This window comes from Canis aureus, chromosome 12 (assembly GCF_053574225.1).
Source record: "Canis aureus isolate CA01 chromosome 12, VMU_Caureus_v.1.0, whole genome shotgun sequence".
Lineage (NCBI taxonomy): Eukaryota > Metazoa > Chordata > Mammalia > Carnivora > Canidae > Canis > Canis aureus.
This window is the reverse complement of record NC_135622.1, coordinates 33,154,039-33,210,461: the sequence shown is the minus strand read 5'-3', so window position 1 is coordinate 33,210,461 and position 56,423 is coordinate 33,154,039. Positions and strand designations below refer to the sequence as shown.

General features: G+C 39.5%; 1 protein-coding gene across 9 annotated transcripts; it reads right to left on the bottom strand.

Moving 5' to 3' along the window:
• Window positions 1-16,658: 16,658 nt before the first annotated feature.
• Window positions 16,659-54,136, bottom strand: THUMPD2 (THUMP domain 2 tRNA and snRNA guanosine methyltransferase). 9 transcript variants are annotated; one of them, XR_013349389.1, is made up of 12 exons: window positions 53,985-54,136; window positions 47,691-47,798; window positions 45,268-45,403; window positions 43,267-43,673; window positions 42,373-42,450; window positions 40,070-40,122; window positions 38,274-38,361; window positions 30,833-30,904; window positions 30,234-30,348; window positions 28,995-29,076; window positions 20,589-20,697; window positions 17,336-17,473 (listed from the first exon to the last, which is right to left on the bottom strand). XR_013349389.1 is itself a non-coding variant. In XM_077843509.1 (11 exons), exons 1-11 carry the CDS (start codon window positions 54,108-54,110, stop codon window positions 17,149-17,151), a joined length of 1,617 nt encoding a protein of 538 aa, XP_077699635.1. In that variant the 5' UTR covers window positions 54,111-54,136; the 3' UTR covers window positions 16,659-17,148. The 9 variants fall into 9 exon arrangements, 7 of the variants coding, with proteins under 7 accessions (XP_077699635.1, XP_077699636.1, XP_077699642.1 ...); XM_077843509.1 differs by lacking the exon at window positions 28,995-29,076 and having other exon boundaries at window positions 16,659-17,473; XM_077843515.1 differs by lacking the exons at window positions 17,336-17,473; window positions 28,995-29,076 and adding an exon at window positions 29,816-29,891.
• Window positions 54,137-56,423: the final 2,287 nt, after the last annotated feature.

The window sequence follows — 56,423 nt, the reverse complement described above, 5'->3', positions numbered from 1 at the left end:
TTCTCTCTCTTCCTTTACCATCTGCTTGGTATAGTTACCTGGTGCTAAGGCTACACGTTCTGTCTTTTGTTCCTGGATCTCCTGGGCCAATGGGTTTCAACCTTGGCTGCACATTGAGAATCACCCAGTGAATTCCTCAACCACCCCGAAACAGGGCCCCTCCTGAGACCAACTGAATCAGAGTATCTGCAGCTGGGCACAGGCCTGAGCGTTTTTGAGACAACATCTCAGAAAGTTCTGATGTGCAGCTGGGATTGAGAGCCCTGTTCTGGGCCAGAGCTGCAGTAATCTCCTTAGCAGTTAACATTTACTTAGCACTTAATGTGTGCCAGTAACTGGGCTATGTTTTTTCCAGGTATGATTTCATTTAACCTTCTCAAAAGCTCTATGAGACAGGTACAATGATTCCATTTTTATACGGAAGCCAAGGATCAGTTACAGAATGTTTTCTTCATTTTTTTCTCAATCCTTTTCCTATTTCAGGGTATAGGACAAAAGTTAAAATCCTTCCATTATGTTTCCTTATCTTTAAATAGAAGGGTTGGCACTAGCTAACTTCGAAGCTTTTCCTTTTAACTCCAACACTATCCTGTTCCCTACACACACGGTATGATAAAGATGCTCTGTTAAATAAGGGAAGATGCCACATTCAGAAGCAAGACATTGTTTCAGATTTTAATCTCATGAAAAATAGACTTTTTATTTTTTATTATAAAAAATGATTTAGTACTTGTGAAAGGATAATGATAATAATGATAATGATAATCTACTCCCCTCCCCCACAAATAAAGCCTGACTTCCAAACGACAGTGTCCACATATTATCACAGGCTTTTGGAAGAGGTTAAATGACTCCGGTGACCACATGAGCTCCTAAGAGCCCTGGACAGATTCCCCAGCAATCTCTCAGGCCTGTTTAATAAACCCATTCCTCGGGATGAGATCAGAGACATACAGAAAGGGGAATTATTTTCATTTATTACTTATGTGGGAAATTCTCAAAGCAGGAGAGCTGTTTCTTTGAAGTCTTCTTTAAAGATCCCCATAGAAGATGTCAAGACTCTTCAACATTTATATTCCAACCACCAAAGCAGTGTCTTAGTGAGTGACTTTTGAAGTTTCTGAGAAGCTTCCCAGGGATTTGAGGTGAGAATGGAAGAAAGCGTTGGAGTGACAGAAGGTTGAAGAGTTCACACACCAGAAAGATGCCCGGAAGCCAGGGGAGTTCAGTTACATTCAAACACTTGCTGGCAAAAACAGAGCCTCCTTGCCTTCCAGCCAAAGCGAGCTCAGAGCAAGGAGCAATGTGCCCAACGTTCCTTGCTTTTTATTTACTGCTATGGAAGTGTGAGCAAATGTAGCCAAAGTCCAGTTTTGGGTCCGTAGTCCTTGGGCTTCTGTGAGGGCTGTTTTCTTAATTGGCTTATAAATGAAGGATGATTGAAATGGCCATTCAATACTGCCTGGAACAGAATAACTTATTGAGACAATCTGTTTGTTCCTATGTTCTCTCTGTCCACCTTGTACCTGCATGCCAGACCCAGACTCTATTTCTTTGCCTTGGGGATTTTTCTTCAGGGCAGAAAGCAGAGGTGTTTGAGCTCATTGAAGTGAGGAATGCAGTGGATCCAGAAGGAAGGATAGGCTAGAGGACTGACTTTGTGGGCTCAAAGTGCTCCAGGGCATCCCAGAAACTGAAGGAGAAAATGATGGCAATCACCTGGGCCATACACTCCCTACAGGTATCAGGACACCAGAGAGGACAGCTGTGTGCAGCATCCTGGGAAACTGAGGCCCTTGGAACCATGGGCTTCTCACTGGTAGCTAGTCTGACCCTGGGAAGCCCCAAGGATATTGGCACAACTGGGTGTGAATGTCCCCAATAATGAATGAGGGCTAATTTCCACCCATTCCTGCAAGATAGGGCTTTGAATAGGAAGTAAGTGGATTTACAGAAAATTTGGGATTGTAGACTGCGTCATGTCTATTTACCACATATATATGTTATATATATACATATATATATAACTACTAAAAAAGCGAGCTTTATCCAAAACCTTGTGGAGACGATTATAAGTCCCTCAAGCCCTTCCTTTTTTTTTTTTTAAATTTTTTTTTTAATTTATTTATGATAGTCACAGAGAGAGAGAGAGAGAGAGAGAGGCAGAGACACAGGCAGAGGGAGAAGCAGGCTCCATGCATCGGGAGCCCGACGTGGGATTCGATCCCAGGTCTCCGGGATCGCCCCCTGGGCCAAAGGCAGGCGCCAAACCGCTGCGCCACCCAGGGATCCCAAGCCCTTCCTTTTAACAGTGTCATCCTTAGTTTATTTGCCACATTAGAACTATTGCAGCCCATTCTGAAGGAACCCTAAATCCTCTATCATTAGAGTACTATAGACTTTTGATAATCAAGACTCCAAGATGTAGGAAACTTACACAGAATGTAATTTCTCCACTAAAAGCCACTATATCTTTCAACAAATATTTATTGAGTGCCTACTAGGTGCTAAGCACTATTTTAGATACTTAGGAAACATCAATGAAGGAGAGCAAAGCTTCTTGCCTTTGTGAACCTTACTCAAGGAAAATGCAGTAAAATACAAGCAAAAATTAAAGTCACCCTTTCGAGCCCCAAATGATTTCATAAATCCAGGGTTATGTAATTAGATACAGTTATTAAAATAAGTTTCTTTTAAACTATACTTTCAATGGCTGTGCATTTCACTTCATATCATTCTTATTTGAATCTATCTTCAGTTACATAAAAAGTACACCATTAACTTTGGGGGGTGTGTCGTGGCCTCTCAAAGATTTCCAATTTGAAATTGAAACCTGAGAACAAGGAAGGTGTACTGCACGGGTAGACCTCAATTACCTGAGCTAAGGAAACCACGTTCTAGGGCCTTTAGGGTTACCTGAGCTAAAGATGAAGAGGAATCTAGGCTCCTAAAGACTCAGAAGGCCACAAGGTCAAAATGAACTACTCCATGAAGGCCCGTGCACCTGGAATGCTAATGCCACCTGGCCAATAGTCTTTGCTCAGGCTGTTTTCCCTGCTGGGACTCCCACTCTGCCTGGTGCAAGCTGACTTTTCCTTGTGCCTCGGCTTCATTACAATGCTCCTGAAGCCTGCCTGTTGCCAGTTATACTCTGCGTGCTAATCATTTGTTTACCCCTTAACTGGGTACAAACCTGTGTCTTGCTTGTATTTGGTCTCCAGTGCTCAGCCTAGGAACACAGTAGGTGCTCATAAATCTTTGCGGAATAAATGCATGAGAATTCACAAAGATAAACTTTCATCTTCCCTGGACAGAAGTGACTCCCTTAGCACCAATTGTAGGGAGCCCATCAAAAAATATACGGTAGTATAATAGGCTAAATGGAATGAGAATATAGCTTGGCAAGCAAGTAAGCCTCATTAGAATAATTAAAGGGACTATTAACCCAAGCCAGCCCAGACATAACTTGAAATGTGTTATGAACTAAGTACTATGGAACATTTATTTGATGGCTGAAACAATATTAAGTTAGTAACCTCAATATGGTTCTACACCTCAATTTAAATCTTTCCCATTTATATGCGGGTATGTTTTAAATCTCTAATTGGAATTCTGAAAGGAATGCTTCAGAAATGACTTCGTTTGAATGCAAATAGCTATACTGACCTAGAGCCCTTTTTAAATTGTATAATTTGAGTTTCTCCAGGACCTTGTCCTTAGATTGGAAGGAGAGGAAATTCTCTTTGCTTCAGGACAACCACAAATGCTTGAGGATGCTCAGGGCACCCCATTCATTGCATACTGGGAACGTAGCTATCAATATCCCCCCCTCTCCCATATACAACCTATATTTTGCCAGCCTTCAAAGCAAGATTTCTACTTATTCTAAAACTTATTAGCATATGTCTTCTTGTAGCTTCCATAAAAGGAAAAGAAATTGGTTGGCTATAAGCTACTTTTCTGTTCTTATTTTCTATTTTTTTCTTCTCATCAGCATGTACTGTAAAATACTGCCGGCTCTCTGCTTTCTCGGGCTGTGCTTGGGCCTCTCTGCAGACAGAAAGTGAGAGAAGACCACGAGGCTGGAAAGGCGAGAACAAGGGGGTAGTAGAGCCGATGAGATTGTAGGGATAGGACAGGGCTATGTTGGCCACCCTAAGGATGCTGGGTTCTACTCTGGCCATGGAAAGCAATGAGAGTGTTTAAGGAAACACAGTGATGTGAGCTGATTGTAGTTTTAAAATGTCAGTATTGCCGCTGGATGGAAGATGGATTGGAAGAAGCCAGTGGAGGTGGAGTGTTGCAGGAATCCAGGAGACAAAATGTGGCCTGGACCAAGAAGGTGTCTGTGAAGATGGAGAAGGAGGGTGGAGCTGACAAGACTTGCTGGTACAGTGGATGGAGACAGGAATAAAGGGACATTATCAAGGATGACAACTGAAGCAGTTTTTAGAGTTAGGTTATTTACTTAGGAAATTATGATTCTCTATCAGAGAATAAGGATTTGTATCAAAAGGGGAAAGATACTAAGTGTCTTGGTAAGCCCTGTGTCATATAGGATGGCCTTAATCGTTAACTGAGTAGAACCCAGGGCTGAAAAACTGTGGGTGAGAATATGATCCAATGACCCCAGTGCACCTTCTCCCTAACTGATCCAACTGCCAGCTTCATCCTCTTTATTTCTAGTTGTTCTCCAGAAGCTGCCTATGCCAGCTGCACTATTCAGTTTGAGTGTGAATTTGTCAATTAGTGAGGACTGCAAATATTTCAGTCCAGCCCCAAAGGAAAGCATGTCGTGATTGTGAGTTAATGGAAAAGATAGATGTCACCCACTGGCCTCCTCAGCTTACGTCATACCTGATAGACTATTGGCCTGCTTTTGCTAAGTTCCTATCATGTCTTAAAGCTGGCATTGCCAACATTCATAAGATGCACAGACCACTGCCCCATGATCTGCTCATTTTGGATGACCAAGACTTTGGTGACACCACTGCCTTCAGTGTGGGTTGTGAGGATGGATGAACTGCAGCCTCAGCCTCTTAGGAAATGTCTTCAATCTACTCAGGATCCTAGAGGTAAATTCCCCCAATATCTACATAGAGGTGGAGTGATACCCTCTGGGAATTCTGGAGAGTACATGGAAGGCTTACTAGAACAGGCTCATGGAGGATCCACTAGATCTGGACAAGAAGGGCCTGGGACTCCTTTGACTACCTCCCCAGGACACAACAGGCACTTCACAATCACACCAGATGTCAAGATCAGGGTGTTTAGTTCTTGAATCAAATAACACCTTTTTATTTTTGTCCTCATGGCTTTGCCTGCCAGACAAGTTGACTGTGATGAGCACATAAATCCTTGCTTTAGAAGCTCACCTGCACCGAACTTCACTCAGTGGTAGCTTCGGGGGGCTTCAAACTCATCCCCCACGTATAAAACACACTCTGCCTCATCACACTTGATGACACTGTTAAGCATAAGAGCACAAAAGGAACCCAGAAAACTTAGAGATCATGGAGGTTTTCTCATTTCTCCTGAAGCTCTGAGTTTCCTTTTATTACCTCGGACTCGAGTGGGTGCTCACAAAACCACCTCTCTCTTTGAAGCACTTTATTCTAAGAGGATGGTGCTGGAGTCCCATTCCTGTCGGTTCGGAGGTCTCCTACATTCTTGTAAATGTTAGATATAAATAAGAAGTGGAAAAGAAAGCTCCAACTCCCAGAATCCTCTCTCCTGTCTCTTGGCAATGATGAGATGCCACATGTGGGACAGACTCGGCACTTCCTCAGTGCCAAGCCATGTTCTTTACGAACTTGATCTTGTTGTCATTGCCTCTACTTTAGAGCCGGAGAAACTAAGGCTCATAGAGGTTAAATAACCTTCCCTAAGATACTAAGTGGCAGAGCCAAGGTTTGGATTCAGGCCTCCTCACTCCAAAGTAAGTCATGTTCTTTCCACTTTCCCCACACAGCATCCACATCCTACCTGAGACCCAGCACAAACACCAATAATGCTTCTCTAACCATATCTGAGCTTATTTCCCAGATGACATCCATCTAGATAGATTAACATTCCCCTTGTTTTTCATGGTTTCCCTTGGAAGTTACTGCTCTGCAGTTTTTTAAGTTTATTTATTTATTTTTTTGAAATCTCTACACCCACCATGGGGCTTGAACTCACGACCATGAGATCAAGAGTCACATGCTTTTCCGACTGAGCCAGCCAGGCGCCCCTGCTCTGCAGTTTTTAATCAAGCAGCTGCATTTCTAAACCAGAGCACATAGTGCTCTTTGTAATTCTGTAAAGAATACCAGGCCTATTTTTATAAGCACAGAACCTCTCCTTACTGATTGACCTCCAGGAGCCCTGTCCTCTGCAGTAGCCTAAAGGTATGACAGCAATTTTAATTACCTTCTTGGCACTGCCCCCACAGAACATTTTGAGACATTCCCATGTTACCAGGGCTGCTCAAAGATTAATATTTAAGTGGGTAGATCCTCCTTACTTTGTCCTGTGAAAGCATCCCTGGTGGCTTTTTAAAAATTATTCAGTGAAAGCAATTACTCAAAAAAGAAGGCTATATAGTCTTGTGGTTATAGACAGGCTAGGAACTCAGAGACTCATGACTTTCAGTCTTTGTGACTATGTAGAAGTGCATTCCTGAAAGCCAATCATCTCTCCTGGACCTCTGGAGACATTCAGGAGCTGATGGGCTTTCCAGGGATACGGGCCATACGACACATCCAACAAGCCCAAGAAATACTTTGAACAGCTCTACAAACTTGTATATTCTATTCCAAGTTGAATGTGAACTGATCTTTTGTAATGTGAACTGAATTTAAAAACATAGAGTGTAAATTACACAATGACACGAAGCTATCTGATGCTGAGTCAATACAAGGATATCTTCCAAGCTTCTCATTACGCATCAAGGAGGGTACTTCATTTTCTGTTTCTTGTTGAGAGATTTGTCCCTGTGCAGTGGCTTCAAAAAAAAAAAAAAATGGCAAGACAGTCTTAGGACATATGTGGAGGCTCTGGCTGTCATCCCTGTTGACAGTGGAGGAAACAGACTCTGAGCAGTAACGTAAAGTCTCTTGGCCAGTCTCTCCAAGGGGTCTCAGTTCCCAGCAAGTGAGCTGCCTCGGTTTTGAGGTCCACATATCTAAGTATCTGTATTCCTGCAAACACATTGATGAAGCCCTAGCCTCTGCTTTATATGCCTCTGTGGTGGCTACAGTAAATTGCTATCATGCCAACATGTTTCTCAAATAAAATGGACCTGGGAATTGAAACTAAACCAACTGTGAAAGGTAATCTGGGGGAGATAACATGAGTGATTAATGCAGTATTGATTCAAAGGATGAGCCAGTTCTTAAACAAAGGGTTTTCCAAATAAAGCAACAGTTTAAAGAGTGTTCACAGGAGTGGGGAATGGTTTTCAAGAGAATTGGAGCGAAGTGAGGGAAGAATGTGGGAGGCGGAGTGAGGTGGGTTGAAGGGCAGAGCCAAGAGAGACACATGGAGCCAAGCCAAGCAGCACAGGTGGACACCATCTTCTCTCAGCCTTGTCCAAAACACCCGTTGCTGCAGGGAGCCAGATGAGTGAAGAATGCAATGGGTTAAGATGGAATTTAGTGTAATTTCATTATTTTTAAAGCAATCAGCCTGCCGGTTTGTGATACGCCTACATAATCAAGAAGGGTGTCACAGAAAATGTCAGGCTTTTACCTAGGAATGTTTGAGCAGCTGGTTTTGTGTTGCATGATTCCATACAGCCCAGTGACACAAAGAAAAAAAAAGTCTTCCTTCAGGGAATAACAGTCAAAATTCTTTTCCCTTTGTGACATTGGAATGCATGGATTTGGTTGAAGCAAAGGAGAACTCAGTCTAGCCTCCTGGAACTTTCTGGTTTTGTCCACTTGGTTTGCAGAGGACCATGAAAGGCAACTTGCATGTGGTCATTTGTTTATGAGATCTATACTGAGTGACTAGTATGTGCCAGAGACTAACTTTGTTGTAGGCGATCATCAGTGAGCAAATCAACAAAGCCACTCCCCTCAGGAGCTGCAGAGATAGACAATAAGCAAACATGCACTCGTGCTGGAGGTAGATGCTGTGAAGAGGAATAGGGTCGGTGAGGAGAATAGTGTGAAGCATGAGGTGGTGGCTCATGTAGATAGGGAGACCAGGGATGACCTCCCTGATAAGGGAACATTTGAGCAGAGAGCCTGGGCGAGGCAGGTGTGGGAGGAAATGTCCCAGGAAGTGCAATGGCCTGAAATGGGACGAAGCTTTGCATATTCCAGGGTCAGAAAGGGGGGGAGAATGAAAGAGAGAAATGAAGTTGGAGGGCAGATCGGACACGGAGTAAAATGAAACTTCATTGGTGGGTTTTGAGCAGGAGAGTGGTATAAACTGATTTACACAAGAATAAAAACAAAAAACTTCTGACTCAGTGAATTATTTTTCCTTGGTTTCCACGTCAATATCAAGAGGCCAGTACAGGGCACTGGAGGCACACAGCAGAACACGTGGTTACTCTACCCACTCTAACAAGGTGAACTCAATCTCATAGTGTGGAGGTTTCTAGAGCAGAGTCACAAAAGGGTGCCAGAAGCATGACCACGAAGTCGTAGAAATAATGAGTAAGAGAGAGGGGGATGGCAGGGAGGGGGCTGGGAGTAATCGCTCCCCTTTGTTACACCCCTGTGAAGGCAGTTACTTGCTGAAGGAACTTGATGAAAACTGACAATATTAAATGATTATGGCATTCAGGTGGCAAAATTACACTTCAAATCTGATTCTCTTGAACATAATAAATTCATGGAATTTAACTGAAAGACCAAGAAAACTGAGCTCTTCTTTAAACTCCTAACAAATCCATTGCTTGTCACTCAAGCATTTTCCTGGACTTCCTTCATCCCTCTCAGTCAAGCTTTTTCAGAGAGTGGTTTCATCCCTCCATTTCCAGAGGTCAGAGATAATCCTCTCTCCCACACTCAGACTTCTGGGTGGTGACCCCCCTCCTCACCCCTGCCAAAACCCCCTATCCCAGCGCCCACCTGCCTTTCAGGCAAGGCCAGTCTACCAAGGAGCATCCCCTGAGCCTGACACATAGCAGGTATTCACTAAATGCTTGATAGCTCAGTAGATGAGTGAAAGAACAGGAAAACAGAAAAAGCTACATACACTATAGGAAATAGTGTTGGTATAACAGGCATAAAAACACTCGCTTGAGATTTCTCAACCACTAGGATTGCTCTGTGAAGACCTTGCATCTCACCTAACTTTAGCCCAAAGGCTTTCCTGCATAGCTCTATGAACAGTTGTATTTACCTCATTTCCGAGTGAGTGGTCCTCTTGAAAGTTAATATATTTTGAATCCCCAATGAGACTTAGCTTTCTAGGTTATAGAGGAAGTAGGTGTCCCTGGGCAGCTATCTGTCTCTTGCATGGTTTTCTGAGTGTCCCTTTGATTCACTGTCCTCAGTTTCACAGGCATTTATTTGTCACCCTCCAACAGGAGCCAGTACAATTTAGCTCAAGAAATATTAATCGTTCTTATGGGCCACACCCTGTGCCAAAGGGAGGAAGATACTATAAAATACTCCAAGTAGAATATAACCTTAAATTTTAGAAAATCCTCAAAAAGCTTTATTGCCTTATGCATTTGATATTAAAGATGTTTCTAGCAGAACTCAAAACCCTGATTTAATTCTGTGAAATACACTAAGATAATTAGAACCACTGCCTCTTATGATCTCTACCGCTGTCATTCAAGTCCATGAAGAAACACATTTTTCTCTCTGTCATTTGCTGCATCTTGGTTACACACACAAAGATGTCCACCCCCACATGCATTTTTTTCTTCGAAAGATGAAAGTAAGGCTTCAGCACAGAATAAAAAAGACCTTATTGTTCGAAATCTTTGAGGCCAAAAACATTAAAAGTAATTTGGGGAGGGGCAGCAAAAAATAGAAAATTGAGACCTGGAAAACATGGCAAAAGGGAAAATGTGAACCATATGGAAACATTCCAGTGACATTGACACAGGCAGTGCCCGTGTCTAAGCACCACAGGAATGTGCTTAGAAACCTAGGTATGTGGGACAGGGTTCCCAGGTGCGATCAATAGTCCACTTTAGGTAGTGTAGAAGAAAGGGAGTTTATTTTAAAATATTTTGAGGTGCTCAAAAGGGCCAGAAAATTTGTCTGGTTGGCTATAAAGCTGGGAACACCATTCAAACCCTATGATGGGATTGTTGCCACGATGACCCATTGCAGTTCTGCTGAACACCCACAGTGCAGCTTACACCATTGACGTTGGACCCTGATGCTTATTCTGCTGCCCTTCCAGAAAGTGGGTTCCATTTTGGTGCCTGCTTAATGAGAGGTGGTAGGGTAATAAGTACCCCTCCCACTTTCACCCATTGGTCTCTTTATTCTGATTTTGGGAGAAAGAGCACCATCTATTGGTCACTGGATCATAGCACACACAGCATCCTGCAGGGAGGCATCTCACCCTCTCAGGGAATTCTCTCTGCTGGCCCCATAACTCATGTCACAAGGCCTTCTGTTCAGGTGATGGGGTACATGGTAAGAAATCCTATGAGCGTAGGCCTATGGTCTCACTTCTATCACTGTAACTGAACTCTGGTGAGCATTGTTGCACGAAGTAAACGACCACAAGTAAGGTAGTTTGGTAAGTCCATGAAAGGTGCTCCTGGCCTGGAGAATCCAAACCTAGAATGACTGGTTATTCCACTGAGGACAAATTATTGCCCTCTCCACAAGGGAAGGGAAGGGAAGGAAGTAATTTTCCTCCTGAATGTGGTATTATAATAGGTCTCAGGGTTGGTCATGCTGCTGAAAGTTAATCAGCAGTGGCAGCAGGCAGTTGGTGACAAGTCCTTCATTGGCCCAGTACATTATCTCTATTCCTGAAACCACAGCCACCTTGTCCATGAGGCCATCGAGCAAGAGTGGCTAGGGCCAAGGGAAGACACAGGGCAGACACTCTTCCACCTGCGTACTTCGAACCTCCCCCATGGTGGTAACTCTTGACCATTTTGGTAGGACACAAATATCATGTCATTGACCGCCCTTTCAAACTGGTAGCCCCTGCCATGACGTGGTAAAATCTACCTCTCAGGCTCTCTCTCTCCTTCCAGGCAAAGTGTACAACGTAGACCATGGTCACGAGGGAGGGTTGCAGCGCAGCAGGCAGCAGGCACATTGCAGGATAAGGTGCTGGCTGCTCCTGTAGCTCACAAGGACCTCCAGCCATGGAGCTCTGTGCTGATAAAAACCGCGTCCACCTGATGAGAATGTGCTGGTGGGCTGGGCTCACTGAACTTGGGCTTGGTGGATCGAATCACTCTCAGTTCGAGATGGGCAGTTTAGGTTATATAGTCAAGCCTATGGTCAAGCCTTCATTTGCCAGCCAAGAGTTCTTTCTAAAAGGAGAATAATTACTTGCACAAGGGAGCTTGGCTTTGCTCCAAAAGCTAAGCGCTTACAGCTATACTTCCCCTATTAGGACTTGCTGTGGGCCTGGATCAGCTGGAGAATCCTCTCTTGCGTAAGCCTCCATTAAAAGTAAATGAGTCAGAGCAACAAACCCACAGGTGACATAGATGCCTTCTGATGCCAAGGAATTCCATCAAGCATCTGTGCTTCTTTCTTCTTAATGGCACTAATAGTTGCAGTTCCTACAGAGGAATTATTGTTTTGTTTGGCTATTTTGGTAGGATTGGGGGAGCCTGGGGAAGATGGGATCTTGGTCCTCCTCTAACAGTCACCCTTACTCCATGGTTTAGCAGCCATTGTGGGGATTCTGCGTTTGCTGAGGGCACCATTCCAGGCATAAAGTCTGGGGGGAATTACCACATAATTTTTCACTGAGAACACTGAAGCAGTCAGAAGAGAACTTGCACAGTCTACCACCACCACATCCGCCCACCTTCCAGCATCTGCTCCCACTTACAGTCTGTTCTACAATGCGTGTTTCTGTAATAGGCATTAACTCAAATATTATTGCTAGGTGGGGGGGGGGGGATGATGTCACTATAAGGTGGAAATTGGGTCGGTTCACAATTCCGCCCCCCAGCACATTAATATTATGTGCCACGAGATAAGAGCAGCTGAATGTGAAGACACTAATGGAATGAGCTGAATGAGCAGACTACGAAGAGTAGGGTAGTTTGCATGATGCCTTTTCACTGCATCTTCTTATCTATTCCATTGGGCCACAGGTATGTCCTGGAAGTGTTTAGTGTGTATGTAGCAGCTTCTACCCTTCCTTCTACCAAATTCTATCAAGCTGCCTTTGCCCTTTTCTTCGAAAGGTGAAATCCTTTATTTACTGAAATACAGTGGAGCCTTGAACAACACGGGTCTGAGCTGTGGAAGTTCACTTTTACACATTTTTTTAAAAGATTTATTTATTTACTGTGCACACGGGGGTGGGGAGGAGGGGACAGGGGTAGAGGGAGAGAGAGAGAATCCCAAGCTGACTCCAAACTTGGGTGGAGCCCAATGTGGGTCTCCATCCCATGACCCTGAGATCATGACCTGAGCAGGAATCAAGAGTCAGATGCTTAAATGACTGAGCCACCCAGGTGCCCTGCGCAAACCCCCCCGCCCCCCGCCCCTTTAACAGTTGGCAACAAAAGCCACAAGGCATTTATTTATAGCTGCCTACCTCAGTCTCCACAGGACCAAATCAAGGGTGAAGGGTGCAGAGGTCATGTCTGCTGCCCTCTCAGTACCTGGTGAGGCCATTCGGAGCCATGAGCAAACCACAGGGGCCCAGGACCAGGCAAGGCCACAGGTCAACCTGTGTGCTGACAGGGTGGTTGGGTGGAGAGCTTGTGTGGGCAGGCAGGAGGCTGGGCTCAAGTTGAAGGACCATGCCCAGAACGCAGGGGCAGTGCTGCAGCCAGGTAGCTCTGAGCGCCCCAACTCTCGGTCCTCCTGGTGCTCCGAGTGGCCATGGGCCTTGAGCCTCAGCCAGGCCAGGCGCAGACCCCTCCCTGTGGCCAAGGGCTGGAGGTGCACCTTCAGGCAGACACGCAGCTGTACTGTGCTAGGCTGATGCATTGCTCACAAGGCTCTGCGACTGTGCCATCCCAGTGCAGGGGGGCACTGCTGCCGCTGCCCTTGCCCTGCCCTCTCAGTGATAGACCTACGGTGCAAACAGTGATAGACCTTGTGATTTTCTGAGTAACATTTTTTCTCCCTAGCTTACTTTATTGTAAGAATTCAGAGTATAATACATATAACAAAATATATGCTAATCGACTATGTTATTGGTAGGTCTTCTGGTCAACAATAGGCTGTTAGTAGTTAAATTGCTGGGGACTCAGAAATTATGTGTGGGTTTTTGACTGTGTGGGGGTCAGGGCCCCTTAACCCTCGTGTTGTTCAAGGATCAACTGTATTTATTTATTAGGAATGTTAGCATGTTCTTTTAAACTATGTTAATTGGTGTTTTTGTTAGTATGCAATTTCCAAAGTTGGATAGGTTTGGAATGGTCTGTCTGGTATTTCTTCCGTAAATTCTGTTATTTTTAGTGCATGAATTTGAGAATGAAAAATTTTCAGGGGCACATTTATCATGTTATTGCAGAAATGCCTGTTGCCACCTTCCCACTCGTAACCATGGAGAAATTATTCACGCTCTTATCGACCGCTAATTCCCCCACGTGTGGAATGTATTCCAACCCCCTTTTCAAGGACACTGCTCCAGCACTTATCCTTTTCCTACTTCATGAGTTTTTTGCCTTTCCTGGAACATTCTCTTCAATATGAAAAACATCCTGCTACTTCTTCCATCTTAAAAAAAAAAAGTCATTCTCTTGATTCCACATCCCTTACCAACCTGATAATTCCAGTCTATGCTCCCTTTTTGGCAAAACTAGTTGCAAGAGTTTTTTGTTCTCATTACCTCCAGCTCTTCCCCCTATTTTCTCTTAATTCCAATCCAGTGTGGTTTTTGCTCCTTCCCTACTCCAGCTAAATTCAGATGGTCAAGGTCATTAATGACCTCATTGCTAAATCCAAGGGTCAATTTCCTTCCTTCCTTCTTTCCTTCCTCCCTCCCTTTCTTTTTTTCTTTCTTTTCTTTTCTCTTTTCTTTTCTTTCTTTTTTAGATTTTATTTGTTTACTCATGAGAGACACAAAGAGAAAGGCAGAGACATAGGTAGAGGGAGACACAGGCTCCTTGCAGGAAGCCCGAAGCGAGACTCGAGGACTCAGGGACCACTCCCTGAGCCAAAGGCAGACACTCAACCATTGAGACACCCAGGTGCCCCTCCAAGGGTCAATTTCTAGTCTTTTTTTTTTTTTTTTAGGATTTTATTTATTCATGATAGACATAGAGGGAGAGAGAGAGAGGCAGAGACACAGGCAGAGGGAGAAACAGGCTCCATTCCGGGAGCCCAATGCGGGACTCGATCCCGGGTCTCCAGGATCGCGCCCTGGGCCAAAGGCAGGCGCTAAACCCCTGAGCCACCCAGGGATCCCCCTAATTTCTAGTCTTTATTGTATCTAGCAGCATTTAATAGATCACTCCCTCCTCCATATCTTTTGCTCATTTGCCTTCCAGGCAACCACTCATTTTCCTCCTGTTCCCTTGCAGGTTCCTTCCCTTTTCCTGACCTCTTAGTGTTGGAGGAACCCGGGGTTCAGCTCTGTATCCTCTTCCTTTTCCTCCTCCATTTAGTCCTTTGGAGATCCCATTCAGTTTCATGGCATCAATATCCTGAAAATCCCCAAACTTTATCTCCAGGGCAGAACTTTGTCTTAAACTTCAGACTCATGTATTCAATTGCCTACTCAACTCCCCCACAGGGAACATTTAATGCACATCTCAAAGTCAGCAAGTCTAAAAATGAGCTTTTGCCGTCTCACACCCAACCTGCCCCCTCCGAAGCCTTTCCCCCATCAGCTGATGGGAGCACCCTGTTCAGGGGGCTTGACTAAGTATCTCACTCTTCCCTCCTCTCCATGTATCACACCATGCATCAAACACATCTGCAGATGCTATATTTGAGAACTGAAGTATATTCAGAATCCAGTTGCCTCTTACTACATCTACTGCTACTGCCCTGGGGGCAAGCTACCATTTTCTCTTGCCTGGATTATTGCAAAAAACTCCCAACTGGTATTTCTACCTTTGCCTCCTCAAACTATAGTTGTCACAGTGACTCTATAAAACGTATGTTAGATTTCTACTTGTTCAGGCACCTGAGAAGCTCAGTGATTGTCTGATTTTGGCTCAGGTCGTGATCCTAGAGTCCGGCGATCGAGTCCTGTATCGGGCTCCCCAACAAGGAGCCCACTTCTCCCTCTGCCTATGTCTCTGCTTCTCTCTTTGTGTTTCTCATGAATAAATAAAATCTTTAAAAAAAGGATTTCTACTTGTTTAAACATGTATAGTAGTTTTAAGTCAGTCAGTCCTTCTACTGATCTTTAAGGTCCTGTTTGGTCTAACCTGCCACTGCCACCTGCCACTCATTTCCTTTTCAACCTCTCCTTCTCCCCCTCACTCTGTTCCAGCCAGATTTCCTTTCTGCTCTTCCTCAAATACATAAGGTATGCTCTTGCCTTACGACATTTGCAACTGCTTTCCCATATGCCTATATTCCATATACACTCTTCTGTGTCCTTTAAATATTTGCTCTAATCTCACATTCTTAACGAGGCTTGACCTAATTGAAAAATGCAAAACAGTATACCCATCCTCCTGTGTTTCCTGATCACTATACTCTGCTTTCCTTCCCTCTACTCCACACTTACCACCTTCTAACCTGTCAAATAAATTATTCTTATGTCTCCTGTCTCCTGTTTCTTATCTGTCTCTCCTATGAGAGTGTTTTAAGTCCTACGAGGGCAAGGATCTTTGGTTCATTGATGTGGTCCAAGGACCCAGGACAATGCTTTGGCAGATAATAGGTATGCAATAAATATTTGTTGTATGGATACATGACGAGCTCAGTTCCCACTGGGATTACTGTGAAGTAGTCTCAGATAAAAATCCCACTTATCATCTGTGCCCCACTAGCCCCACACTGATTAGTGGATCCTGATACTGGGCCAAGGTTACATGCCAGGCCCTAGCTGGAAAAGAAGTTTTCAGCTTCTACTCTGGAGAGGTGGGATTCACAAGGTGAGAAATTTCCCAAACATGGAAACATTGTTCAAATAGTACTAAAACAACCAAGAAGCCAAGTCACTACTTTAGAGTATTGAAAAAATGAAAATCATATTTCCATCAACTTCCTATTTTCTTCTCAGTAGTAAACACAAGGAATGCATTTAATTTAAATAAGAGAGAGGTGATAATTTATTAATGCTTTATAAAAAGAGCAAACTGGGATGCCTGGGTGGCTCAGTGGTTGAGCGTCTGCCTTTGACTCAGGGTGGGATCCGGTCCTGGGATCGAGTCCCACACCAGGCTTCCTGCATGAAGCCTGCTTCTCCCTCTGCCTACTGTCTCTGCCTCTCTCTGTGTTTCTCTCATGAATAAATAAAGTCTTTAAAAGAAAAAGAGCAAACTTTATTTTCCATCATGTTGGATGATACTGGCTTGATTCATATTGTTATCATTCCTATTAATGTTTTATAATATAATATGGGACATATAAAAGATATTGCAGTTAAAAATTATTTTTATTCCAATGGAGAAGAAAATTACAGGTTTAAAAATCAAGTTTAATATCAAAAAAAGTAACACATAAAAGTTTCTATATTTAGAAAAATCTGATTGTTTAAACATCATCAACCTTGTGATGACTACAATACACTTTATATCAACCTCTGAAAACCTCTGTTCAAAGCTGTAGCTTCTGCTCAGAAATAGTGCAGGCAGGGCAGAACTTTTCATGTTCCAGCAGAATACAAAGTTTAAGAGTCCTTTGGTATAAATATTCATTCACTGGCCTTGGTCAGCACTTTTAGCTCCTAGAGAATAAAGCTGGAACTCACTACTCAGAACCTGTGTCCAGCAGCCACACCTCGTGTCCTCAGGGGAGTTTGTTTCCTTGGAATTCTGTGGCCCTATTAAGATCCTAAAACAACCACCTTCACTGTTATGCAGCTGCCGTAAAAGGATTTGAACCTGGCTTACAGCAGGCAAGCCTGCTAGAGTCCAAAAGAGTGGGACTTCCTATATTTGTATATGAATGCATCTGTCCTTCCAAGGCTAACTTTGTAGCATTCTACTGGCACTAAGGAGCCAAATGGTAGCATTTTGTCTAAGCCCTCCTGGTTACTGGCTTCAGATGAAGATGACACTGTCTCTGGTATGCTAGTTTTTTCTCCTGGATTCAAGCACTTTTCGATTCCAAGTTCATCTGTGTGGCTGACCTCAGAATTCAAAGGGATGCTGCTCTGTTCACAATCTTGAAGGCGCCTGTGGTGATCTTCACTGAGCAACAACACAATGGTTCCACCAACGTGGAGCACTCTGAGGAAAAATGGTAATTGGTATGAGTATTTCTTTCTTTTTAGACAACAAACAATCCCACTTTATTTAAAATATTTGGTGTTTTTAATTTGAAATTTAATTTTATCTATTTAAACACAAGGATTTTGATAATTAGGTAGTATCTTCCATAATGCATATTCATTATAGTAATTACAGAATCACTAGCACAAATCTGCTTTAATTATCTATTTTTACTCTACTTAAAAGGCAAGCCTCAAAGTAATTCATAGTCACATTCTAATAAGTGATTGTACAAAGGAAAAGACAAATGAAAGAATCCTAAAGAATCAGCATATATTAAAGGTAGTAGGATGGTGGCAGAAGAAAATCACCAGAAGGACTGAGGAAAGGAACAAGGGAAGGACAACAGGGAAGACCAGGAAAAGAAGGGAAGATCCTGAGATGCAATCACTTGAGCAAATTCTGCAGAGCACGTCTGCGCTCTGAGTTGCTGAAGATATTCCTGAAAGTAGGAGAGAGGCAAGTAAATTCAAGAGGGTGGCAAATGCTACCATCCAGGGAAAATCCCAGGTGCCCTGGGAAGGCATTAGGTGAGTCCTGAACCTGTGCTTCGAGATAAGGACAAGCAGGAATGAGGCAAGCCAAGTGACAGTGAGGGCCCAGAGCACTGGCAAGGAACTGGAGGCAGAAAGGCAGCAGACAGGAGAAGTGAGGAGGAGGCACTGAAAGGAATTCAGCAGGAGGGTGAGTCAGAGGGGACAAGGGGAGGGAGGCAAAGAGCGCTGTTTGAAGGTGCTGAGGGACCTAGGGAACAGGGCAGGGTACATGCCCATCCATGGTTGGACAGACAGCCTGGAGGCCAGGAGAAGCCCAGGGCTCCAGGAAGAGATTTCAGACTTTCAACAGGACACAGCAGGTAAAGCCACAATGGTGGAGGATCTCGCGGTGTGTGTGTGGTGGTGGTGGCAGTACCGAGTGAGAAGAGAGAGGGGGCCAAGGAACAGAGACTTCATGTTTAAGGCAGGAGGGAGGAGGAAGGGTCCCTGAATCATACTGCTAAGAGAGTCTGGACAGTAGTGACGGCAGGGAAGTCAAAGGTGTACACTTTCCAGAGGGAGTGGTCTCAACAGTGTCTAATGCTGCAGGACTAACAAGTGGCTCGGATTATGAGGAGTCATTAGTGAACCCAGGCACAGCAATCTTAGTTGAGGACAGGAGCAAATGTTGCTACCAGAATCTAAGGAGACTGGAAGGTGAGGAGTAGAGATGTCAAGCATAGATTATTCTTTCAATAAGTTTGGTTGTAAAGGTAAGGAAATAGGGTGACAGCTCAAGGGCTGGGAGTTACAGGGAATCTCTCCCACACCTGACAAAGATGTCAGGAATGCAAGTAGCTTTCCCTCATCTAAACAACCAATGTCAAGACAAGTTAGTCTCTAAATTACACTGTAGTATGCTACACCGACTATATAAAACCTCAAATGATATAAAAAGTAAAAAATCAAACCACAAAGGCTGTGGGCAGGTGTCAAGAAGACATGGTCATGAAAGTTCAAATATGTACACTTTTTTTTTTAAAGATTTTATTTATTTGAGAAAGAGAGAGAGCATGAAAGCGAGCATGAGTGGAGATGGGGAGCAGAGGGAGATGGAGCAGCAGATTCCCTGCTGAGCAGGGAGCCCGACGCGGGGCTCCATCCCAGGACCCTGAGACCATGACTAAGCCAAAGGCAGATGCTTAACCAACAGAGCCACCCAGGTCCCCCAATACATACACTTTCAACTGATCCTACTGAGGCCTTCAAATTAGGGGGGAAATCTTGACTATCTTCTGGAAAGTTCCAGGCTAAATGTAAGTCATTGCTCACATGTATTAGTATTTCACCATGAGCTGAGTTGGCTTCATAGTATGGCTGATGACTTGCCTAGTTAGGCACAAAGGCTGTGGTTATTAACTCTGGCTGCATAACAGAATTAGCCTGGAAGTGGTGAAGAAATACATCCACGTTCTACTCCAGGCCAATTAGATTGGAGCCTTGTAAGGGAGGGGTAGAGAATGAGTGTCAGTGTTTTTCAAAAGCTCCTGAAATGATTTTAATATCATTTAAGTCAGGGTTGCAAAATCTGCTTGAGGGAAATGTGTTATCAGGCAGAAGGGAGTACAGGAGCTCTGGAAATGTCTGAATTATAGGTGTTGCCCACAAAGAGATCTTACATAATATGTTAAGGGTGATGTGACTGTGTGGCAGGAGAAGTTGCTCAGAAATGAAATAATCCAAAAGAAGTGTGGAGCATCCTAGTTGGGCTTACACTTCATGTCAAGTTTTAATTCTCCTTAAGGAATGCCAGCCTTGACACTGAATTTTTTCCACGCTCATTTTTTCTAGTGGTGACATTATTTAGATACATAAGGCTCCTGAACATTTATATTGTATTGTTCTACCAAATGCCCAACGGAGACATTTAACGAATTGACCTCTTCATCCTATCTTTTGTTCTTCCATATGTTCTAGGTTCTCTCCTTTACCAGCTTAAGTGATCAGAAAAATACATATTCAGCCCTCACTGTTTGAGGCTCTCAAAGAAATACTTTGAGTTCTATTCCCTGAGGCAGACCTTAGAAACCACGACATGGATAACACTTCTGCATCTTCATTTTAAAATCAGCAGTGTTGTAACCTCTCTGTGTTACTGAACGTTCCCTATGAGGCTTCTGCCATGTGGCTCAGCAGCTGTGATCTTGAGGAAAAGTTCATCTTTCCGGGTCCCAGTTTCCCATCTGTAAAGTGTCTGGGATCAACACATAGGAGGCAGGGTTCTTGTGAGGTTTAGAAGTAAATACATAAATTACCTACCTTGGTGATTAAAATACACGTCACTATTTCAGATACTCAAATTTCAGGTAAGAATTAAAAATTGGAATCTTTTTCAGAATAAAACTTATTCTAGTGCAAGATGATACAGGATAACTATTTATTTCAATTATAAGCTTCTGGTTTGAAAACTCAAAATTAAGCTACAAAAGCTCTGGGAAATTACTAAAACGCAATCAAATCTTAACTGAGGAACTCGGATGTATTTTGCTTATATGCTCAATAATGCAAAAATTATAAAAGTAAACTCAACAACTTACCTCTCCATTTCTTGTAGAATGCTTTTGATGTCCTTCCTTAACTTAAACTTTTTCCCAAATGGAATGTCAGAAATAATAATATCGACACTCTCTGAGGGCAGTGGCAATTCTGGAATACAGAAACCAGAGAATCCTGTTACATTAAGTTGAGATATTTATAACTTAAATATGAGAAAGCTGAATATTCAGAATTATTTTTGCATATTAAATAAAATTTGGGGTTGCTAACATTGTGTCCAAGAAACTACAAGTTTCCAAAAGGGTTTTCACTAAAAAAATAAATGATAAAGTTGTTATATTCTGTTTTTTGAAAATTGGTTTTTCTGTTATGATAAAATGACATAAATTAAGCAGAATCTTAAATTAATCAGAAAATTGAACTCTCTAAACATATTACATGACTAGAAAGTTGCCAGATCCAAGAAGAAACACATTACATTGTTTAGAAGAATTTTCTACAAATTATATCCTATAACTTTCATTTCCCTCTTCATATAAAATTTTATGTGTGTAGATCTTTTTGCTTTTAAGGGAGATGATCTTAGCTTTCACTGAAATTTTAAAGGACACCCAAAAGTTAAGAACATCTACTTAAGACCTAAGACCAGAGAAGAGGCTAAACAAATCAACAAAATGAATATTATCACTAAACAAAATTAAATACAGCGTTTGATGATTAAATCTAATTTTTTCTCATCTTTACATTTCTCAGAAATTAGATTATCAGAAGGTAATACACATAATCTTAACTTCAACATTTTCTTAGTATACTTTTCATTTTCTACTTATTTTATTTCCTACCCACCAAGTAAATTAGATATTCATAAGGTCGATATCTCAACTTTCATTTTGAATAGCATCTAATTCTGTAAAAATATTAAAATTAAAATAATCTTTACTAACTTGAATAGTACGTAAATTTTTGTTGGCTGGAAATTTAAAACCAAAGCAAAAAGTCCCATTACCTGGGAAAGTCTAATGAACACTTGATAAGCTCTCCTAGTTCTAACCCTTGCTTGAGATTAGTAGAAGAAAGAATAAGTTGTTAGAAAAAGTCTCAGGGTAATATTCTTTTAAAGTCAGGCAGGAATTATTTTTCTGAGTAGTATATTTTCGTAAAGATTTATTTATTTATTTTAGAGAGGGCGTGGCACAGTGGGAGGAGAGGGAGTCAGGATCTCAAGCAGACTCTGCTGAGCATGAAGCCTGATGTGGGGCTTGATCTCATGATCCTGAGATCATGATCTGAGCCAAAACCAAGAGTCGATTATTCATTCAACCAACTGTGCTACCCAGGTACCTCCAAATCATATTCTAATTTCATGCATTTAGTTTAACGGTGTTGATATAGGACATGTACATTTAAATACTGTTTCTATACTTTTTGCTGAACTACTCAAGGCAATGTACAGTGAAGGCAATCATGGTTATCGGATGTTTTATACATGAGAAACCACAACAGTAGTTTACTCTCGAGTTTGAGCCCATGCCTTTCTTCTGTGCGCACTCTCTCTCTCTCTCTCTCTCACAGACACACACATATTAGCTGCCCAATTTGTTCAGGTTTGGTAACATTTTTTTTTCTTTGTCAGTCTCTATTTTTGTTTGCAACTTTCCTACTCTGTATTATATAATTGGCTGAACTGCTTAAAATAATTTTAGAAGTTGAGGGAACAAAGTTAACAAAATAATCTTTTCAAAAAGTTCTGGAACTAAGTAAGCAATGCTATCTTCTAATAGAACATAAAATAAGCCGTTGTTGATGTATGTGAGAGGGCAGGCAAGCCCTGGTATCAGACAGCTGGTATTTGGCTCTGCTACTAACTAGGGCGGGGGCTCTGGGAAACTATTACGTTAGTTTCCTCGTCCGCAACGTAGGGTAAGAGTACCTACCTCAGAAGTTTACAAGTGAGATCATTTACAGAAAGCATTTAGAACAGTGCCTGGCACAGAGTGAGCACTCAATAACAGCTCTTCTTGTGGTTATTCTGTACAATGTCCTCTCTGGGTGTACGGGCAGATGACAGCCAGGTGGAGACCAGTGGCCAGAATCCTTCAAAGTAGCTCTGCAGAACAGTGCTCCCTTATCCCGGCTCCTCAAAGGCCATGCAGGGCAACTGCTTCCAGGCGGGCCTCTTTCCTACTCTTCGTCCAGCACTGGTTCTCAGAGCAGCAGTATCTCCTGAGCAGCATCGTCAGGAGTTACCACCAGCAGGAGTATCTCCTGGGAACTACAAATGCAAATCCTTGCCTCCTTCATCCCAAATCTACTATGTAGTATATATCAGAATCGACTGAAGGGCTGGTAAAACACAGCCTGTTGGCCCCACCTCCAGAGTTTCTGATGAGGAAATTCCTGAAATCATGAGCACCTGACCCATAATTTTCAACACTGTAAAATCTTTTAAATTATTAAATGCTTTGAGCTGCCTGCGAACAAAGAGTTTGCCTGTAACTAAGGAGATAAAATTCTGAAATAGAAGCATAGCTCAAAACAAATATGTAAAAATCATCTCTTTTTTACAACTCTACAGGATGATTCAAGAACATTAAAAAAATTTAACATACTGATAAGTCTTGAACAAAAGGACCGCTCTATTTCTCCCTCCTTCCAGGAGAAAAATGGGTAAGAACTACTTAAAACTCAGGATTACGGCTCTGATATATTTTCCTCCAATAGGTTTCAAGAGCCTTCAAGGTATCTTTTTGTGCATATTTAGACAAATGACTAAATAAACTGAGGTCTTCTACAAAACTGCACATACTCTTCCTGTTTCTTTCCTCATACTTCCTACTGTTCAATGTTCTTTCTACTGTGTAGGTTTATACATTTGTATTCTGTCCTTGGTCTGTAACTCTCATAGTTGTTTAAAATCGGTTGTATTTTTAAGTTGATTCAGTCCTCATGACCAATCACTGTCTTGGCTTTCTCTATTCTTGCTGATTTTTTTCTTAGATATTTGGATTTTATTAGAAATTTTCCCCTGAAGGGCTTTTTAGTGAAATGTTGCCTGAACCTTTTTTTTTTTTTTTTGAGACTTTTTTATTTTTAGAGAGAGTGAGAAAGCACGTTCATGAGGGGTGGGGGGCGGGGGAGAGGAAGAGAATCTCAAACAGACTGTGCTGAAGTGTGGTGCCCCATGTAGAATTTGATCTCACCATCCTGAGATCATGACTTGAGCTGAAACTGAGAGCCGGACTCTTAACCAGCTGGGCCCACCCAGGCACCTTGCCTGAACTTTTTTATATTTGAAAATGTCTTTGTACTAAAATGACATCTTAGATGGGTATATTTTTGGAGTCACACTTGGCGTCAGTAACCTTGTAAACAGCCACTATTCTATGGACTCTACTTATTTATACTGCTCTATAACTTCCTGTTTCTTTCCATTGTGGCCAAATTTTGAGGTTTATTGTATGAGATTATGCCCTTTCTTTGGTTGCTACTGCTGATTTTTTTCCTTCTATTTTTACTATTCCTTGCAGAAGGATACAAATCCTTCAGTAAAGTTTCACTCTGTTATCTTCATCCAGAAGCTCATAATTAGTTTTAAATATGCAAAGTATAGTTTGGCATCTGGAACTGGTGACCTTTTAATTTATAGTCCAAACAGGAACATTTTCAAGAACAAGATGATTAGGAATAAAATTCCATATTTTTTGAAATATTTATTGTCTGACAAATTGGTTTATTATTATAGTAGACCAAAAAAATAGTATCTGGGCACACTGAAATAAGAAAACCCACAAACTTTTAAGATATCAACATCAAAATTAACAAGTAAAATGATTTTTTTTTGTGGTCTGTAATCTTATACTGATTAGATTCTTGGATGTATCAGTCTCTAATCCCATGTCATTATGGATATTTTTCTGAAGAATGTAGTATTTGTTTTTAATACGGATTTCAAATTTTTTTTTCATAAAATTGCCTGCTATTCTTCAAAGTTTCACTTTTATGATTAATAAACTCTCTGTAGACCCTAATATTTTTATTTGAGAAAGTGTTTTCTTTATAGGTTCTAAGGTAACAGAGCCATAGTTTCTAAAGTAACAGGAGAGCTCAGAGAAAATTCTAAGTGAAGGATACTCTTAATTCTGTTTCTTTCATAGGGAAAGTTTAATATTTCAGCCCCCCAGTTCAATCTCTCCATTTAGAGAGCCTTTGACAAACATTTTCACAACACAAAACTCAAGTAAATTGTCTCTATTATTCTTTTAATTGGTTTACCAATGTAGAGGCTGCAGAATCTAAACCCTTCTCAATTTGATTCCATTCTATTCTAGAATATATGCTTATCCAATCAAAGAAAGCCATTAGAAGATTCTTCCTATAAGATATCCAAGGTGTATTCATAGCATTTCAAAATTAAATTTTGTGCATGATTGACCTCTCACTGTTTCAATTTGTTCATTTCTTCCTTGGTGTTTTTAGTGATTTTAATGTCCTCCCGTTGCCAGCTTTATTTTCCAAAAGTTGCAAAAACTTATGTTTATGGGCACTACATTTGCAAAATTCTTTATAGATTTCCAATGAATTTTATAAAAAATGCAACCACAATGAGCCTACTGGTTTAATTTTCTTTTTTAATTTATTTATGATAGGCACACAGTGAGAGAGAGAGAGGCAGAGACACAGGCAGAGGGAGAAGCAGGCTCCATGCACCGGGAGCCCGATGTGGGATTCGATCCTGGGTCTCCAGGATCGCGCCCTGGGCCAAAGGCAGGCGCCACTACTGGTTTATTTTAAAAAACTTTATAGGACCATTGTAGAATACTTCGGCTGACCCACAAAGTAATTCCTTGAAGGCTTAAATATTTTTAAACCTAGCTGATGATGGGCAAGGAAATAAAATGTGTTTTGTTATGTTCAAATTTTTTTTTTCTTTTGCAACCATCTTCATTACAAATAATTTGCAGGTTAGTTATCCCCTGTATATTTAAAAAATGGTTTTTGAAAAGTTTATTATTTTGATAACCTAAGTTTCTATTTCATTTATCATCAGTGCTTGTTTGAAGGTAATTATGAATTCTGTGGGTAGCATACCAAATTCCAAGTACATTTCTGCTTCACAGATTTCTTTAGTAGAATATTAGTTACCACTAAATACTGCATAAACAGACACACGTGCAGTTCTGAGCGGAATTTACTATAGCACTACAATTATGAAAGACATCATCTTTGACAGAAAAAAACTTCCTAAATTTCCAAGAACTGAGAAAAAGAAAAGCTAAAGCATTATTGGAACAGATTTAATGGGTTTTCTTTTTGAAACATTTGATAATACTGAAACAAAATTGGCAACATTTAACTCTGTAAAGGTCTTCTACCAATGGAATTAACATATTAATAGCTATGGCTCCATTTTGTTTATGTACATAAGAAAACTTGGTATTGAAAATGAGCAGAATTAATTTAGAATAATTATTTGATCTAAATGAAAAGTCATGCTTCACCGAGTGATAGTTAAATGCATTTTCTTTAGCCGCATTTGATAAATAGCTGTCTTTGGGCTCAGTCTCCTTAAAATAACTATGTTTTGGAGTAAATACTAGATGCTCCTATAAACAGATCTGTTTCATTTGATAAGTGGGATCATCATGGTCCTCACAGTGATGATAAATGTCAATAAACATTTCACTTGAGTAATGTGTTCATCAGCTTTCTTTAGAAATGGAAACTGTGTTAACTTTCTCATTAAACATGTGCTTTTAAAAACTTATTACTACTGAGTTTGTTATACAATATAAGTGTTATCAAATAATAAGGATTGATACCATACAATAAACTGTAAAGCCACTGAACCAAAAAACACTCAACTGTCTGTGGTAAGCTTCTTATTCCCTATTTCCACATACTCCATGTATAACTAACCCATCACTTCCCACTTTTCCTTCTGATTCCCCAAATGGGCAGCCCAGCAGCTTCATGAATCTTACATAATATGGCATGGGCCACAAGACATGTGGCTGGAACACCAGGCCAACAAGAGCAGGATAGGTATTGGAGGAAAACTTACAGTGTTCTGAAAGAAAATGCAACCACCATATTATGGGCAGCTGATGCGTGTATTGCAAAAAGCATGCCTTACTCCTACAAGAGTTGAAATGAAGGACATCTGAGAACAAAGCACAAGCAATAAGCTTGTTATAAACTCTCACCAAAGTGATGTGTGGCAGACTATATAATGTCTAGTTGGAAGGAATGAAAACATTCTTTTTCACCTGTCAACAATTCTCTCATTTTAATTAACTTATACATGTGTTTCTTTTGCTGAAACCTGCATGTATTACAGCTATCTTATCCTAGGAATGTACATATACCTGTAGATTAACAAAAAACAAAGCCTAACCAATGACTAATTAGTTCCTAAGATAGCCTGTAACATAACATTCATTTGGTTCCAAAATTTCATGATAATTAAAACTTAGGAATAAACACATGTAATTTCTGCATATTAAAGGATCATCTCCTTTTATACCAGTAGAAAGTTAGAAAGTAAACTTCACTAAAAAAGTAGAAAAATAGTCATTAAAGTACACAAAGAGAACAAAGATAGTGATTCTGTAGAAACAAACAATGATGAGAGTATTACTAACTTCCTAGACATACCCATGTTTACAGAGGTCTTTAATTATGCTGTGTGTTAGGCAATAGACTCAATGTGTGTATGTGATAAATCCCTATCACAGGCTCTATGAAGTAGCGATTATTTTCATACTCTAGATGATGAAATACAGAGGTCCAGGATTTTGGTGAAGGCCATACACTGGACAATGATGGAGCCAGGATTTATACTAGGTCTGTTTGACTCTGAAGTCTGTGTGCTCTTACTATAGTAAAAAAGGGGTGGGATCTCTACATCTGTCAATGTTGAATAAGAGACTGATTCATGGGTCTCAACATTCTAAATTGTGTTTATGATTAAAGCTTTTAAAGGTGAAACCAAATTAGTGAAGAAAATAAACACCTGGACCTAGCTACAATGTCCACCTCTAAAGTAGAGAAGTATAATGAAGGCTAATTATTAAATAGTTAAGATGGGGCCCCATGTACACAAAGTCTAAATGGTTCCATCTAGACTGAAATTTTTAAAATGTTAGGATGATGAAGAAATTTAAAATAGATGGTTTATTGTTTCCTCCAGAAAGTTACCCTGAAAACAATTCACGAAAGAAAAATCTACAAATAACATAGTGAAATATATTTTATCTCAATTGTAACTAAGAAAAATAAGTTTGAAAAATGTATCAATATTTTTTTAATTTTTTATTTATTTATGATAGCCACAGAGAGAGAGAGAGGCGCAGAGACACAGGCAGAGGGAGAAGCAGGCTCCATGCACCGGGAGCCCGACGCGGGACTCGATCCCGGGTCCCCAGGATCGCGCCCTGGGCCAAAGGCAGGCGCCAAACCGCTGCGCCACCCAGGGATCCCTGAAAAATGTATCAAATTTATAGTTTTATTTTTATTTATTTATTTATTTTTTAAAAGATTTATTTATTTATTCATTCAGAGAGAGCGAGAGAGGCAAAGACACAGGCAGAGGGAGAAGCAGGCTCCATGCAGGGAGCCCGGATGTGGGACTCGATCCGGGGTCTCCAGGATCACACCCTGGGCTGCAGGCGGTGCTAAACCACTGTGCCACCAGGGTTACCCAAATTTATAGTTTTAAAGACTGCAATAAGATGATGCTATGAGCCTCAACAACAGTTTAGTGAAACATGTCCTGATGGCTGCTGCTGGCCTGGGGTAACCTAGCTTCTATTCTTGAGTACTCTGTTCACCCCCACGCCTCTCTCCCTTCTCTATCTATCTATACTCATTCCCTAGGTGATCTGGATTTAAATGTCACCTATACTGATGATGCCTCACCTCTCCCCTAAACTCCAGATTTGGGCATGGGGCTACTAACTTACCATCTTCCTCACTGGTGCCTAATGATCACATGGAACTTGACAGGCTCCAAAACTCCAACTTGCTCCCCAGCAGTTCTCCCCAACTTAGTGATGGCAACCCCACTTCCAGCTGCTCAAGCCAGGAAGCTGAGTCATTCTTGCTCTCTTCCTCACATGCCACATTCAATCCAACAACAGATCCTGCTCGTTCTACTTTCAAAAAGTATGCATCAGACCTCTCCTCAACACCTCCATGAATAGCACTTTGGCCCAAGTCACCTCATTTCATACTGGATTATTGCAATAGCCTGTAACTGGTTTCTTTGTGTCCTGTCTCCATCCTCCCTGCTATAGTCTATTCTTAACATGGCAGTTAGAATGATCCTTCCTTTCTTTGGCCACTTGGAGCCATAGAGAACCTTTTGTTTTCAACACTTAAGAAAGAAAAAACAACAATTGAGCCCCTTGCTTATTTTTAAAGTAAAATCTTTGGAAGATGTCCCCCACCTGAAGAAAGATAAAAATGTAGTTGGAAGAGCGGCAGAGGCCGGACAGCTCGGTACTTCCTTCCTGACACCTCTGAGGCACTCTGGAGATTATAAAGGGTTTGAAAATCCATTACTCTGCAACAATTGATGAAACCATCCCAGTCTTCTTGAAAGTACCCCCAAAACAGCTTTCTGAAAGAAATTAGAATTCATGAAAGCTGATTTCAGCCTCATCATTCATCGGTTTCCTCTAGAAATCTGTCTTATGCATAAAGTCCAATTAAAAGCTTTGACAGAAAGGTTGAAAAAATAGTTGTTGGCAGCAAACAACTATGAGATTCAACAATACAACGTCTTCTTTCAGGCTGCTTTATTATGTTTTTATGCATAAGTTATCCTAATATTTTCTTGATATTCTACTACTTTTCCTCTACAATAAAAGTTTTTGAAACAATATTTTGTTCCTACAGATTAAAGGTTAAACACTGGGACCAACTACTGACTATTCACCCTGTGTCAAGAGAATACCATTTTCTTAGCTGGCAATTGAATGTGCTCGTTTTTAAGGGAGAAAGATGTACTACGGAAAAAGGAAAGAAATAAAGAATGTGAGACTTGTCTAAAACAGTCTAAATACTATGAGTCTTAGGGAAATATGATTTTGATTGGAGAGGGCACAGTTGATTTCTTGTCATGTCTGTCACTGCTGATCCCCCATCAGTAAAAAGGGAGTAACGGTTTTCCTCTACCTCACTGGGGGACCAACTGTTCTGGTTCTCCCCAGGCTTTCCAGTTTTAGCATTGGAAGTGCTTGTTTAACAAACAGGTCTGGTTGGTTACCTTATTCCTATGTATCACAGGAACACTGTTCAATGTGAGGCAGGGGAAAGGTAAGATAATTCACATTTCAGTTTATCTGGAAGAAATCCAGAGTTTTGTTATTTATATTGTACTGTCTTCTTTATTTTATGCCTGTATTAAGTGGTCCCTGGTTATGATGTGAGAAATGGTTCAGAGACAACAAACTCATCTCAAAAAGGTACTTTCACTTAAATGCTTAGGGAGACCAAATAAAGGTTGTTATTAATAATGAATCTTTTGAAAAATAAGTTATAATTAAGGATTAGGCCCACAGATATAAGGTATAAAATATTCAACCTTTATATATGTATGGAAAGTGAATTTTGTTTACTATTATGATTCTAAATATATTTACATATGTTCATTTTCCCAAAGGTTCGCATTTTTAGTATCTTACCTATAACAGAGACTTTTAGTAACTCAATTTTATCCTTTAGGCCTGCAGCTTTCAGATTGTCACATGCACCTAATAACTGGGAGTCACTGGCATCAGCACCTACATAATATACATCCTATGAGGAAAGAAATTCATATTTTAAGTGTAAATAAAACTATTGCCATTTTATGTAGTTAAGAAAACCTACTTGCTTCTTCTCAAATAATGAAAATGAATTTAATAGATTTGTTAATTCACTTTAAAACAAATTTATAGTATGTTTTAAAAATGATATTCAATGGCAAAAAATTAGAATTGTTAATTTTTACAAACTATGTTTTACAATAACAAATGTCCAAAGAATTTGTGAATTAGCATAATCTGTCATGACTAATCACTGAAATTGTTTACATTTTTCTAAATTTGTCATATTATTTTAAGAAACACAGCAATTTAATTAACCCTTCATAATCTATTTTGACAACAATAAATAGCAACTCATATATAATCAAAGCTAATAGTCCTAAAAAGACAATCTACTTGTAAATAACTGGGAATTGAATATACATCTAATGATTAAAGTAAATATATTGCTTGGTTCGTCAAACCGTAGAACTTACTGGCCATTCTTTAGCAGCTTCCAAAAGTATTGTTCCAAGTCCACACATTGGATCTAAAACAAATGCACCAGCCTACAGACAGAAATATTGATTTGGTGTTATACAGCCTATCATAAATATGTATTATAAAAGAAATCTAAAACTCAAGGAATCAACATTTCAAGAGTAATGATTGCTTTTTGCACTTTATTAGGAATTTCAGGTGGCTAAAGCCATAAGGCAGGTGTATGAACATTAGGAAGGTTTCTGGTGTGGCTAAATTGCAGTGAGTGAGAGAGAAAATGTGGTGTCCACATTAGAGGTAGCTAGGTGAGTCGGTCAAGATGCACTAGATTATGCTGCATGTAATAACAATCCCTAAATTTTAAAGGTTGAAAAATACACAGCTCATGCTACATTCCTCACAGATGGGCATCTGGTGCTTCTGCTTCTTACTCTGGAAGCCAAACTCATGAAGTGGTCACCATCCAGAGCATTGCCATTACTGTGGCACAGGGGAAAAAAGCATGACAAATTATATACTAGCTCTTAAAGATGCCATCCAGAAGTGAGACACATTACTTCCACTGACATTTAACTGGCTAAAGTATGTTAGTCACATGACACCCATAAATTGAAGGGGTCAGGAAAGTGTAATCCTACCTGTGCCTGGGAAAAGAGGAAATTTGGAGAAAAAACTATTCCCATTATGGAGGGGTCACATCATGTCACATCTTGTAGGTACTGCAAGGATTCTGGTTCTATTAGGAAGAATAGGAAACTACTGGGGGGTTCTAAGCAGAGGAATAACATATTACACTTCAGTGGGATCACTCTGGCTGCTCTGCAGAGAATGGATCAGAGAAGGGTAGGAGTGTTAACAGAGAGGCTAGTTAGGGGATACAAACAAGAAATGATGGTGACTTGTATTAAGAGTGGTATTGGTAAAAGTGATGAGAAGTGGAATGTTAAAAATGGCAGTGATAGGAAACGACTTTGTGACCTGAGCAACTGGCAGAGCTCCCTGTTACTGAGATGGGAAGAGATGGGAAGAAGCAGCTTTGAAGGAGACAAAGAGTATAGTTCTGGACATGTTAATTTTGAGCTACCTCTTAGATGAAGTATAGACGTCAAGTGATTTGTTGAACATATGGGTCTAGAGTTCAGGGGAGAGGTTCAGGCTACAGATATAAAGTTGGGAACACTAAGTGTTAGTCATAAATGATATTTAAAGCATCAGAACTAGATGAGTCATCTAGAAAGTGAGAGAAGTTAAAAAAGAAAAGTCTATGGGTTGGACCCTGGTGATCTCCTAAGTATAGACGTTGGTAGATGAAGATTCAGCAATGCATACTGACAGCAGCACATACTGATGTAGGAGGAGAACTAGAGTGGTGTTCCAAAAAACAGTGGAAAAAAATGTTTCAAGAAGAAGAGTGATGACAGTATCAAAGTGCTAAGAGGTAAGTAAGATGAGCAGTGTCAGTGGAGTGCTAGTGATGACAGCCTGCTGGAAGTGGGCACAAGAGAGAAGGAGAAGATAGGAAGTACTGACGCCAAATATGGACAACTATTTTTAAGAGTCTTTCTGTAAAGGGAAGCAGAGAAGGAGCATGTGGGTTCAGGAAAGGGTTATTTTTTTTAAAGTTTCAAGATATTAAATCAAGGGTACATGCTGCTGGGAATGTGCAGTAGAGAGAAAAGTCCTGAAGTAGGCATGAGGTAATAGAATCCAGTCAGCAAGTACTGGAGTGAAATAAGGACAGTTCACTTATTGTGATGATGGTAAGGCAAAGTATGTGGGCACAGATTCCAATATGTTGGTAGATTTGGTGAGGAGAACATGTTGAAGTTTTTTTCTGATTCCAATATTTAAGTCAAATAAGAAGCAAGAGAGTGAAAAGTGTGGGTAAGGAAATGACTATAATGGTAGAACATAGAATCCAAGCTGTGAATGAGGGGTGAAGACGGGTGATGAATAATGGACAATGGTAAGTAAGGTCAAAAGACTAGAGGCCCCAGGGGTTAAGGAACTGTGCGGTAAGGTGCTAGAGGAATTGAACAGGAAGGAGAAAGAGGCTGAGAACAGGATTCTTGAAATTGATATTTTTGGAAGGTATATCCCTCAGGGTCTAAGATACAACTAAGGTAGATTATTAGAGGTAGGGAAGCCAAGACACTAAGGGATCAGGTTACAGAGTGGACATTGAGATCCTAAAGAACTAGGACAGCAATAGTGTCCTACACTCTTGTAGAAATGACAGGAAGAGAGGTCTGCATGTGACTGGATAGTTTCAAGGCATGTTCTTCAAACACACAGAGAGGTTCTGGGTAAAAGGAACAATGAGGAGCAAGCAGGACACCTACCACCTCTAGCCCCATGGTCCCTTGAAATGTCTACAGAGGAAGCAGAGTGCTCAGTGGAGAGCCCGGTTTCAGTCAGAGCCAGAGGGCACTTAATGGAAAGAAACATAATGTCCTTCAGGAGAGAGAGAGAGAGAGAGAGAGAGAGAGAGAGAGAGAGAGAAAGAAAGAGAGAGAGAGAGAGAGAGAGATTGATTTTCCCCTGAGCAGTAATTCTAAGGAGAGTAGCTGATGGATGCCCCGTGAAGGGATGGTTAAGTAAAAAGAATAATGATCTAAATGACAATTTAGTTAAAAATAACAATGGTCTGAGAACTAATTTTTATTAAGATCTTAATATGTAGCTTAATACTGTGCTCTTCCTCCTCTCAACTTGGTCCATGCTCCATGATGTGATCTGACCTTAAATATATTTAGTATCTTTATGTTACACAGGACTTTCTCTAGCTATGACATTTGGGTACACAGGCAGAAGTAGACAAGTATTTTCATGCCTATATTAATAACTAAGACTTGCAGAACTTGATTTTCCTTGTTAGGATATTTAGGAAGGAGAACAGTTTGTGGTAAATGTGAAAAATATCTAACATCCTTATGTTTAGATTTCATTGTTAGTGGCACTGACATACCCAAGGTTGGATACTGGGATAATTTACACTGTGGGTCATTATAATGAAGAATATGAGGACGAAAGGCAGGCAGGGACAAGGGGGGTGGCCCGCCCTAAGAGGAAACCACCCTTAAAAGGATTTTACAACACCCTGGAAGGGGCCCTCCACTCTTTCCCAAGTGATAGGTACATGACAAAAACCTGATTGGGTGACAAGAGTACGGAGGGTTAATCGGATTAAAAAACCTCACAAAAACTCTCTTGGGTCCTTTCCCTCTTTGGGAGCTTTGTACTCTCAATAAACTTTGCTTTATTATCACTCACTCAATAAACTTTGCTTTGCTGCCCACCACTCTTCATCTGGTCTACCTCTTCATTCTTCAAAGTGGAATGAACAAGAACCACGGATACTAAAGGAAAAGAAATCCTATAACAAATACTAAACTCCTTCAAAACTACTGTGCTGTGCTACTTCTTTCATGCTTTAACAGACTTCCTATGCTGGTGGTCACATTTAGAGAAACAATCCTTACTCTAGGTTCTAACAAGGCAAACTCACAATAAGGGAAAATTTTATCAAACATTACTTTGGATATTTTAATTTACTTTCTACTTTTCTGACAAATGGATGTTTATGTCAAGATGAAGGTAACATTTCAAACTTGTATAGGGTGGTTATATAAATTTATATTTATATAATACATATATATGTGTGTGTGTATATATAGTTATATAGTTATATAAACTGTGGTGAGATCACTGGCAGTTTGGTAACCATAACTCTCTCTCCCTAGACTAAAAGAAATTTGGAACTAAAGATTAAAATCAAATAAAAAAGGAAAACATGGATTCTGGGAACATGATAATCTTAAAGTAGCTTTTTCCTTTTCTCTCAACTCCAAGCATTTATTTCCCCTAAGCCCAGGTGATGCTCAGACATACAGGCAACTAGTGCTAAGAGAAAGCCCTGGGCTTCATTTGGGACCCAGAAGGAACTGGTATGAGGCCTCTCAGCCATGGCTGGGTGGGGGATTAGAGACTAGCACTGAAGCCCAGAAGGGAGAATCATTGGAATGGGGAGAACCTGGTCTTCAGAGATCTATAGATCTGTAGGGAGACCAATAAATAGAAAAGTTTTCACCTAGAAATAGAAAAGTTTTCAGCCTGGCTGACAGATTCTCTTTATACTGTCAAGCCCAGTGGCACCAGAGATCCATTGGCCTTCTACTATTAATAGGATTTTAGCCATTTAAAATATTTTAAAAACCACAGTTGAGTCCCAGTGAGCCAAAGAGAAAATAACAGCACATCTAAAGGGCAGGGGTCCATGAGTAGCAAGAGAATAAATAGGCAGAACAATCAGAACATACATCTAGTGAAACAGAACTCCTGGAGAAGATAGATAAGTATTTGAACAAAAAAATTAAGAGCTTCTAGAGGTATTCAAATGTATGTGCACATGCACAAAACTTTTCAAAGCTAAAAAACCATGATTTTTAAGCTAAAAATTCCAATGAATAAAGTAGAACATATCTCTATGACTCTTGTTATAGCTTGGAAAATAATGTTCAAGAATAACTCAAAATGCAGATCCAAAATATAAAGAGATAGAAACCATGTGAGAAAGGACAAGCAACTTGGAGGATAGTTCCAGGAAGCCTAACTTGTTTATGATCTCAGAAGCAGAAAAACAAAGTAGTTTATAGTAAAAGTCACTAAAGCAAGACAGTTGAGTCAGTAACAATTACATAAATAGTGAAAGATAGAGTGCCTGAGCCAGAGAAATAACAGTAACTTTTATAATTATTATGTATTCCAAATAATTATTATAACTATAATTATTATTGCCATTGCAGCAGCTAATACTTAAACACTTTCTATATAACACGCACTGTTCTAATCACGTAATGCTACTTCACTTAATCCTCACGTGACCCAGGAGCTTTTTTTTTTTTTTTCTACAGATTTATTTATTTTAGAGAGAGAGTGCATATGTGGGGGCTGGGGGAGGAGCAGAGGGAGGTAGAGGGAGAGAATCTGAAAAGCAGACTCACTACTGAGCAGGGCGGTGCATCACAAGGCTTGATCTCACAACCTTGAGATCATGACTTGAGCTAAAATCAAGAAGCTGACAATGGACTGAGCCATCAGGTGCCTCTCCCCCAGGAGATTATTATTCTCATCTTGCAAATGAGAAAATGAGGCACAGAGATGTTAAATATCTTGCCCAAAGTTTCCCAGCAAGTAAGTGGTGGAGCCAGAATTAGAACTCAGGCAGTCAGATACACCAAGTTCTGGGTTGAATAAAAAACACACATATGCAAGTATATTCTACTAATATTTCTGAACTTCAGAGGATTTTTTTTCTTTCAAGGCTTTATTTAAATTCAAGTTAGTTAATATATAGTGTAGTATTGTTTTCAGGAGTAGAAGTTAGTGATTCATCATTTGTATATAACACCCAGCACTCATCACAAGTGCCCTCCCTAATGCCCATCCACGTAGTTACCCCAACTCCTGAACTGTAGAGAATTAAAGAGAAAAGTCTTACACGCATCCAAGCAGAAAGACCAGGCAACTATAAAGGAAAAGGAAAATCACACTGGCATGTACTGTTCATCTAGAACACAGGAAAGTAAATGGCAATGAGACAGCATCTACAGACCTTGAGGGAAAGGGACTGCCACTCAAGATTCTTACATCCAGCCAAGATGGGTATTTATCCCAGGATGAAAAACAAATTTGAGGATATATAGGAATTTCAGACAATGCATTATTTGGATACCACACTTGAGGAAATTACCTTAGATAAGACTTTAACCAGCCAACAAAGAAACCAGAGCAGAGACCTCAAATAGGGAAAGACAAAGTGAAGAACAGTGGGGAAGAGTGACATACCTTGTGGTATGCCTGTGTGTAATATACAGAAAAGTGTGTGTGTGTATACATAATTACACCTTCGTGGTTAAGGATGGGCTGTTAAATATAAGTGCTAAATAAGAACTTTTGCATCAGAAGGTGCATATCTCGGGGAAGTTTTGACACATGGTAAATAATTTTGTTCAATCTAGTTGTTGGGGGTTGGGAGTGGAGGGGTATAAAAATGTTTCAAAGGTCTCATTACAGTGAGGAGTCAAGGTGGGTTAGGAGAAGAGAAGAAAAGCCCTCTAGAGGTCTCATGATAAGGAAGAGGGTAAGTTTAGAGTGTCTTGGTGGTGAAAACAGTGTCTTGACAAAGTAAACAGCTGATATCTTGTTTTAAAGAAACAGTAGAGGGATCCCTGGGTGGCGCAGCGGTTTGGCGCCTGCCTTTGGCCAGGGCGCGATCCTGGAGACCCGGGATCGAGTCCCACATTGGGCTCCCGGTGCATAGAGCTTGCTTCTCCCTCTGCCTATGTCTCTGCCTCTCTCTCTCTCTCTGTGACTACCATAAAATAAAAAATAAATAAATAAATAAATAAATAAATAAATAAAGAAAGAAAGAAAGAAAGAAAGAAAGAAAGAAAGAAAGAAAGAGCAGAGTCCCACGTGCTTAATCAAGAGAGGTGGGAACAGCAACCATTAGTAGAATACAACAATAAAGTATAATCTCCAACCTCAAGGACAGTAATGAAATGATTATCAAGTAACTTGATCAAACTGGCAAAAATAAAACTAAGAAACAATATAAGAAGTAATAAACAGTAAATAGAAGGAATATAATCAAGTATGTCTGTCATAATACTAAATTCTCTCACTGGCAGACAGAGACCATCGGAGTGGTTAAAACAGCTGTGTGTTTATAAAAAAAAAAATTACTGAAAGCACAGTTGAAAATAAAGCAGTGGCAAAGAAATGCAGCAAATGCAAGGAAAAAAAAGGAGTAAAAATATTAGTAAGACATGAAATTTAAGTTTAAACTCACTAATCAAGATAAAGAGAACTTTATGTTACAATAAAAAGGCACAATTCCCGATGAAGCAATAAGTCATTAAATGCGCATATACCAAACTAGACAGCAGCAGACTAAGGCAACAACCAGCAGAAGTGCAAAAAGTTAAAAATATAAATACAGTAACATAATGAGATTTTGAAATACCTCTTTCAGAATTGTACAGTTAGGAAAATAATAATATAGCAGACATTTCTTGACTAAAAAAAATTATTTTCTTATGTCCACAGAACACTTATAAACATTGATCCAGATCTTGGTCACAGAGAAAAACTTAAAATTTAAGAAATAGAGGTTTTATAGGTGACATAAAAGATTAGAAATAATAAAATGTAGCTATCTTTGAACTCAGCTTTTTCATAGTCAAAATACTCTCAGAAGTTCAACATATATAAAAGCATATCGCTGTAGCAGTTCATAAATATAATGGCAACAGAAAGAAAAAGATAGAAAAAAAGAGAAATTAAAAGAAAGGAAAAGAAAGCTAGCAACCATCAATCAGTCGATTATTATACAAAGTACCTTGTTATTAATAAGAATGCAAACATTTTCCTTACCTTAATTTCAGCGAGAGAGGCCATTGCCCATGCAATGGTAGACCTCAGGCCTGCTGTCTTGATGTAAGCTCTGCTAGCTAAAGGAACCCTACAAAGAAAAGTAACAAAGTAACACCCAGTATTACTGGATAGTCTAAAGACGATCATGATATAAATAAAAATGATTAACCTGTCCATATCAACATATTCATCTAAGAATCCCCTCAATTACAGAATAGTTTAGCCTTATTAAAAAATACCTTCTCTAATTGGCACCTTGTCTAACCAGCCAGTGTGACACTTCAGAGAGGTAAATTTGTGGGGTGCCTGGGTGGCTCAGTCAGCTAAGCATCTGCCTTCCACTCAGGTCATGGTCTGAGAACCCTGGGATAGAGCACTGTGTCACTGGACTCGTTGCTCAGCAGGGAACCTCTTTCTCCCTCTCCCTCTACCCCTCCACTGGCTTATATGCGCTCTCTCAAATAAATAAATAAAATCTTAAAAAAAAAAAAAGGTAAACTTGTTAGATAACTGAAATTTTAAACTCTTAAGAAGTGTTTGACTTATACAAATCTAAACACATAGGGAAATCTCTCTCAAACGTTAATATATTTTTCTGCTTTCTGATATGGAATACACGGGAACTTTTCTTGCTGATCTGGAGTCAAGAGGAACATATTGTTCTCTGATACAGATGTAGTATGGGAAGTAGGGCTGAATGGATGCTAACCCTTGAAATCTGTTTTCTAGAAAAAGATTGCTTTTGTAAATTTGCTCTTTGCTCATTTGCATCTTTCTAAAAGATGAAATGAAGCATGACATTGCATTGTCTAAAATAATTTATGGAATGAAGAGCTGAAGTAGACATCTCTCAAATGAGTTCACTGGCCTCCATTATGTATTACTTCATACTTCATCCTCTACCTCATCACTGCTACCATCAGTGTTTCCAGATTTGATGGAAGTTTTCAAAATATTATTTCTATCTTTCTAATGCTATGAACAAGCAAGCTTGAGAAAAGCTATTACAATCACCCTAACCATTCCTTTTTTTACGTTCTGGCTTATAGATGCCTAGATGTGAGCTCAGAGCAAATGGGGTATTCCTATTGAATTTTTATAATCTTTAAAAATATTCCATTCTTAGAATCTAGAAAAAGGATATCTAAATCACATTATAGTATGTAAACAAGGATGTACATATAAAATGTTTTGAAGATACCAACAATATTTAAATGCTTCCAAGGAGCTAGAAATCACTATTTTCATCCAGCTAGCTCTTTCTTCCCAAAGCATCTAGAAAAGTACCTGTTACATGATGTGTCCAACAAATATTTTGGAATAAGGAAATGAGTCATTTGCATTTGTTATCATATAGTACCCTGCAAGATTAGAGAAATACCTGAAGTAGATTTTAAATACTGGAAATACTCTCCCACAATAAAAGAATAATGACTATAGAATGTTCAAATGTGAATTTTAAGAACTATGTTTCTATTTTAATAAAAACTCCAGATGCCAACAGACTAAGGGCATGTGAAAATCATTTAATAATAGAAATAATTAGATATAATTTTCAGGATGAATCATGTAATCAGTGAATGATTGTAATCAAATCTTTTATAGCTCTAACTGGCCAGATTAAATCATATGCATTAAGCACCAAGAAAACACTTCACTGGCTCAAGTAAAGAACCCAAATGCTTTGCTTTTAGCCCCCTCTGGTATACTGACATTTCATATGATAAATAAGAGGATAAATTCTTACTTTTACAAACTCTACGGGACAAATCTGAAGCTTAGAGAATAAGATCTACCTGAACACAGGGATTCCCACCACAGAGTAAACATCATTTAGATGTATGAAGATCTGAAAGAACAAATAGATGTTAGAACAGAACAGGAAATGCATTACAAAATGCATTGACAATTTGAAAACTTCCATTTTGAAACTATGTTTTATTTTTAAATTTTATTTTTCTAATAATCTATATTTTAATAAAAAAAATCTAAGGCACTATTTGTCATATATGGAAAGATGTTCCATAATAATTTTTCTTGAGCAGAGAAAAAGTAAATTTTTAGTACATTCCACTGAAAGAGTCTGAGGATAACTCAGAATACAGGGAATATGGAGAATCATGTTCTGAAGAGATCTTGAGTTTTTTCTTCCCAGAGATTCTGAATTATCATCACTGGATCAGACTTTTCAGCACTGTGGGTTAGAAAAGACTTCCTAAAACCAATCTTAATTCCAACTTCAAACAAGACTTGAGGTCACACAGGACCATCACAGGCTACACATATTTCCAGGGAAACAAAATTTTCTTCAGGCCAAAGATATCATAGCAAGGGTGACCTTTTCTCTATTTTCTGTAGGTGAGCTGCTTCTTCTGTACTGTCCTTCTCCTGTTAGGCCATTAAGAGGATTTAAATGTCTCAAGTTATAATTAGTAGCTCAATTAAATTTTAAAAGTTAGAATTTTACTTTAGTAGTCTGATGAGTTCATGGAATATTCCGACTCAATGTTTGACCTCAAGAGCATTTGATCTCTGATACTTTGACTCCAAGGTTATTTTTACTATATAGTTTAATCAGAATTACTTTAACATTGACAAATTTTTATTTAAAAAGAATGATCTGGGATGGACTCCACTTTGTAAATTTAAATCCTTGATCATCAAAGCAAAGCTTTCCAATTTTTTGCATTATTCATTTTAGCAAAAGTATTTATCAGGATTCTTTTCTAATTAAAATCGATACTCAGAAAATACACTGATATTTTTACACTCAAATGTTACTGAGACTAGCTTCTCCCACTATAAAATTTTTTCTCTTAATTTTGCAGAACAAAATTTTTTAAGGTTTGAGTCTTCTGTTATTTTTGGTCACAAACTTTACTGTACAATTTTACTGTTGTCAATTATGCTAATAGCTATTATTAATTACATGAAATGGCTGATAGGAATTAAATGAGCTATATTTATTTAGGACCTAAACTATGAGAAAACTAATTCTGAGGCAGTGATATGGGGCCAAGTAGAAATGGGGAGATGGGAACCAGCAGAGCACAAGACAAGAGAAATGGAAAGGGGAGACAGAAGGAGGACACTCTCATGTCAAAACATTCTTGGAGTCAAAATATTTTCATGACAGTAATGAACATACATCAAACATTATTTTGGAAAAGTGAAAATATCAAATGGAAAACACTGAAAAATAAAACAACATAAAATTCTGATATGGCTAGCTATTATTCCATTTAAAGGTATGGAAGAATAAATTTATGAGTCAATGAATCATGAAAATGACTAAACTACCTGTCAAATTTATCAGATGGTTTTCAAAAAGGTGAAAAAAATATTTTTAAGACTTATTTATTTGAGAGAGAGAAAGAACCATGAGGGTGGGGGGAGGGCCAGAGGGAAAGGCTCTCAAGCACATTCCTGCTGAGCACAGAGGACCCTGAGATCATGACTTGAGCAGAAATCGAGTCAGACTCTTAACCGACTGAGCCATCTAGGCACTCTGTGAAGAGTATTTTTAATACTAGCTTTGGTTTCCCCATATAAGTGTTTACTTTGTTCCAATGAAAAATCTCATGTAACCTCATTAAGTTAACTTTGAAAATAGAGAAAAAAAAAGAAAAACATAATCCCAGAATCCTAACAAAGCCACTATTAACATACTACTGAATTTCCCAGAATCCTAACAAAGCCACTATTACATACTATTGAATTTTGTGTGGACCTTTTTGTTTTCTATTCATTTGCTTATTTTTTTTATCATTAGCCAGAATTTTTTATTTTAGACACTTAATACATATTATAGTGATTGCAGAGAGGATCTCTGAATCCTTATAATAAATTTTTAAAAATTCAACTGTGACAAAACAATTCCATCCCAAAACATCTTATTTGGATAAGACATTTTCAACAGTGAAAAATACTGGCAAAACTATCTGTACTTTTCTACTGCTAAAGAGAAAACTGACTGCTAGATTCATGTAGACAAGCCTTTTAAAAAAAGTCTGAAGCAAAAGTGAAAAGTACAATACAGATAGTTGACATTGTCTTTAAACAATTAGGTTATAGGCATATAAAATAAAACATTCAGTACCTCTAAATTTGGATTCCTCAAATCTGCTTTCCATCCAAACTGTTTCATAACAGCAATTCCAATTACTCTTCCTACCTCCTGAAAAAGCAGAAAGTTATAGAAAAGAATACTAAAAATGAAAATTTTACATTTAAATGTAAGCAAAAACTAAGAGAGCATGTAGGAAAATCAAGTCAGACTATCTGGGAGTAATTTAGGGTTACAATATTAAAATATGACACGTGTTTTCTGTTCAAGGCAATAGTAGGAAATAGATGTGAGATGAAAGATGGGTTATTTGAGCTACTATAATCTGCTATATTTAGAAACTACCAGAATGATAGTGTTAGACTCCATCTTTAGGGTCTGACTTTGAGGCTGGCCAAACAAGGACCAAGACCTGTGCTCTTATATTAACGAACTTTGCTAGGGCCAAGTGCTAAAGTGTTTTGAAGGAAACTGTGGTGTTTGCTTTCCCTTAGATGGCTGAGATTTTGAGTGCATTTGTGTATTTGCGTCTGGGTCCTTGACAATCATACATACAAGGTATAATGTAGAGCAACCATCTAATAAAACCAATATAATAAACACAGAGCTGAAGAGAAACCCGAGGATAATAATTGTAGGATTTCCCAATGTAAAGAGTACCTATGAGTTTAAGGAAACTTTGAGGGAGAAAGTAAAAAAAGGAGGAGGCCATTACATGGAATGGCATACCACTACTCTTAAGCATCTGAGGTAAAGTTAAAAAGGAAAATGCATTTTTAAAGAGATTTAATTATATGAAATTAGGCCTAGTTATCTGCCAAGGCCAAGTTATCTATCTATTCTGTGAAAGACTGTCCTCTCATTTTAAATCTAAAGAGTGGTTAATTCTTTTAGAAAATGGAACTTCATCCTGGGAGGTAAGTGTACCTGTGCAGTAAAGGTCTTTGCAATAGCTCCACTGCAGCGACAAGAAACTCTGAAAGTCAAGTCCTTCTGGTTTTGGGTATCACCTGCTTTTACCACATCATTCTGAAATGCTTCTTGAGATTTTTCTCTTTTAGTGAGAAAATCTTGCTCCGGTGTTTCTTCTTCTATTTCCTTTTCCAGCTGGCATTCCCTACTCTCTTGTAGCTCTTGCATTTGTTCTGTTTTTAATTTCTTAGGATTGATGATGTCATTTTCTTCTACTTTTCTTTTCAGTGGGTTAGCATCTCTTTGAGAAAGTTTACCTTTTTTTGTATCAAGTTCAAGAAGATTTTTCCAAATTGAAATGGCATTCAACCAACTTTCTGGATCATCGTTTACAAGGTTTTGCATTTCATTAAATATTTTTCCTAAATAAATAAGATCTTAGTTTATCCTATATTGAAGCTTTAAAGACAGTCTATTATATTAATCACCCTTAAATTCCATTACCTCTATTTCTTTAAAATAAGTTTTACTAAATTGCTACCTGAATAGTGAGTTTACCTTCACCTGGATTTATAGAACTTAACATAAGGCTATTATGCAAAATAAAGCTCATTCTTATATTCCATACTTAACATCAACACTATTTTAAAATTCCTATAGAGTTATCATATATTTTAGCAAGATCATTTGTCCTATGATAACATATATCTATACCTTCAATATATGCATAGAGCTAGAGTATTGATTTTTGAAATAATGCTGATTTTGCTTATAAAAACTAAGTAAAAAAACAGAATAAGTTGCAAAACAGAGCTCAGAAACAGACCAAATGAATACTGAAACTATCTTAGACCATATAGCATGCATCCTAAAATGAGTTTTCAAAAAGTAAGATTTTAGATACACAAACCATTCATAACTGAGAGACTGCCAGCATGCTCAATATAGTATAATATATATATTTTTAGGATTTTATTTACTTATTTATGAGACACACACAGAGAAAGGCAGAGACATAGGCAAAAGGAGAAGTGGGATCCTTGTGGGGAGCCCGATGTGGGACTTGATCCCAGTACCCTGGGATCATGATCTGAGCCAAAGGCAGACACTCAACCACTGACCCACCCAGGTACCCCTGGTATAATCTTTTTTTGATGAACAAAGTTTATCAAGTTGACCCAAGAGTAATTACTATATCCTCTAAAGATGAGAATGTGTGGAATATTGGGATTAAATTATACTGACCCCATGGTATATCTCCTTAGGATCTGTTTGCTTTATAACAAGTTTTCTGACCTGTTTTGATTTCTTGCCATTTGTATCTTTATTGACACATTTTTAGTACAGACCAAAATACAACATGATCTCTTGTGCACAATCAATAATTAAAACTAAGTTTAAGGCCATGTCTAGACTAGCAGTATCTGACCCTTTTTTGGTGCTTCCATTAAGATCCTTAAATTATTTTAGTAGCATAGTTATAAAATTAGAGAGTGGAGAGGGAATCTCTTAAGCTCCCTTTAACTGTAATGCTTTATAAATGGGTATAAATTTATTCAAAACCTTAAATTTAAGGTCCCTTAAGCAAGAAATTGTATTACATAGTATTTTTTCTAATTATATATAACTCACTGGTTAAAATGTATAAAGTATAAATGTATAAAGTGATAGTTTTGATCAACTTATTAAAACCATGCATTCTGGGTTATTACATGTTCCTTAGTCTAAATAAATGCAATGACCCTATGTATAACTAGAGAAGGTGTCTGGACATCGAAGATTTGTGATTTAGGATACTAACGCTTAGAAAATAGGTAGCAGGTTGCAAAGAGACACAATTAGGTGATAATATGATTAACATGGTGATAATATTCAGGAAATACAGAAAATACATAATTAATGATCCCACAGGTATGAATGAATCTTCAAAATGTGCAACGTACAAATTAATTATCAAGCAGAAGACTGTAATATACAGAATATCATGGGGGTAAAGACAACAGGTATATACCGTACCTTTATTTACAGAAGGAACATTGAGTGGAAACTGCTTTTTAATGAGCAAAAATAATCTTTCTGCAGATTTTAATTTTTTCAGCATATTTAAGTCAGAACAGGTGGTGAAGAAAACTTTTCCTGAAATATATTCAACCTAAAGACAGAAAAGATTAGTCCTGTGTCAGAGAAAGAATCATTTCCTTTTTCCTCTCTTAATGGATTAAAACACAGTGTCTACATTGACAATAAAAACCACCATTTCTTAAATATGTACTATTTGTCAGACACTGTACTAGGCACTCTGGATACATTTTCCCTCTTATCCTTTTAACAACCTTCTAAGATAGATTTTTATCACCCCCATTTCTCAGATTATGAAACTGAGGCTTAGACAGTGACTAAGATCATAATCTATATCAAGGTACCTTGTGTAAAGTGTGCATGTGTGTGTGCCTGCACAGGCACAGACAAACCAGGTGACTAGCCCAAGGTTAACATCATCAGTAGGCATTTATTAAACACTTACCTCATGGTCTACCGGGAAGCATCCAGCATATATTATATATTCTAAAGTTGAATGATAATTTATATATATACACACACACACACACACACACACACACACTGGCATACAAATTGAAATGTAAAATTAATAATAACTTGAATTTTAAAAATTTAATATAATAAATGCACTGATAAACTGCAGGTACAAGGTATAATAAGTAGCACTGAATATGGAACCGTCATTAGTAAAAGTCTCAGGAAAGAACTCTGGAGGATTTGGGAAGACAGATTCTAACATTCTAACAGAAGAACAAGGGTAAGACGCAGAGGTGGGAGTGACAGCCTGGCTGAAGTAAACTGTAAGTCAGCATGGCAAAATTTGCTATGTTATGCGGATTGATAGTATCAGGTGGATGCATAGCATAGCTCAGGCCAGTCTGATACATGGTCATGGAAATTTGAGTACCCCAGATGGTAATGGTCAACCATTATAGACTTTTGATGAAAGCTGTGACAGCACTGAATTAACTAGCAGAAAAAATTACTTTAGAAGAGGCATAAAGTACTGAGTGTAGATTGTGATGTTGGAGGAAAAAGTAGATCACTGAGGTAGAAATAATGAGATACTTGGCTGTGGAACTAGAAAAGGGATAACAGCAAGAAACATGCATCACACTCGAAAGAGGTTTTGGAGACAGGATGGGTATACGGTAAAAGCCAGAGAGGAAAGGAAAATAAAAAATAAGACTCACTGAGTTTGTAGTGAGACTAGACTATAGTGAGTCTAGTGAGGTATGGCAAATGGTGCTCAATACCAAGGGAGTCCTAAAACTTTTGGGTTCAACCCAACCCTCTCAAGCTCAGGATGGATGTGGATTATCTTAAAATTTTCCTTTTAGTGGTGGCCATGGGCTAATATGGTTCTACTAATATGGTTATCTACTAGAACTGAGGTAACGGGGAACTTGGTGTATCCCATGTGTTTAGGCAGTTCCCATCCAACAGCAACTTGAATTCCAAGTATTTTTGTACTTTTGATCTGATATGGTCTAATCAAGCTTTTGGGATGGTAATTTCTGGGATTACCATTCTAGCTTGATTAAGAAGAATCTCTGCAGAGGAAGCCCTAAACTGACATCAACTAAAATCCAAATACTTCATTATAAGATTAACAAGTTTTAGGGATCTAATGTGCAGTATGGTGAAAGTTGCTAACAGATCTTAAATGTTCTCACCCCCAAAAAGTGATAGTAATTGTGTGACTGGATGGAGGTGTCAGCTAATGCTATGGTGGTAATCATTTACAATATATAAATGTATCAAATCAACATGTTGCACACCTTTAACTTACACAATGGTATATGTCAATTATATTTCAATAAAGCCAGAAAAACAAATAAAAATAAAACCCAAATATCTTAGGTACCAGCAATGCAGCTGGCCAAAGATAGATGGAGAAAGCAGGGAATGAGAAGAATGTTTAGGAATCAACATTTAAGGGGATAAGGAAATAAAATAAGAACTTCTAGGTTCTAGAATTTACTTCTTTCTCATTGCAAAGGTGATATTTTCCCACAAAAAAACCAAAACTAAATATATATGTTAAAATGCTTAGAACTTGAAGGCAGCCCGGGTGGCTCAGCGGTTTAGCGCTGCCTTCAGTCCAGGGTGTGATCCTGGAGACCGGAGTCCCACATCGGACTCCTGGCATGGAGCCTGCTTCTCCCTCTGCCTGTGTCTCTGCCTCTCTCTCTCTCTCTCTCTCTCTCCTCTCTCTGTGTTTCTCATGAATAAATAAAATCTTTTAAAAAAATAAATTGCTTAGAAATTGAAAATAAAAGCAGTAAATAAAATAAACTTGAAAATAAAGTTTTAAAAAGTAACTTTAAAAAGTTTAAATTTGGGGCAGCCCCAGTGGCTCAGCGGTTTAGCGTCACCTGCAGTCCAGGGTGTGATCCTGGAGACCCAGGATCGAATCCCACGTCAGGCTCCCTGCATGGAGCCTGCTTCTCCCTCTGCCTGGGTCTCTGCCTCTCTCCGTGTCTCTATAAATAAATAAAAATTTTAAAAAAAGTTTATATTTTATGTTACCTGACATAAAAATATAGCTGATATTAAAACCCCCATAAAACAAGTTAACAGACATGAAATACTTTGCCAAGATTATGGGGGAACTGAAGTAAATATTTTACAGAAAAGTGTATGGTTTTAAGATTCAAGTCCTATAAACAAACTTATGCAAACATCTAGACCAGTGATTTTAACCTAGTCAGTGATCTAGATATTAATTTATAGTTATTTAACTGTAAAATTATCTTATCTTTTCTTACTTATTTGAATATGAAGGGAAACATTTTATCTTGATCTTCCTCTAAAAACATCATTTGGGGGAGGTGGGAAGAACAACACAACAAAAAGAAATGACTGAAAATCAAGTTAATTAAAAGGAACTAAAAGATTTACTATATTTGGAGAATCAAACCATAAGAATGTTTTGAGGCATTAAAATGCTAAATACATTTTCAAAACCAACACCAACATTATTCTCTTTATTTAAAAATCAAGATAAGGCCTGCATTCCTTTTACAAGTAATAAGCATGTGATTAGAAGTAGTTTACTAAATTACAAAACAGTCACTACGAGAATCAAATAATCATATACACAAAAGGACGATAATGGTTTACCTTTGGTGAAGATAAAGTATTTTATCTTAAAGCAATAGGGAGAATGAATTTTGGTGCTTATGAGTTCAAAAACTGCTGAAGCTGGTGTTAACTTTTTTCTTTGTTTATTGCTTTGTTTATCTGATCATATTCAATTATAATACTTAGGGGAGAAATGTGGCATTTTAGGATATTTCATCCTAATATTTGTTACTTGAAAATTTATTTATATATACAATCTGTTTTTTCCATTTTGGAATTAAATCATAACCAAGTGTCTAAAATCAGCTGCTTTCATGTCTAACACTTTTGAAGATGAAATAACAGTCTTATTAAAGTAAAAACAGTTCTGTTATCAGCTAGTATAGCTAAGGAGTTACCATTTTTGCCCTTCTTTTAAAATTCAAGCATTCCAGTCTAACACAAAAATGGAAAACTTCAAGTCTAGGCAAAAACATGTAGAAAAATAGAGAGATATCAAAGTTATCCTAATTCTACAGATGTAATTTAGTTTTAGAATTAATTTTAAATTGCTAGGTGAAGAGTTGAGGTGGCACATGAGCTTTTTTGATTCATTTCAGAAGAATTAAAAAATATATTTTACTTAATTAAAAAAATTCAATCTACAAGAAAAGTTGAGACTCTTAAAAAATCAATCTTATACAATTATCTCATTAAAAAAATAACTATGAAGTAACCTGATTATCTGGTTAGATTCTACCCCACCACCGTCTATGACCAAGACCCCACTAAAAAATTAAAAATCAGTTGTCTTCTTAAGGTTCAGGACCCAAGTTAAAAAGTCTTTGCTATGTGGGTTTATAAAAACCAATTAATCCACTGACAGGGCCTTTTTGGCTAGCTGGCATTAGGTATACCTTTATTATATTGAGTGTTATCTTAAAAACATTCTTGCTATTATTGTTATAGTAAATAACAGTATTAAATACACTAAACACCGTTATAAAATAAAGCTTGATTTTTCCCCATATATTTCTTTAAGATAGTCCAGGTAAAATAAATATATAGTATGTATGTATATAAAATATATTATACATATAAAAATGTATAATTATACAATATAGATTAAACATTTAAACATATCCAGGAACCTATAAAGAAGTTGGCTCCACCACCAGGAGGAAAAATAAATCTAACCTGAATCTGAACAAACTCTAGATACAACTTACAAGATTCCAATTTACAGGAAATAGAGAGGACAGAGAAACATGCTAAACTACCACATGGAGATATAATTGGCATTACCTAGGACCAGTGGAAACTTCAATGGTGCTATCCAACAACATTTGGTGATGATTACAATGTTCTATAACCTGTGTTCTCCAACGCAGTCACCACTAGCACATGTGGCTTCTGAACACTTGAAATGTGACTAAGAAAGTGAATTTTTAATTTTAATTAATTAAAATAGCCACCACCTCCTATTGGATAGCACAGCTCTAGACTAGAAAGGGGCCAGAAAATGATGCCTGGTGAGATAAGAATGGTCTTTACATTTTTAAAGGGATATAAAAAGAAACAACAACAACAAATAATATCTAACAGAAACCACAAAGTGATCCACATATGTGATCTACAAAGCATAAAATATTTATTATCTGGACCTTTAAAGAAAAAGTTTGCCGACCCTTGCTCTATCTAGACTATAAACAACCCTGCTTCTTTAACAATAATAAATTGCTGGGGGAAAAAAGAGAGGTGTAGGGAAAAATTTATAGATTAAAAGGACTTAAAATATATTTTTTTTAAAAATAAAAGAGACTTAAAAGATTATCAGTCAATCATTATGTGTGGCCCTTACTGGACTCCTCATTCAAATACACAAACTTAAAAATGGCGTTTTGAGACAAGTTGAAATTTGAACAGTGATTTGATAAGAATTTATTTTTAGACATGATGATACTATGGTTTATATAGTAAAAAGAGCCATTATATGTATTATCTCTTCTATATTATACCATATATAAGTCCTCTTCTTTTAGATATACAGTAGTCCCGTTATCCGTGGTATCATTTCCTGTCAATAGTGTAAGGTCAATAGCATAAGGCCATGTCATGATGCCTACAATCATAGTCCTGAAGCTCCACCCCCTTTTTTTTTTTTTTAAAGATTTTATTTATTTACTCGTGAGAGACACAGAGAGAGAGATGCAGAGACACAGGCAGAGGGAGAAGCAGGCTCTCTGTGGGGAGCTCAAAGCGAAACTCAGTCTAGAACCTGGGATCACGCCCTGAGCCAAAGGCAGGCAGGCACTCAACCACTGAGTCATCCAGGCGCCCCTACCACCTTCCTTCTGAAGTACCATCAGAGTCAGTCAATAGTAGCCTAAGGTCACGCACTTCACTTCATCTCATCACTTTGTCATCTAACATCATCATAAGAAGGGTGAGTATGGTACAATAAGATAATTTGAGAGAGAGGGCAGGAGAGTGAGCAAGAGACCACATTCACATTTTTTATTACAGTATAATTGTCCTATTTTATTATTAATTGCTTACTGTGCCTAATTAACAAATTAAATTTTATTATGAGTACATATATTTAGTAGAAGACAGTATATATAGAATTGGTACTACCCATGTTCTCAGGCATCCACTAGGGGTCCTAGAACGTGTCTCCCAAGGATAAGGGTGACTTACTATATAGGCAAACATTTACAGATGAAGTGATATTTTGAGTTTACTTCAAAATAACATGGAGGAGTATTAATGGATCAGAATTCACTACGGGATTGTGCTTGCAGCCAGTCGATGAGTACATAAGATTCACACTATTCTATTTTTGTTTGAAATTCTCCATGATGAAAAGCTATACAGAATGCACAGGATGTTTTCTATTGCAAGCTGCATGTTTGAGGAAGCACCTAAATCAGTGACCTGAGGGGAGAAGAGTTTGCAGGAAAATGCAAATGACTGGGCTTGTGTACATTCCTACTGAAAGAGAAGTTTTTGGGGGTGGCCACTGGGCCATGCATTTTCAAAAAGCACCCTACATGACTCTTAGGTTCACTAAAACTGGAGAAACACTGATTAGAAAGGTGTGATTAATTTGTAAAAGTAAACAATCACTTCTAAAATAATTTGTTTTGTAAATTCAGATTTTACAATATTAACTTTCTTGCAGCAAACCAGTTTCTAACAGTCTCGTTACTGCGTGAATGATTTTAAGAATTCCTGTGTAACTCACTCATTGGCAATATTTACTGATCACCTATTAATTGCAAGACATTGTGTTATACATGCTATGGATCTTTACCTCAAGGATTGCTTTAATCCTTTAAAGTAGGTATTATCATCTCCATTTTATATCCAAGGAAAGTAAGACTCAGAAATTTGAGTATGTAGCCCAAATTTAAAAGAAGATTAAGATTTGAACATGTCTTTGGCCTCTAAAGTCTTCATACACTCTTTTCCATGCTGTTACAAAAATGACCTACATGCTTTGGGGCAGTTCCCCACTATAATTTAATGCAGTAGTAAAGCACATGGCTTCAAAGCAAGAAAGATTCAGATACAAGTCCCAGCTCCACCCGGTAGCATCAGTTTTCTCTTTACTTCTTTGTAAAATGGAGGGAAAAATGACCTATCACATAGGATTCTTTTGAGGATTAAGTCGTACCCAATGTACATAAAAGCATCTGACACACTTTAAGTGCTTTATGTTAGATGCTATCATTATTCTTTCAAAATTGCCTTAACTTTGAGAGTTTATATTAGTGAAACTGAGATGGAATTTCAGAGGTTATTTGTTCAGATCCCAGTTCCAAGTATATCCTTAAAACATACACAATCAAAATATGGAAATTCCAAAATCTCTTGACATTTAATTCCTCCCATTGCCAATAAGTCTATCCCTCTAATTAATTGAAATTGGTTCTTTTTTTTTTTTTTTTTGGCTGTGATGAGCCCCCTACTCACCCACCCACTGTGCACTCTGTATCTCCTTTTGTCTTTAGAGAGGATGGGGAACAAGCAGAGAGGATAATTTTTCTAATTAGACATACTCCAATTGGGGTAAGCCTTCCATCTTTCATACTAAGAACTCTAAGTTAACATTAAAAAAAAAATCAGTGCAGCATGATGTAATGGTTGCACAGGAGTCAAGGAACTGGACCCAGGTACCTGGCCTGTCTGGGTTGGACATGATTATATACTTATACCTAAGCTCATGGACAGCTTGGGTTTGAATCCCAGGTCTGCCACTTTACATGACTTGAATAATTTATTGGATTTACCTGTGCTTCATTCTCCTTTTCTGTTAAATGTAGAGCCTACCTCATATGGTTGTTGTGAAAACTAAGCAGGTGAATACAGAGTAAGGACCTAAGAACGTGGGCCTCACACACAGTAAATGCTTCATGGATGTCAGCAGATCTTATACTGTTGCTTTTTTTAGATTATCTACATGCAACACTCTATTAAATTCTGGGACCCAAACCACAAATGGATGGTAATCTAAGACAGATGCCATTTTTTTTCATGACCCCCTCCCTGTATCATCCACGCCCCCAACACCCTCACCGCAGAAAATCCTTTTGTGGCTTCCAGCTCTGCAGGGCCTGCTAGAGTGGCACGGTCAATTTCATTCAGTAAGTTTTCCTTTTCCTAAAACACCCATCATTCACACGGTCATAGAGAGCCCATCAAGTTACTGGAGTCTGTTTCTACGACATCTGTTCCCTCCGCTTTCATGAACCAGCTCAGCATGTTCTAGAACGGAAACTCACGTGGAAAAAACCTTGTTCATTTCATTGAAATGAACAGAAAATACCAGCAACTGTCAACTTCCTCCAGCAGTTGGACTATGAGGCCTCCGAGACGGTATCGCTTTTGCAGCTACTGTGAATCGGTGTTTTATTTTATTTCTTTAAAGATTTTATTTATCTATTCATGAGAGACACAGAGAGAGGCAGAGACACAGGCAGAGGGAGAAGCAGGCTCCACGCAGGGAGCCTGACGTGGGACTCGATCCCGGGTCTCCAGGGTCACGCCCTGGGCCGAAGGCAGGTGCTAAACCGCTGAGCCCCCCCCGGGCTGCCCTGAACCGGTGTTCTGGGTGTACTTGACGTACCCTGTGTCATACAATCCTTCCAACAACCCTGTGAAGGCAACCCAGCCATGGTCAGGAACCTTGACAGGGTCAAGTGACTGAGCCTGAGGATGGCATTTGTATTTAAAGGGTGGAGGAAGGCTTCGGACTCCGACGGATCTAATTCCAACCACAGGCACTGTCCTGTACCCGCCTTTAAAGCATCCGAGGAAATAACTTGCCCCAACCCCGCCCCCCCCTTCTAGTAAAACGACAGGCGTGAGAGACGCGCGGTAACAGACGTGGAGGGGACAACGACTGGCGGTTCTCTCCAGCAGGCATTAAAGGATGTGTCAGGACTCCGAGGCCCGGGGCTGTCGCCTCTGCGGGTCCGCGGTTTGCGAGCTGGGGCCTCGCGTCGCTTTCCAGGGTCTACACGGGCCTCGGCGCGGAGGGAGCCCGGGCGGCTGCAGGGCGGCCCTCCTTCCAGCCGGGGCGCGCAGCCAGGCCGACTCACCTGCGTGGCCGCCAGCCGCGCTCGCACCTCCCGCATCAGGAAGGGCTCCAGGCCGCGGCCTGCGGTGCAGAAGAACCGGGCGCCCGCTGCAGGCCGGGGGCCGGCATGTGCCGGCGTCGCCGCCATGTCTGCTTGCGCGCGGCCCCGCCCCTCGGGGGGTCACGTGCCCGTGGGGGTCACGTGACCTGGCGCGCGGCGCGCCCCCGTGTCCCCCGCCGTGGGGGCGGGCGGGGAGTGCGTGGGGGGGTCTGGTGGAGCGCCCGGCGAGCGCGCTGGGAGGCCACGGCGTGGGGGGGCCTGAGGGGGGCGTCGGGGGCCGGTCCCCTGGGAGCGGGGGCTGTGGGTCTCCTGTGTTAACTGCTCGAAACTTGCCTGATTAGGCATCTGAACTACTTAGACTCGCAGGTGGATGGGATACAATTGGGATCCGTTATCGGATCTATAAAAACGACTGGTGTCATCTAACCCATCTGCCTTATTTTTGAAATTGAGGAAGTTGACCCCTAGGCAGGCCGAGGCACAGTTAGTGGCACAGCTGAGGCTCGTCTTGATACCCAGGATAATGAGCTCGCTTCCATTTCTCCCAACTTTCCCCTCTCCTCTTCTCCATCCTGTCCCACTACTCTCCTCAAACGAGGAGCCCTCTTCCGTCTTCACCAGGAATTGGGCCAGAGCTGGGAATCCTCGGGATCAAGAGCAGAAATCGCCACTCTGCAACGGAATGTGTTTATGTTCATAAAGCAGGTCACATTCCTTGCACTATTAAGTCAACCACCAAGGTAAAGAATGCACCATCTAGTTTGGGCCACCCAACTAAATTGGCTCTCCTAACAGTATTTGAAGAGGCTTCTTGAATTTTGAATTTTGAATTGGCAATGAAAATATTGCTTGGGAGGAACAGAATCCATATTACAAGGCTGACAGCATTACGTTAGTTCTGTGCGTATATGAAGTTATATAGAAACTCTTAAACGAATGACTATCTTTCTGGCAAGTACCTCTCATGTGCTTCCCAATGGGACCTAGGCAAGTCACAGGTACTCCCTCTTTTCCTCCCCACCCCGCCCCACCTCTTGGTCTACTGGGACAGTAGTAAAAAAATTCTTATAGAATCCTGTAACACAAGCATTTCAAGCTTCTGGTCCTAAAACTTCTCAGATCCTTTCATTCTGGCAAATTCCTCCCCCCTCCTTCCTTCCTTCCTTCCTTCCTTCCTTCCTTCCTTCCTTCCTTCCTTCCTCCCTCCCTCCCTCCCTCCCTCCCTCCCTCCCTCCCTCCCTCCCTTCCTTCCTTCCTTCCTTCCTTCCTTCCTTCCTTCCTTCCTTCCCTTTCTGCCTCCAGACTTACGTTCTCATTCTCTCGGCAGTTGACATAGCTCATCCCAACTTCTTTATGCTTTGGGGTTCCTGACACTCAAGTCTGTTTGGGGAGACCCTTGAGACCCCTTTAGTACTTTGTACATTCTGTACCCAAGATGGTGAGCGCTCAGACATAGTTCAACAAATACTGGACAGCCACTCTCTGCCAGACCTCCTGCTAAGTCTTGAGGATATTAAAATGAGTAAGCAAGGGTTTGGACTCTAAGGGGTTTAGAGAATGGTGAGATTGATTTAGTGAGGATGCACCCAGGATGCTGTGGCAGTACAGAGAGGCAGCAGAGAGGGCTTCCTTATGAAAATGACTCCTGAGCCAAGTGTTGAAGGTTGTATTAAGTTACATGACTGTGGAGATGGAGGGTAGGAGTGGGTGTTAGTACTGGTGTAGCCTTTCAGGTAGTAGGAGCAGCATACATAAATGTGACCATGTGTGTGGTTGAGGGGTTGGGGGCAGAAGGGCCACATCAGAGGGTAGATGTTATTAGAGCATATGAGTTAGGAAGTTAATAGAGATAAAGGTAAAGAGGTGGGTAGGGGTAATGTTATGGTGGTGCTGCCCATGGTGGATGAAGAAATGACTTTTCTAGTGTAGGGCTGCCTAGCAACATGCTTTCCTGGACAGAACCACTACTGAGCTGAGGCTGTAGTCCTATAGAGCCAGTCTTCCCCTTATATCCTCTTTCCCCTTCTTCTGTTGTCTTTCTGCCACCAGGAGCATCTGGTCAGCAAGGGCTAGGGGCTAACTCTTGCTGAAGCTGGGGCTTGGGGGCAAGTGCATTTGCTCACCTTTGGGCCTTGCTGCAGCACAGAACTTCTAAGAATGCCTTTCACATGGTGCTTGAGATGAGGTGAAATAGGTGAAGTTTTGCCTGTATAGGGAGAAAATGATTTTCTGAGAGGAGAATTGCCTGGGATTCTCTTCTCATTACTCAAATACTCTTTCCTCCATCATTTCTGCTTCTCATTAAAATATGTCTCTACTGAAAAAGAACCACTGATCCCTATAGATATTTAGCATATCCAGCTGAGTTTTGCTGTTTCAATATTGCATATTCAACAGGTA

Coding starts and splice junctions, on each gene's coding strand:
- THUMPD2 (XM_077843509.1), bottom strand. CDS start 54,110: ATGGCGGCGACGCCGGCACATGCCGGCCCCCGGCCTGCAGCGGGCGCC. Junction 47,799..53,984: donor CGCGGCTGGCGGCCACGCAG/GTGAGTCGGCCT, acceptor ATTTATTTATAG/AGACACGGAGAGAGGCAGAG. Junction 42,451..43,266: donor CAAAGACCTTTACTGCACAG/GTACACTTACCT, acceptor CTGCTTTTTCAG/GAGGTAGGAAGAGTAATTGG.